Raw genomic sequence first — 62397 nt, forward strand, 5'->3', positions numbered from 1 at the left:
GTTCAGTGATGACACATTGAAAGCCTCTGTCATCTCAGACAAGCTTTCTATTGTAAATCTAAACCCATTTGCAGCTGTTATTTGGCCTCTGATTATATTCAACAATTTCACCAACTGCAAGGTCTAAATGTTAGGGGACTATTACATGTCTGCTCTCATGGGTGACAGCTTAACTATTTCTTTTGCTCGGAGAGACTCTGGGGACAACTAAATGGCAGATAAGCCAAGGGCTTCAGACAAGGAATCATGGGACAAAAAAAGTCATAGTCAGGTCTGGCAAATGTTTATCATCAGAGTCAAAGGTTATGCTTCCCAGTAATTTTGAGAAACACAGCATGATTGAAAAGACAACATGTCATGCGATAGACCGGCTGTTTCCCTCTCTGGAACCGGGGAACAGATGACCAGGAGGGCCACACCTGTAACATGTCATTCAGAAGCTGTCAGCGCAAAAATAAGCCCCATTAATCATGTTTATACAACTATTAATCTTGCTGAACTTACAAACAAGTGTTCAAAGAGCAAGGACTCGGTATGTTTAGAATTCTCTCAGGCTGTTGGCAAAGCACCCTGTAAATCTGATCGTTTTCAACTTCCTAATGGTTTTCTACTCATTTATAATGCAAATCAAAACGTCGCGAAAATTAGCGCTCCTGTTTGGCTGTTTTTTTCCCCTGCTTCGGTCCTCATTACCCTTCTTGGGTTATATGGCACGTTCAAGATCTAATACCGCTGCCATTCAAAGATTTGTCAGGCAGCAAAACAAGGTTAGGTGAGCGTGTAACAGGATGCTTACCCTAAATCAACCGTTTGTCGGCTGTTTGTGCATGCTGGGGGGGATGGGTGATTAGATGCACATAAGTCAGTGTTTGTATACTTGGTGTAGGTAATCTCACAAGAATGGCTTTTATTACCTCAGTCAGCTAATGAAGTTAGCTGCTCCACTCATCTAGTTTATTGTCCCTCCCTGGTGATCACTAGAGTGGCTGAAGGGAGCCAGTGATATTGCTCAGCCTGGATAAATATTTCCCTTAATAATTTAAACCTTATCTTCATAAGGCTCCTGTAACAAAGTAACCCCCGCTCAGGAATTTTGGGGAATCAAAGAGGGGGGTCTGTCTAAAAGTAATAAAACAGTGTTCTGGGGGGTTATTTCAAGTCCAGCAGTCTCAAATAAATGATGTTATTGCATAAAACCCAGTTGGCGGCCACCAGTAAACATCCTTTTATAAAAGCGTGCGGTTGTCTAGGAGTGCTGCTTCAACTAGATTTATCACGGCACATAAACATGCATTTTTAAAGGTTTTACCTTTCTTCTCTTGCAAGTAGCCTTTTATGGGAGGCGAAGGAAGTGTTTGTTTTGCCTTTTTTTTTGTTTCTTTTTTAAGTTCGGCATTTCAAATAATCCCCTTATGAACTGTTCCTCACCCACGATGAAACGTTGGTGGGCCGCGGCCCTTGCAGTTAAATGAGGAGTTAATAAGATAACAAATATCCTGGTGTGGATCCCCGCACCCACTGCGTCGGGGCGACCCTTCTCAGGCCCCAACCAAATCAAGCAGGATGTGTGGGAACTGGAAGGGTCACGTTCTACCCAGGTGACCAGGAAATGCCTGGCCAGTGTAGTTGACCAGCTGTCCAATCAGGTGAAGTTGATCAATGGCAGCGAGAGCTTGGAGTGACAATGAGGATGACCATGCACTGTGCTCTGTGCACAGACAGAAGTGAGTTGGCAATGGTCATCAAGTAATTTGCGATTGGTCTACATGTCCAAAATTTGCAGCAGTATGTAGTTACAGGTATAGTGTTTTAAAGCTATGCAGATGTATGTGAAAGTGGAATTATAGGTTTTAAATTTTGTAACTCATAATTCCATGTTATGTATTATTTTATGCTGTACTGTAAGCACGGTGGGTTGTACATTTCTATTTAAGGTGCTGTGTGATAAAAAAATAATACAATTTTTGTTATTATTATTAGTAGTAGTAGTAGTAGCAGTAGTAGTAGCAATATACACTGAGACAATAGTTGAAAATTACATTAAATCAAAACAGGACAGGATCCATTAAAATGTATGTATTTTATATAGCTGAGGTGAGTAGTTAGAAGTGGAAGTCCAGTAGGAGGGATGTTCTCAGCTTTCTTCAATGTGACATGATCTGCACTTTTCCACTCAAGAGTTCGACATTAGAGTTAGTATTCCATGGGGTTAAGTGCACCCTGACCCATCCAAGACCCATCTCTTATGAGGGAAGTCCCTGAAGACTAGATTCGACCAACCACTTTAAAAAAACATACCATCTGTAGGGAAGCTGTTTGTTTTAACAACTCTTAGGAGCGGCCAATGAGTGAACTTAGGTCAAGAGTGTCTGAGAACTCACTACGGGACCCAGACCAGTACGATGGTCTGGAGAACAGTTGGTTGTGTTCACAAGTGAATTGAAGCATCCGGCCTGTCGTTTAAAAAACAAATATTGAGATTTGACCCACATGGTGTCAATAATAGGGTGTAATGATTGAACCTTGACATTGGTGCTGACTGTGCCGAAATCAAATCTTCTCTTTTCACACACTTGTGACAACCATAGGGCTTTTTTAATCACTAGGGGAAAGTTCACGAGGTTCACAAAAATGACAGCGCTTTACTTTTTGTATAGGTTTCATTAGGCGTCACATTTGTAAAGTGAGTTTTGATCTCCATGCACCATCAGCACACACATTTTTGAGAACACCTCCTTGACTGCCGTTCTCCTTTACTTTATTTCAGTTTGTCCCGGCCCCTGGCTACGTCCCTGTGCGAGGTTTATAGGTGCTCTGTACTGCAATGACAGATGTGAGTGGCAGGTTTCTCAAGAAGGTCCACATTAATGGGCCTTACAGGTGTCGTAATCAGGGTGTTAAAACTCACTCTTTTCATTAATCAAAATCAGTGCTATTTTTACTGCCTCCCGCCCCACCCCACTGGCAGTTGAGCACTTTTGCTTTCAATCGCCATGCTGCACTTCCCACTTACCTGACAGCACACAACTGCAGCATTCTCCTCCAAAGATCGAGGGGACACCCTCATTCACAGACTCTTGATCATTTTACACATTAGAACCTTCCACAGAACAGTTATTACATTACCTTCACGTTGGTTCCGATTTCGAGTTGCACTTTGCTGTACAAATGCTGTTGTATTCAGTTTTGACAGAACCTATGTAATTGCTTTGCTAGCTGTTCATTTCCATTATCCAAAATGCTGAAATAGATGTCAAATTCAGGGCATTCAAGTGAGTCAAATGCACATTCTTGACAAATAATTGCCTCAGCAGATAAAGGGAGAGAATTTAACTTGATACTTAATGAGAAGCATGGTAATTGAACAGGTTTCTAGATGGCATTCATAATCCACTTTTGGAAAATGCCTGATAAAATATGCTGCTTAAATACTCCCTCAAAATAATATTTTTTCATACTGCAACAATAATGTGCAATGCCATATCTGCATACCATAAAAAGCGAGTAAATAAAATTGCCTTTGCCTAAATTGGAACCAGCCCTGTGGTGATTACTCCAGGAGGGCGAGAGCATTTTGCCAAGTTGAATCAGCGGGAGTTTCCTCTGCTAAAAGGATTAACGTCAAGTTTAACAACTGAGACAGTTCCCACTTTGTGAATATAAAACAGTACAGTTGGTTTCTCAACATACACTCTGTGGGCTGTGCTATTGCCCTTGTTACAGGATACAGTGGCATGGCTGGCAACATTATAGAGGGACAACAGTCTATATAATATAACAAATAATGCAACAACAAAAAAATATGAGGTGCTAACAGCAGTTGGGCCAACGACAATACAAACTTTGGGATCAAGCCAGTGTAGTTCTTATCACCTTTCCACGGTTGGCCTGTTGTGGAAAGTAAGCACGAAGCTGGCTTCCTGAATGTTCTAGCAGCAGAGTGATTTCTCTCCTTATGTAGCTTGCGTGCATGCCAATGCGCTGCTGCCATTTTGCCATTCATCATTTGTCCCATTCATTCCTTTCCTAGCCCTGCATTGTTAGCGTTTCGCTTCCCTTGTGGAAAATCCGGGATTTCTCCCCTCCCCCCAGTGAAGGCTAAAGAACAACTTTTTCTTTTTCTTCCAATTGCTTTCTATTATTCCTGTTTGTCAATATGTATCTTCTTCTTGCCCCCTCGCTTGAGACAATGGCAGTACGTGGGAGCTACTCTGATTAAGCACTGTGTAGAGAACAAGAGACCCTTCGTGGAACCTGCCAGCTCGAGACTGCATAATTTGTGTACATGGCGGGAACAAAGACTCCGACGCCGCCTGTAACAGAAACAACAGCAGCATTGCTTGAGCAAACATGGTGCAGTTTTAACCATTGCGAATCCGTGCGGGTGGTTTAGCAGGCTACTCGGTATCCTTCATTTTAATAAATGCTATGTATATAAGATGCATTCAATGTTCCAAGAATATTTAGCGTTCCAACGTTTATAATCAATTCGCAATTATGCAATTACACCGATTTAATCCGCTACAATTAATCCGATAATTATCAGTTAATACAGCTTCTCAATATAGATTATATTGCGTTCGTTTTTAGAATAATTGCATGAGGAAAAATCCAGAAATTTGAAATGTGAAGCCCGTCCAGCATTTCATTTTTATCTTCTCTTACCAGGCTCTTTCTCTCTCAACCCCACAAACCCATCTAACAATGGGCACGTGGTCAAAAGGTGCGGTGCACGGTACGACTGGAGACGGAAATCAGAGGAAACACGGACTGGCCAGGCCGCGCGTGAGGTCTCTTTCATGTGCGGTGCGCCGGGGCCACCTGGCCCGCCCTTCTCTCTCTCTCTCCAGAGCGCTGCCTCTGGCTCTGTGGTGCGTTGTCTGGGAGCGAGGCTTTGCGGGCTTGACCCTCTATTAGGCCTACTTCACGCTGCCCTCAGCCCACTTTCGCTCAGACGTGGGAAACGCATTCTGAGATTTTTATTTATTTCTTTTTTTTTTGATGGAGGGATTTAAGCACAGCGCTCCCCTCGGTTTATTACTCAGCACGGGATGAACGTTCCTTATGAGGCGGCCTCAGACGGCTCCTCTCCTGCCTTCCGCGACAACAGAAACACTTGTCACCCAGTCGGATTTGCCGTAAGGAAGGGTGAATTCAACCGAACACAAGAATAGGTGATATTTAGGAATATAGTTCTCAATTTAAGAGAGAGTGTGGATTCATCCACCCATCTATCCATTATCTATACTTGCTTATCCTGGGCAGGGTCACAGAGGTGTTGGATCCTATCCCAGCGTGCATTGGGAAAAAGACAGGAATACACCCTGGACAGGCCGTCAATCTGTCACAGGGCAGTGTGGATTCAACTGATGGATTTTCAACTTTCTCCAGGCATTGGAGCAGTGCATGTCACCATCCACAGCTAATTATTAAATTGACTAAAAAATGCAATCCAATACCTGAAAGAAATGTTGTTTTTTACTATACATGGTTGAAAATCATTTGAAAGCACATTGCTTTAATCCTAAATGTACACAAACTTCCATTGCAGATGTGCCACAGAAACATCTACTGATCAGATTCTGCAGCTTCCAAAGCAACATTCACCAACAAAAAATCAGCCTTTTATATCACAAAATGAAAACAAAACATGAATCCAGTTTTTTAGGTTACCATACAGTCATCCTCCAGAATCACAGGCTTTTAAATTGCACAGGTGACCACGCTGCATGATTTTTAAAAATGAATTACAAATATTCTGGTGACATTTTCTATCAAAATCATGCTCTGACATTATTCAACAAATCTAAAGTGAAGGGCCTTTTAATTCAATTTTCACTATTCATGTTTTCAGAGTTGAAAAGACCGCCCAGAGGTAAATTCAGAAGGAACGCTGCTGCAGTCTAGCGTTTCTGTAATGCTAGTCACCAGTTTCATGCCCGTTAGGTAAAAGGTAACACGTGATGATTTTGAGTAAGAAGGAGAAATGTAGGTTCTGAGATTGCAAACCGAAATCCAAACATAGCCAGCAAGAATCATACTTTGAGTGCAGCAGCAGCATTGTGTGTTATATTGTAGACTTTAATTATACATTCAGGATTTCTTAATTTGTTTAAATGTTCTTTACTTTGAGAAGTGTCCTCAATAGAAACAATTAAATAAAAAAACACCACTGGCTTCGACACGATTGCCAGTAGATGGTTTGATGATTTCCAGGAAAATCCACACAAGCTTATGTAAGCAGGTGATTTGGTTACCATAGCAATGAAAAGATGAGCCTGATACCTGACGAGACTGTGGGAAGGCAGGGAATTTAGATTTCATTAAAATCATGTATTGAGCAAACGTTCACTTTAACAAATGCAATTCTCGAAAATTAATTGCCACATTTAGTTGTAATTCAGTACATTTTTTTGCGTAAAATTTGAGGATTCATTGGAATATTTGATATGAATCAAAGGAGTATGTTTTATAACAACATTAATCAAGCCAGGGGGTGAAATCGCTCCCAATACATTTTAGGCATATAAAAGTCAAAGATGGTCTATTTTTTAAACAATTTCATGTGGAATGCAGTACCTTTTTCAACAGAAAAAATGGTGGAAAAAAATCTGTATACAACAAAAAATGGTGTTGCATAAGAAAAGGTGAACCAGAAAATCCAGATTATATTAATGTATCATATTTACAGCATAATTAATTCTACATACGAGGGCATTTTCTATTTGCTGAAAATATCAGAAAATTTATATATATATATGGCAGCCATTAAACCACAGATACTTGGTAAATCAATAGGGATAAAAACAATAAAAAATTTGAGAAACTAAGGCACCAAGGGGAAGGTAGATTTGTAACGTAGCGATGATCGCCAGGGTGCTGCACGGATGGCATGAATGTGATTCTCTGCACACCCCTCCCACCACCAACCCCCCCCCCCCACCCCCCTTGTCCCCAAGCCTCCCCACCATCCCCCCTACCCCACCCCCCAGGATGCTACACCATGTTCAATTGAGGATGCAAACGCTTATATCCATACCACTCTTCAATGTTTTCTGCATGATTTCCTCTGCCGAAACAGTCCTCTAAGAGAAAGGAATATAAATGGAGTGTGAGATATTGTTTACCTTTCACAGATCTCAGTAGGGGTGTCACAGTGCTTTCATTTTACTTTTCCGTTTCAGAGTGGATTTTCTTAATGATATTGGATGGAGTGAAGTTCAAGGAAAAGTCTGTAGATCAACAGAATACTTGCATGCCTGAGGTAAAAGTAGAAAGCAAAGGGCCCAATTATTTCAACTTGATGACCCTGGAACAATCACTCAATTATTGAGGCAAGTCTGAGAAAGGTTTGCTCTGAGCAATAGAATAGAAAAGAAAATGGCATACCACAGAAATGGCAAGCACAATGCTAAACCTAATTGACACCACTTTACCTTGGAACGCATTTGAAAAATATTTGGAGACCATCCCAAGTTACAGTGTCAATAACACGATGACACTGACATATTTTCAGCAGCTCATGCCTGCGTGTATGTCTTCAGCAAAATATTCAATGCAGACATTTCCTTAAAGCATGAGTATCACACTCTGGGCCAAATATCCAAGATTTCAACAGCATCTTCCTAGAAAAAGTTTAAGGGGGGGGTAGAACTTTTGGAAGACTTGGAGAAGGCGATAGGAATCTGTCTGCATCTGTCTTCAGGCAAGTGAAAACTTTAATACTTCTGCTTCCAACTCATCAAGTGGTGAGAAGATAAGAAGCTTCAAGATGAATCTCTACATAATGCATAATATTTATTGCCATATTTCCCTAAAATCAACAAATTACTACCCACCCTCCAGGGGAATGGAGATGCCAGTTTTGTCCATGTTCAAGTGTTGATACGCTCTTTCCCAAATATACACAACCACACACTGAAGCGGACAACCAGGCACATTCAAACATACAAGATGTGTGAGAGAGAACAGAATAATATCAAAGATATGCACTTATGTATACAAAAATATACAAATATTTAAATATACAAATATACAAATAATAGTGCCTTAACATCTGTACCGCCCACACTCTTTTACGTTTAGATAAGATCAAAGATAGACTGAGGTCAAAGACACCAAGCTAATATAATCCTTAAGCCTGAAAATGAACAGTAAATAAGCAACAGCATTCAGATGTGCAAAGGATCTGAACCCTTGTTTTGGTACAGATTTGGTATGTATAAACATATAGAAGCAGAATTTATTTTTAAACAAAAAAACTATAGAATGTGTGTGTGTGTACATGTATAGAATTATAACAGCTGAGCACCAGAACCTGCTCTCAATTACAAAAATACATAATTCTACAAAGAGCATTTCTCTGGAACAGCAGTCACAACCCAGAAATCTCTTCAACAAGTTTTGAGTACAGCTTAACCTACATTTCTGATTTTCAGCTGGGAAGACAACTGCAGAGTCCCCAGTCTAGCCATCTCAATCTGGCTCTCTAATCACCCCCCCAAGTTTGAGTGACTAATTAAAGTCATTGCCTCTCCATCGCAACCGAATGCTCTGAAAACAAAATGGCTGCTGTTAATCACCCTGGCCCTACACCTCAAAAACTGGAGAGGAATTTAGCAAAAACACTTTTATAATAAAAAAAACACCAGGTAAAAGACACCGTAGCAACACAGGCCATTATCTTCAGAGGAGCGCGAGAAGTCGGGTGACCGCCAGGTTTTTTTTTTTTTTTTTTTTTTTTTTTTTTTTTTTTTTTTTTTTTAAAGCAGAAGGAGGGAAAAAAAAAAGATGAGTGACAGACTCCGCAGACATACGGTAAAGCCGTCACGCGAGTTTCAGGTGCGTCTCCCCGCTCTTCCCGAGAGCGCGGGTTTGCCGTAGCGATCCGGGCGCGGGAGCGAGCGCGCAGAGACAGCTGCTCCCGAGCTCCCCGACGCTCAGCAGTCGACTAATGGGCAGAGCCGCTCCGTCTCATGTCTCTGAGCCTGGCTGGAGGGGATGTATTGATAATATCCGCGCGGATGTCTCAATCCCCAGTAGGGCCGAGCCGGGAGAATCCCCGGGCAGAGGCTCGCTCTTCCCCCCGCAGTCCCTTTCACAGACTGACAGCGCGCACCTTAAAGAGGGGATGAGAGGCGCGTAACAAGAGAGCGGGAGGGAGGGGAAGACCACTCAGCGGGTCCTGCACTTTGGGCTGTTAGAAGTGATAATGCGGAGAGAGGAAACCTGGGGAGAGCCAGCTCAGCTGGCCCTCTTGTTAGGAGCGGGTTTCCCCTCCCGCTCTTTAAAGTTTCACTTTCATTGAGACTGCATTACATTAGCGCCTCTATTTTTATATTCCCCTTACGAATGCCCAAGGGAGCCGAAGGGAGTACCCTTGGATGTGAGCTATGTAGGGAGTTCAGGCTCGGGGCTTACTGTCACCCTGTGGTTTGAACAAAGTGCGTGTGGCTTTTTCTGTGTGTTGAACCGAGCGCAGAGCAGCAGTTTTTTTTTTTGTGCTGTGCTGCCTTTGACAGGGACAGTCGCACTGGGTCCCTGGCACGGAGTCGGATCACTGTGGGGACTGGCAAGGTCAGGTCAATCCGTCCAAGCAAATAATTTAACCGTGTTACTGCGGCCATTAAAATATACCACAGCGTAAAAAAAAACATGATGGCCAGACTTTCCTTCAGCAAACGACGAACCCGGTTTAATCTGTTGATGCATCTTACCCCCCTGTAGGAGGGTTCTGACCTCACAAAGGGTACCGGTGAGCTTTGAAATTACACTGAAATTCATTTTTTTCCCCCTGCTGGGCTGGGAGGACCAAGGGTTGCGTAGTTCAGCCTCGAGGATAGGAAGGAAGAGGGGACCCTTCGATTGTCGTACAAATGGCAATATCAGGCTTGCGAGGGCCTGTGAAGGCAGGGGAACATGTATCCAGCATTTCGTCTGTTATCTGGAGCGAGTAGGGCAGACTCCAGCTGAGAGAGATGTTGCAAATGTCTGACACTGATAATGTGATGAAGGAAGTCACACTCCCCTCCTCCTCCTCCCTCAGCTCTCACACAAAACCGCTCGTGTCTACAAATGAAATCACTTGTTGTTCCGCCAGGTCTGCCCGGGCCTGTGCTGCCAGTTATTCCCATTCAGAGTTTATCTGCATATTTAAAAAAATATGTATTCACATTCGCCGAATAAATACAGCGAACGCAGTCAACTGTTCAGTCTTCCCCTTTGACTGTGTTAAGACTCGCAAAACAACAAAGTTTAAAGACTGTCAAGAAACACTAACACCGGAGGAGCCAAAGCAGCCGGATTTATTTCGACAGGCATAATTTTTTCCCCCAGTTTTCTTTCCTTCGCAGTCAAAAATCTAAATTAAGAAGAAAAACAGCCAGCTTGGAAAAGCAGCCACCAGTTCCAGTTTTTTTTTTTTTCTCCCCTCCCCCAGTCGTAGTTTGCCGCATTTGGACCACTTCTGCCTCACGCTGCGCCGCTTGAATATTTCACAGCCGGGCGGGGACGGGCGTCGGCGAGCTTATGTGTTTATTAAAAGTGGGTCAACCGCAGGGACCTCGCTGCTCACAAACTACCCGCTGACAGCTCTGCTCTGGCTGGACAAGTGCAGGTGCAGCCAGGCGCCGGGGAAAAAAAAAAACAAAAACGCCAGGGTATTTTTGGAGAGAGTAGGGGGGGGTTTAGAATTCAAGGTCCAACGTTTACTTATTTTGAAGTTTCGGGAGGTGTTTGAGGAGGAATTCAAGGTCGTGATCTACACTCTGGCGGCTGACAGAGCGGGAGGGAGGGGGGCGACGGCCCGCGGCACCGGGCAGGAGAGCAGCGGAGGCTGGCGTGTGGCCGAACGGCGTCCTGACACCCGGAGTGTAAATAAAGGCCTGCAGAAATCGCCGCGAAATCACCTTCATTTCTGCGCTTTCGGGTCAGGACAGGACGTGGCACGGCCGCGGCAGAGAACCAAGCCCGGCTGACAGCCAGCGCGGAGGCGGGCAGAGAGAAACACATCTCCACGCCCGGCAGCCGAGACGCAACGCGCGATAGGGATGTGCGAGTCTGCGGCACGGACCCCTGCACATTCCCTGTTGGCTGAGCGGAAATGGCCACCTGAGGGTCTTTGGGGTCCGAGGGGAAGGAACTGCCAAGCGTTTGGAACGTATTTAAAAACTTCAAAAGAAAAACCGGCGGTTAGATTATCCGTAATATCCCATTACCTGCGTGCTCAGAAGACACCCTTCAATGGGCGAGGCGCGCCGTACGCCTCACACTTTGCATACCGCCCGCGCGTGTCACTGAATATTTATAGAAGCAATTTGGGTTCTTTGCTTGAGGGCACAGAACAGAGGCCCACCTGAGATTCAAAACTGCATCCACCTGGTTACAACCCAGTTCCCTAATCCTCGGCGCAGCCAGCCCTCCGTGTCACCCGGCGAACGAATCCAATTAAACCAGGGAGGCGGCGGCGTTGTTTGAAGCATTTTATTGCTATGTAAACTTAAAATCCATATCCTCAAAGGAAATATACAGCCGTACTTTACATATATGCAGGCAAGATAAAAATGTTTGGCATTGTTGAATGACACAATTGGGGGGAAATGAAAGTACGTGTATTCGTAGCACAAGGTCAAATCCATTCGGAGAAACCTTTTGAAACTTTTGACTTTACCTCGGGGTTAGCCATTAACCATTAAAATTAAATAATTTATACAACTGAAGACAGTGTCCCTACAATGTACATATATAACTTATGTATAGAATATGATTCTATGGACATTATTAATACAAACTAAGGAGAAATCTACTGCAATTATGCACATTTTTAACCGTAACGATGGCCAATTACCATTATTACTGGTTGTGCTTCATGTTGGCATACCACTGTTTTGCACTGGCACTTACACCTGATGGAGTAAACATGGGACGCAGCTGCTAAAACACTGTATGGCATAACTGGCATCATTCAGGGAGGAAACAATGCACTTTGGTTACAGCTGGGCATACTGATCAAATCTAGTGTAACCATCTTCATAAAGAATGCTTTTTTCCTCATACAGTAAATAGGTACCTTAAATTCATGATATTACCACTAAAAGACAACACATACATGTATTTAAAAAAACAACAAAAGAACTTAAGTTACTTAATGCAATTGCAACGCAAATTAATTCAAGTATTTCCCATGAGCAGTTGGCTCTTATCCAGTGCGGGTTAGGGAATCAGCAACTGGTTTTCATGCATGCAAACAAAAAATAATGCAAACAACAGCAGTACACCAAGTCCCACCTTAACATACTGCGAGGCGCATGTTCAACACAACATTCTCTAAGGCGTCTGTTGGCTCCCTAATGTGCAGCCGTACGTTACATAACTAAATGTGAGATCAAAAAAACCTCACTGTTTTCTTCGTGGATACCGCCATCTCCTCTTAACTGCAATGCTCATATTCGGTCTCGGACTCGAAATCAATGAACTGAATTACTGAGCCAAGACTCTTAAGCTTCGCAGTTATTGGGCAGATGATGTGTAGGCTCAGACTGTATTTACGGATCTGAAAGCCTTTCGGGTTCTCCTGTATCGTACGTTTCACTGCACCATACAGAATGGAAGCTGCACTAGGGGCATATGAATCTTAAAAGCAGCTACTGTATATAATATTAAGACCAGCGCATCTAAACATGTTATGACCATTTAAAAAAAAAAAAAAAGCACCAAAATTATTTTGCATTCGTCATTAACCGCAAAAAATAAGCAATTTACATCCGTTTTCTCAAACAGGGGATTACCTGCATTGTCATTCCATCTTCAGAACATTCTGGTTTTCATGGAATATGTTACATCTCAAAATAAATGAATACTTTTGTCTTTTGTTTTCCTTTTCATTTTTACAGTACTGTGACATCTGTACAGCGGACAGGTAGCATACAGCAGGCTTTACTGGACGGCGCGTCTGGGACCGGCTCAACTTCTGCATATGATATGGATGTGGTAGTGCTCGGGGGTGAGGGGTGGGGGCGGTGTGGGGGTGAGGGGTGGGGGCGGTGTGGGGGGGAGGGGGTGCACAGTTCCGTCCGTTCTTGCTCTCGTTCGGCACGGCCTTTGACACGGGCGGGGTCCAGTCCTCCTCAGCCGAGTGTTGAGGGGCTCCGGGAACAGATAAATCTGCCAATCTACAGAGCTGGGAAACAGCTTGTAGCACTCCGTCCATCCCTCCCTCCCTCCCTCCCTCCCTCCCTCCTCTTCTCTCCTCTCCTCAGAACTGCCCCATCCTGGTGGTGAACAGGCTGCGGGAGCGGGGCAAGGCCGAGGAGACGCGTCCGAAGCTGGAGGAAGGCCACTTCATAATGAACTGGGAGGTCACCGGCAGCAGATACCTGGAAGGGGCGAGAGGATGGGACGGGAGAGGCAGTGAGCGGATTTGAAAGACGGGAGAGGTCGAGCGAATCAGAGATCAGGCCGCGCTAATCCAAAGGCACGGAAGCCCCGACACGGCACCCCTGCGGCTCCTCTGCGGCTCCTCGGAAGGCCTCCGCTTTTATCTCCCGGCCATTTTCTACGCCGAGCCCCTCGTTCAGTGAGTTCTCCGCGGCAGAGATGAACTGAGCTTGTCGAGAGGGATTAAAGGTCACGTGGTGAGCATAAAAAGTGTCTGAATCTCTAAATGGGTACAGGGACACCCCCCCCCCCTCGACCGCGGACGCGTGATTAGATAATTAAGCCCAGGAAAGGGACAGCGAGGTTCGTGGTACACGACGGCTACTGACCTACATGGAAAAGGACCAGAATAGCAGGTCGTTCTGCTGCTGTCAGATGTCTCACCAAGGCCAGTTTAGCCTGGCAGCCTACTTCAAACACAGAGATCTTCCACCTGCAGACATCGGTACATTTATTACTTAATTAAAGCACAAAAGGCGGCAGGGTCCAGGAAAAAAAAAAATGTTTAGCGGCCTGGGAGAGGGAACCGGAATTTAAATTTTGGCATTTTGTCGAATACGCACCATCCAAGTCTCTGAACTGTAGGGTATAATTGTTATTCACGTTTTTTATCTTTTTTTCACTAAGTTGGTCACTACCCCCCATCACTGGGAGGTAACTCAAAATATTTTATCGCCGGTTATTCACAGACAGTTCTTCAAGGACAGCGCTCCAAGCCACACGGCTCATTTTAGCGCTGCTGATTAATTTAAAAAGCAAGTAATCACATCACTCTCAGCCATGCCCTCGCTGAACAAAGAAGCAGCTATCCTGAGAACTTGATGTGTTCACACGGTGTGCTGCATACTCCTACAGTACATATCTGCCCCCATACTTGGGCTATTGAGACCTTGTTGCACCACTGAGACCTTCCATTCTTCTATATAATATGCTATCACAACGTGAGAATAAAGCTCTAAAAAATGGTTGAAAATCCCATTGCTGGTGCAAATATTATGTAAACAATGCACACGTGAAATATATAGTACAATAAACCTCAGAGGTCCAGCTATAAATATGTACCAACTTCCAATGGGTTTTAAACTCTGGAGGAGCTCCTTGAAAAGGCAAATACATGTTACTAGCATAATTCAGCGCGGCGCTGAAAATAATTCTGGGGTACTGTAATAGAGTCCACGCCTTCCTTGTAAAACGTCTCCCTGACAAATTAACAGACCTGCTTCTTTTAAGTATACCAAAAAAAGAACTGCACAGAAGTCATCGTCTGCAACAGAGCTCTACCCAGGAGAGTTGGCAATATTTAAATTAACTTCATTTAGTTCAAGTACAATGTCCTTGAAACTACTCAAGTGAACCACAGGTACTTGTCAAATGCCTTCTTAAAATGTACTTTGACTACCTTTGTCTCAACCATTCATTGGGGAACAAGGTAGAAAGGAGCAACATTTTTTCACCTTTATGTCTTTACAGAGCTGGATTGCACTGGATTTCATACATCAAAACATAAAAACCTTTGCAGAACTTGTTTTGCATTTACTATTTTTCTAAAACAGACCTCCTGTTTGGTCAATTATTGTACTGTTAGCATTATTTGGGCTTTGATAGAGCTCTGGTTTGGTCAGCCTAGTGTTGGTGTTGAGCTGGGTTTGGGTTGATGTGCATTTCCTACACCATTTTCTCCATGTTGAACACGGTCAACAAAGCCAGGGAAATGTTTACCAACAAAAACCCACACACATTTAAACATCAAGAAAATGGCGGTTGGTATCGCTCGATCTCTGCTACAGTCTTTCAGAGAATCCTGCATGCACAGTAGTAAGCAGCTTATTACGAATTTCTATCACTCAAGTTGGGCTGCGGGACGATGTTTAATTGGATCCACGTAACTCTTTCCCCCGGTCGTAGTCTTTTAATCATCCACAGAGACTTTAAGAAAACCTGCTGGTTCGGAGCCCCCCGGGACCGGTCCCTCTGCACCACTGGTTTCTAAGCGCAATCCAGAGTGAAAGGGCCGCTCTCATTACATTCACCTCAATGCAGCATCCTCAGGTTTCACCTACAGGCGTTCTGTTTCAAAGTCTTCATCCAAGAAGAACTGCCGCATACAACTGGTTAAACTATTGATGAAATTTGTTTCTTCATCAAACAGGACAAAGACCTTTAAAAAAAGCAATAATGCAGTAAACTGAAAGGGGGACGGGCTTTTGTCGAAATCGAATCTCGCGCGGCACGGATCTGGGCAACAGGCGAGGCTCCTTCTATGTGTTTTTAAATGCATTCAAAAATGTTTAAATTGTACTTTGGAAATAGCGTGAAAAACGCACTGCAAGCATTCCAGAACTCGTGAGAGCTGACACGGTAATTGAAGTTGTGACAGGTAAAGTTATTGTGGAGGTGTCAGCGCGCGTCAGTCTGGCGCGGACTCCAGCTCCAGCTCGAGCGCATTCTGAGACCCGCGCCATTACAAAGGAACCTCTAATCGAGCTGAGTGGTGCTTAAGCTGGAACAGGGCTGTCTGCGAAAATAAAAGCCCCCGTATGGCGCTCCCCCTCTGTCCCCCTCTCCAGCCGACTTCGGAGACGCGCGTGTCGGCGCTGGAGGGCGAGCGGCGAGCGGGGGCGGTTTGGGGGCCTGGGGCGCACTCCGGAGCGAGGGGACGAGTGGCTGCGGAGGGGGTCACGGGCAGCTGGCGCTCTCCTCGTAATCAGGCACGACTTTCCAAATAAGGCAAAGCATATGCCCCTAATGGAAAAATAACAAAGTTCACTCTCCATCGGTTCCACAAGTGGGTGGGCCGAGGGGAGGGAGCGTTTCCCCCCCCAAAGTGCTCAAATTAATTAAAAGCATTAGGCAGAGGGGAGATGCGCGGCGCTTACGAGTGAGCCAAGTGTGGAGAGGGATGGAGAGACGATGTTCTCTTTCGGGGGAAGGGCAAGGGGAGGTGACCGGAGAACATCCTGAGCATGCTCACACAGTCAAGTGTCCTTTATAGGCTGCGCTCAGTCACAGCGTGCTGAAACAGTGGGGGGGTGGGGGGGGCAGGGGGCGGGGGAGTGGGGTGGAACACAGCGTGAGCAGGCTATAGACAAGGGGGCATTCCCAAATTGAGCAAAAAGGGTTCTTTGAAAACCTGCTTGGAGGAGCGCGGTGGGAGAGTCGCTGGCCGAGGCAGATCCTGCAGCCAGGGGCACACTTTACCGCGGTCCAGCGATGGGAGCATACGAAAGAGAGAGGTGTTTTAACGGATAATAAAATCCATTAAACTACAAATCCCATAAATGACTGGCACAATATAAGAGATTTCTAAATCACAGATGGTTATAGATGGACAAATTAGCATCCCATTTAGTGCTTCCCAGTAACGACCGTCCCAGTCATTATCGGACAAATAGCCACATCCATAAAAAGACTACGGTACAGGGTCTATGGAAAAGCAGACATAAATGTATTGCCATTCATACAAGTTGCCGAAGAATATGGGACACAGTGGTACTATTAAAGATTTCAAACCTTTTAACTTTAATTTCCTACTAAATTAAGCCTCTGTTAACAATTAGTGGTTAGAAATTCCCATTGTCCCACAACATGTCACTAAGAACCCTGCGAGGCTGTTATGATAATGTTTTTACTTAGATGCTTTTAAATTGAATGGCGTTGGGTAATGCTCATTGTGCGAGCGCGCCAATTCCCATAAGGTCATTCAGTCTGCCGCTGATCTGTTTCATAATCGGATTAATCTAGTTCCGGGGGGGGCGTGCTAACCTGACCACTTATCCCAAGTCAGGCGCTCCGGGGGTCTTTACCTCCCGTTCAAAGCACCCCCGCCGCGGAGAGAGCGCCGCTTTGATCGCCGCGTCGCGATTCGCCGAGGGGGTGGGGGGGGCGGGGGGCGGGGGGGGGGGCTGCTCACCTGGTGTCGTCCCACTCCGGGCTGAGGCCGGTCAGGGAGCCGCGGGAGTCGGCCACGAACTTGTAGACCACGAGCAGGCAGTCGCGGCACAGCTGCACCAGCCTCTGGCAGCACTGCAGCTCCACCGGCGACACCGCCTCGCTGCTCTTATTCAGGATGGTCTCCCACGACGACCTGCGGGGGGGGGGGGCAGCGCACAGAGCAGGGCGGACGTGAGCACGAGCACCGCCACCCGAGCATATCGCCTTTATTTAATGTCCCCCCCGTCTCTCCCGCCCTTTCACGGTCGCCATTTTGTAACCCACGGCGCCAGAACACAGGTCGGGTTCTTTGTTCCTTTGACGACGGAGCAGTGCTATCAAAGGGCCCTCTTTGAGCCACTGAGTTCTGGATAGTTTTAACTGTTCTGTAACTCCCGCGAAACTTCAGATCTTAAGTTCACATTACGCTGCAAATCATACTTAAAAACGTGCTCTCTCTCTCTCTCTTTCTCTCTCTCTCTCTCTCTGCATGACAATGCACTCCCGTTGAGATCATTCTCCCGCCAGCTGCCTGCGTCCTCCGGAGCGCGGTCTGATTAAACGCGAGCAGCGTGTGGCGCTCGGGCCTGGTGCTAATCCCCCGGCACGTAGACCCTCATCAGCTGAAATAAAACCCCATCCGAAACGCCAGGCGAGCGGGGCGACGCGGCCGTCTGTCAGTCACAGCCCCGAGCGCAGGGGCCGGCTCCAGGCAACTTGGGAACCCCCCCGAGCAGACAGAGTTGCAGCTTTACTTTTTAAAATAAAATTTAAAAAAAACCCCATTTGAAGAAAAACCTTGCGGTCGCCCGCTTCCAGATAAAAAGCAGCCGACACAGTTTGCTTTGTGCGATGATATGATTATGCTAATGCATACGTGGACATCTATAGGCATGTGAAGTGCTGAAATAACTAACATGCTTTAAAAGACTCAAAAAAAAAAAAAACTTCAAAGGCTTTTGTAACGACTAACATTGTCAAAGCCAGAGCCTGTGAATAAGTGAGTCCTCAGCCTGTCTGACCTATCGGTCGTGTCTAAACAGCGCAGTGTTTTAATCGTAATTGACGTCACATCACACATCTGATAGAGACCGCTACGGTCGCTAACGGCGCGCTCTCAAAGGCCCTTGTTCTCCAGGATGGTCCCACGTTAATGGGCTGCTTTGATATCCGTTTCCTCTGAGCCTGGAAGGGGCCCACCAGTCAGGTAGTCTCCAAGTCTACACTAGGTAACTTCAATCAGCCAACAACCTTTCTACATACATATCACACAGGGCAGTCTCTATGACCAAGTCTACACTAGGTAACTTCAATCAGCCAACAACCTTTACACACACACACATATATATATATATCACACAATTTTAGGGCAAATAATATCTGTGTGTGTCGTGTCATGGTGTTGCATTAATGGCGCTCCTCGCTCTGCTTTCGCCGAGCTGAAACCAGATTTGATTCGCCGTCTCCACGCCTGAACAACGAGGGCCCGAGCAGGGCGAAGAACGGAAGAGAGAAACGCGGGCTGGGAGAGGGGAGGGGCGTCTCCCGAACGGGTTTCGCTCGCGCGCCTCTCGAAGGACGCGGCGCACGAAAGCAGCGCTGGCGTACGCGCCGCGATGCACCCCGGGCTAAGGCCGCGCTCCGCTTTTCCCGCAAAACGCTTAGCGCGGGCGTCGGCCCTCGTTTGGGAGAGAGAGAGCGAGGAGGCGGGACCTACCCGGAGTTGGAGAAGCAGTTCCACAGCCCCTGGCCGTGGCTCCAGAGCAGGCGGTTAAAGACACGGTTGAAAAGGCGGTACAAATGTAAACTGTCCACGTCGGGCTCCCTCCAGATCCTCTGCAGCGCCGAGCGCACGTTGGTGCGAACGATGTCCAAGACCTTCGCATGAAATATTAACGGAAAACGAAAGAAGAAGGGGGGGGGGGAGGAAAGAAAAAAAAAGGAAGAGTGAGAAATCGAAAATCTGGATTTTAAATAGGCGTCCGCGGACGGCTCGGGGGGAAAGAAGAAGAAGAAAGGAAAAAAAAAACAGCACAACACAAAGAGCAGCTGGCAGTGGATTAATTAAGAATCAGGGAGGGAATACGGTCTCGCTAGGTTTATTATTATTTCTGCGGTGGGCATGGCCGCACCCTCTCTCACAGTGGCACGGGCGCCGGTCATAATTACCCGGGCTGTGTGCAAGGTGGAATTGGACAACAGGGTGTAGGAGACAATGTGAGAAAAGCACCGAGGCCAGACTTGCAGGGGGGGGGGGGGGGGGGGGGGAAAGGAGAGCAGAAGTAATTGCGGCTGGAGTGTCAGTCTCAGGCGTACTGTGTCAAAAAGTTCCTGGTCAGTCGAAGATTTTCTTTCCCTTTTTCCCCCCCTGCCTTCTTTTTTTTTTTTGTTGTTGCTCAGGGCCATAGTTTAGGCCTTTGAATCCCGTTCTCTAATTACTGAGATATGCCATTCAACAGAGATGCCAGATTTAATGAACTTGCATGCGGGGGCAAAGTAAACTTTCTCAGAGCGGCCTGACCAGCCTCCCGTCATAATCAGAGTGAAGGGGCACACTGCAAGCCTCGCCAGATGCCTGTGGTTCGTTATACCAGAATCTACATTCCAAGTGGTTTCTGAAAACCACATAAGATTGAGAAGGAATGGGCACCGGGTTTCTCAGATGTCTAACGAACAGCATCCTGTTATAGCCCAGACCCTGCCGAAAATAGGATACTGACGAACGGCTGTACTGCTCATAACAAACCTGGACCGCACTGGGACGGTCAGTTCATGAATCAATGCATCGCATAAGAATAAACACGTAGAACAAATAAATAAATATTCTGGAAAAAAATAACTTCAACTGGCTCGCATTTGCTCGAGTTGGAAAAGAACAAATTGCTTTTAAAGTTAATTCATTAAAGCTCTACAACCTGATGCAATACTCAGTGACTTTGTGCAAAAACTGTCTGTCTGCTTGGAAGTAACACATCCAGGATTCAACATCAAGCACATTATCTGGAAAATACAAACTTGATAGAATGTTGTCTGGAATTATTTATTATAATACGCCTGCTCATTTAGATCAACTTGCACTCACAGCAAGAACCTGCCACTCAAAATGATTTACTGGTAAAGCAATGACATTTATTTCATGTAAAGTAATCAAATGAAAGTGTGGTTCCATATTTACAGAGAGGAAATAAACAAGATATTTGTGTCATTATGAAAGCAAAAGCCACCTCCTGCAACACAATTAAGGAAAAATCTGGATATCCAGAGTTAATTAGAGGTTGGAGACACATAAAATTCCGGTGTAAAAAAAAATTCAACTCACCTTCCTTTGTTTTGTGGAGTCCAACTTCACCAACCAATAAGAGGCCACTTTTGGTTTATGATATTTCCAGTTATCAAGTATCTATTGGGAAGAAATCGTTTTTGCAGAATGTGTGGTTAAAGAAATATACAGACATTTCGTACAATTTCTTTGTGCCTCTCGATTCAGACGTTCTACCTATCGGCTTGTTGACCTCCAGGACATCTCTACCACAGCACTGAAGAGCTCTGCAGTGCAAAGATCCGACGAGACACTGTCAATGTCTGCGGAACAGCCTTCGCTTTGAGAAGCGCTAACAGTGGCTAGGCTGACACAAACGCGCACATTCTGCTCAGACCGAACCAACATTAATTAACGTACGAGCCGTTAATCTTCTACATTTTCGGTGGGTTTTAAGGGGGATGCCGTCAGGCTGGAGTACTTTATTCCATCGCAGTTAAAGGAATAAATCAGGCAAGACCTTGGAAGAAAAGCAAAAAGCTCACTTCAGATTTTTTTTCGCTTTCTTCACCTTTGTAAACGGGCTGCCGCTCTCAATGGGGGTTTTTACGCGGCACGATAATGAAGTGTGATTAAAATCCATATTTAACGTGCAAAGAGGGTGCCCTGCGCAACGCCAGCCCGCGTTCGGATCGGCGTGCCTCGCTTTCTCCCGCCCCTTCTCGCCGCCGCCGTTCGAAGCGAGGCGGTCTGCGATCGCTACGGTCCTCGAAGCCTTTCATGTCTCTCGGCTCCATTCTCAGTCGAGTGCTACGGGTCAATGCGGACGCATTTTACCACGCTTTCAAAGCGGCGTCTCGCACCTTCCCCCCCCCTTTTCATACAGCTCTAGAGGGCACAGCACAGAGCCGCCCGGAAGCTCTGCCGCTAAGCTAACGGACTTCACAAGTAACGGCACATTAAGAACACACAGGCGATGCAATTCATCTGCAGAGGTAAATTAAACCCACGGTAAATTAACAAAGTAATTCATTTTAGCCTACTCGGACTGTAATTGCTTAATCGTACCGATCGGCATTACGTTAAGCGCTTCTCCAAAAAGAGAAGGAATAAAGCACGACAAAGCTCGCTTAATGGAGGGGGTGTTTTCAGGTGGTCCGCATTAAATCTCAATCTTCTACTTAAAAAGAAAAAATCAATGAAAGAAATTACAAGCAAATGCGACACGGTAGATTCCGCACTATCTGATGCAGCAACGTTTGGTTCATTTGCTGAAAAATACAAACAACAAAGGCTACAAGACTACAAAAGGATCTTTCAAAGTGCAAAGTTTCGACACACTCATTTTCATTTGGGCCCATCAATGGTTTATTTAAAAGCAGCTTAAGGTACCGCATGGCGATATAAACGGGGTGAACGTGTCATTAAAAAGGTGTTCCCGGGGAGAGGACGCGATGCTGCTGCCAGCGTGAGATGAACCGGGAGAGAGCAGACCCAGACACTCACGTCATCCAGGACCATCTCCGCCTCCTCCTCGCTCTTCCCGGGGAAGCGGATCCTCATTTCGCTCAGAGCGGCCAGGGTCTGCCGAGTCAGCTCCGCCTCCTGCTCCTTAGTTCTCAAGTTGAGCATGGGCTCGCCCTGGAACACGGCGACATTGACCAAACACGCGGGGGGGGGTGAGGGGGGGAGGGGGGGAGGGTTAGTATGAAGTTTTTACCCATCTTTTCTTTTTTAATCATCAGTTTCACCCCATTCCTGGGCCGCCTCCGTCTGTTTTTCGGAGCTCAGAAACAAGACGGAACAACTGGAACAATTAGCGCAGGCTGTGGCCGCGCTTCAAAGGGAGGCCATCGCCCGGGCCCGCCCGGCTCCTGAGGTGACGGCCTGAAAGGCAGCCGTCGCCGTCTGGAGAATCGCAGCGCAATGCGACGCCGCGCGACGCGGCCCGTCTTTCTTCGGGATAACGAGAAAATGCGCGCGGCGGCTTTGATGGCGTGCGGCTCATGCCATTTCTGCGATAATTACGGAAGGCAGACGGCGGGGGCAGGATTGGCGGGGAAGAAATAATTGAGTTTTCAGAGCGGAGGAACGCTCGTGGAGAAAAACGTGGAGGAGGCACTCCACGTGTGGATGCGTGCATCTGTGTGTACACGGCAGAATGAGAGGGGGCCCCGCCCTGCGTGTCTGCATTAAAGTCTGAGCACAAGTGCGTGTGTGTGTCTGTGTGCATGTATGTGCGTGTGTGTGCATGTGCGTGTGTGTGCGAGTGTGCGTGTTTGTGCGGACGAGTGTGTGTGTGTGTGTGTGTGCATGCGTGTGTGTCTTGAGTGTGTGTGACTGCATGTGTGCATTTGTGTGTGAGCGCGTGTGCATTTGTGTGTCTGTGTGTGCATGCGTGTGTGCGTGTGTGTCTGCGTGTGTGTGCGTGCACGTCTGCGTGCGCATGCGCGTGTGTGTGTTACTCCCCAGTATACTTGCCATGCTGGACTGGATGGTCCCCAGGCTGCTGCTGTGGGGCACCCTGCCGGCGGAGGCCCCGCGGTTCAGGGAGTGGGAGCGGGAGGCGGAGCTGGGCCGCAGGGCGGGCGTGGCGGGCTTGGCGGCGGGCGCCCGCTGCTCGCCGGTGGGCGACTGCGCCGTCAGCGAGGAGATGGAGCGCGGGCAGGAGATGGAGCGCCGGATCGGGCCCGGCAGCGTCGGGGAAGCCGAGGGGCCGGCTTTGACGGGCTTGACCGGAGGCTTCCAGTGCACCCTGCCTTCAAGCGGAGGACACGATAAAGAAACGGTAACGCGAGCGATCGAGCACAGAACCGTTCACGCCCAGCTGCTTTCCTCACGCTGACGGCTAAATCACCATCTCGCTGCGGCGTGACGCTCAAAAAATCCTCATCAAATATTTGACAACAGATAGCAAACAGGACTTCTATAGACCGCGAAAAGCATGTATTTCCCTGGCCGCCAAGTCCATTCCCTCCACGGTTCAGATTAGAAAGTCAGCTCCAGCTCATACATTACCCAGCAGGTCAAACATTGAATGCCCTCCAGTTTGACCATGGGCCAGTGTTTGCTGTTCTACTGGTGAACCTTAAGGGAGAGAAGTTGCCAAATTGAGCATTACAGAGCTTAGCTTAGTCCACCCCATATGGACTCTAAGAGAGAGGAGTCAAAGTCACTGCCGCACGCACCCAGAAATCCCGCCAAATCATCTCTTCGTCCTTCATCCTGGAGCTAATGGAAAATCTCTGGCTAGGTCACTGTCCAAACAGAAATCTACCGCTCGTTTCATGGACACAATATACAATAACACACTACCGTGGGTAGGTAAAGCCAAAATATTTATAACACATAACCTCAGAATATGCAGCTCCATTAGCAACTCCTTACGTGATTGCGTTAAAAATATATACATCGTCTATGAACCTGAAGGAATGCTGAACTTAAATAGCTGTATGAAATGAGTATTGTACCTTACTGAACCTGTGTTTTGCAGTTGTCCAATGACCATGATATGCACTTTTGTACATCGCTTTTGATAAAAAGCGTCTGCTAAATAAATGTAACGTAATGTGATGTAACTTAGCTCCACCCCTCCGCCCCTAGTTTCAGAACAATTTTGCTGCAAGAGTTTTCAAGGTAAGCCGCAAAGTGTTTTCTGTGTTCTTTTTTTTGTTCACCTTCATAGAGTAATCCCCAAACTGCAGGCACAGAGAGCTCGAGACATTCTGGCCACCAGATCATTGGACTGGAACACATCAAAAAGCTTATTAAAGCTACAGTATATGTGAGCCGAGAGGGCCCTTTCCAGCCACCGCGTGCCAGGGTGACCCGGTAAAGTAGAGCACCGTCGAACAGAAACATCACGCCTCCCTGCCTCTAATTACAAAAAAAAAAGGATCGATTTCTGCTGTCTTGTACACATTAATTAGGTAAACAAATACATTATCCAGATGTACTCCTGTAATTCAGGCGGTGTACACTGTTTAACAGAGACGGACCCAGTAGGATGTCTATCTCTTGGCACACGAGGATGTGCATGTGTGTGCTTGTGTGTGTGTGTGTGTGTGTGTGCGCGTCAATGGCAGAAGTTTGTTTTTATAATTAACGGGCCCTCGTGGTCACCTGGAAAGCATCCGGGGGGGGAATCTCAAATAACATACCATAATATAAAAAGGGAGGGAACGGGGAGCGTCCCGGAAACGCCGGCGGTTCTAACGGGGGCCTCCGATTGGTCGTAAAGAGACTGTTTAACAGGTGCGGCGGAAGCGGGCGGGGCCCTTACTGGAGCGCTCCGACGGCTTGTGCCTGTTCTCCCCCAGGTCGTATGAAACCTTCTTCTCCTTGCGCTCCTGGAGGTCCTCTTTCTCCTGGTCCTCCGAGCCGGACGAGCTGCTGTCGCCGCAGCTGCTGGCGCTGCTGCCGTCCCTCTGCTTCTTGGGCGTCTGGGCGCTCTCGGGCATGGACAACAGAGGCTGGTGGGGGGGGGGGGGGGGGGGGGGGGGTGGGGAGGGGGGGACACACGGCGTCAGTGGACACGCCCTCGAACCCGCTCCGTTAACGCTCGTCACTCTGTAAAGCGTAAGGCCGCCGAGGAGAGGAGAGGAGAGGAGAGCGGAGCGACAGAGGCCGGGGGCGGGGGGGGGCGCTGGGACGCTGTTGGCTTCGCTGTGATTAATGCGACGATGGGAGACGTGTTAACTCCATCCAAACGGCTCCCGGTCCTCCTCCCTCGGTTTGGAGCATGAATTTATAATTTCCTCAACAGGAAAGTTAATTGAATTGAATGTCTATTTCACACCCTGGAAAGAACACACTGTTAGCATTAATAAAGCATTCACATCTGTTAGTCATCGGCTAATTTGGCTGGGCTTTCTTTTTTTTTTACACAATCCACGCTCGGGATGTGATCACGGGCGCATGCTCGTGCTGTCTACTGAAAGAGGCAGAGGGGGAGAGCGCTTTTTCTACCGCGCTCAAACATTTCCCTCGGATGCTGCACTAGGTAGCGTGGGACAGCCAAAGCATTAATCTGCTGTATCTAAATTGCCTTGTTTCTTCTGTCTCTTATTTTTCCAGATGGTTCATAATGCACCCATGGGAATATATATATATATATATATATATATATATATATATATCCATCTGAACACTCAGCAAAGTCCAGCGGGCCCAAAGAAATCAACTTACGCTCCGCACAGTCCAAAGTGACAAGCACAAATTAATTTCAGCAAAAGTAATGGCGTGGTGTTAGAACATGCAGTTATCCTAGCGGTGGTTTAATACGGTTTAAAACCGCCTTGACAGTATCGTTTCGGCACTTAATGCATTTTACGCTCCTTAAACTCCCGGCTTTTTTTATTTATTTATTTATTTTTTTACTAGATTTAGATGTAGGTTCTCTGGGAATGACTCTGATGTGGGGAAAGCGTGTCTTTTCGTTGTAGCTGTGGGTGCGTGGCGGATGGAGTGTGTCATAAAGCGGGGGAGTCGACAGGGCCGGGCGGAGCCCGGTATTACCTTAGGCCCTCGTTGCCGAGACGATTTGCCCATGAGTTTCTCATCATCCAGCTCGCACTGCTCCAGGAGGTCGAGGATGTCTTCCTCCTGAGAGAGAGAGCAAAAAAAAAAATAGAGACGCCCGACAAATTCTCCCTTAACCGTCAGAAGACAGAGATTACGAGAGCTCTCCACGAGCGGGAGTAGATGGGATGGCGCCGCTGGAGAGGCAGGCGAAATAGGCGGGCCCCTCGGCCTGAAACGGGGCAGATTTGTTTTTGATTACCCGCGGAAGCGTCGCGGCGCTCCAAAGGGGGCGGCGGCGTTTCGGTCGGCCGGAACGCTAATGTCAGGCTCGGTCCCGCCGGGGAGAAGGTCGCGGGGCTAACGCGGCGCTGGCTTGGCGGTAATCTCCCGGCTGGTGTCGAGCCCGTGCCGTACGGACGCCCCCCTTAGGAGGAGTCACCTTTTCTGTTTTTTTTTTTCTTTACAGGCGCACTGAATGGCGCGTACGCACACCCGTATCTCTCAAAGTGCAGATGGATAATACTGCGCTCTAGATACGGAGGGCCTCCATTAACAACGCCCTCCATGTCGTACGCGCCTGCCAAGAAAATCACACAGCCCTCAGCACTGGCACCGACAAATCCTTTCCCCCTTAAATTTAGCTTTTCCACCTCGAGAGTCGGAACCGTCACGTGACTTCAGCGTTCCTAAAATGCAGTGCGCCGGCAGCGGCCTCATCCTTGAAAATCTTCGAAACGAACCCGCGGAAACTTTAAACAAAACCCAGAGCACGATAATGAAAACAGTGGAGCCGAGGCACAAGGACAATGACACAGACAGCGGCGGGAGGGGGGGAACGGACCCGATGTGCACACAATCCCGGAAGACAAAGGGGAAGTTTGCGCGCTTCCATTAAAGCCTTTGAAAACGCCGACGTCTTCGGCGTTCAATGGCCGCTTCGATCAATGCGCGAGGACGCTTGGCGACGCACGCGAGGCGGAACCGCGAGCGTAGCGCCGCATTCATTTTCAAAACCGAGGGAAAGGAGCGAGAAACGGGGGGAAAGAAGCGAGGAGCGCGTTGTGCCGCTGCACGCGGAAGCCGGAGGAGTCTCAGGTACATGCCTTCATTCGTTTCAGAGGATTATTCATTTCCTTTTGAAGCGAGGCGGCCCGCCCGGCGAGGAACGTCTGAAAGGCGGCGGAGAGCAGGCTCTCATACTTCTCCAAGAGCAGCTTGTCATCCGGGGGGTAAATGCGTCTGTCGGGGAGAAGAGAGAAAAGAGGAGAGGCGATAAAAATAAAAAATAAAAAATAAAAAACGTTAAGTATTCAAACGGTTACTTCACGAGCCTCACTTTCATTCGGGCAGGAAGTGAGCAAACCCTGTTGACTCTTTTCCTACGAACGGCTGTACACAAGTGTAACTGTCACCGCAAATTTGTGCTTTCGGCTACAGAGGGCTAACTAATGCGTTGGTTCTCACGTCAGCCCTCCGGAGCCTCTTTCTGGGCTCAAGACTAAATAAATTGGGGGTAATGTTTATCTTTCAGCCCTGGGGACCAGAGAAGCGTGAACTGCGGTTGCTATCTGTGCATGGTATACCACCAAATTATCTCATACAAGATTTGCCATCTAATGAAAACAACACCGGTGACAGTTATCTAAACAAACAACAACTGCAAGGCTGAATGAAGCAGTGCTTTTGCATAGGTGAACTGCCCCGGGTGCAAATAGATTGGTGTGGTAGATCTGTGTGTGTGTGTGTGTGTGTGTGTGTCTGTGCAGAGCCAAGGAGTCCAGGCATGTTCAGTATGCATGCACTGCGTTCAGGAACACGGGCAACGTGCTACAGTCACGGGATTAACCTCGGTTATGTTCAGATCTGAAGATAAGGCTTTCAGTCCATTAGGACCTCTACATGTGTAATGCAAGCCCGTGTGGAAAAGGTCAAATATTTATACCGCATGCCCTACGAAGAGATTTTTTTTTCTTGCGTTAAACATATGGTAGCTTAATCTGTGAATGACCTACATATCTAGAATTCTTAGTGTTTCAGCAGATTTTCATAGTTGTTTTTTTTTTTTTACGAGGCAGCAATGTTAGAAATACCAATTACATCAGCTAAAAATTGACCCATTTCAATGGTTTACCCTTGCATTCATCATCCAGCTTTGAAGTACCGGCACTACATCAGTTTGCCCGTCTTCAAAATGGCTCGTAAAACATCAGATAAGTGGTGCGCATTGTAATGGCCGCATGCGGAGGTTCTCTTTGAACTCAATTTCCCCCCGTTTGCAGACGGTATTTAACGGAACGGCCGGGGCAGGTTGGCAGATTGACTCTCCTAACGAGGGGGCACGGATCGAACCCAAACGCTGCCTTTGGGACCGCGAGGCCTCGCGTCCTCGGGCCGGGGCGGGCCCGCTTTAAAGCCGTCGCGGCGGAGTTCCACGAGGACGTTTTAGCATGCGGAATAAGCGCTCGTCCCTCCCTCTCCCCCCCCCCCCCCCCCCCCGCGCTGGAGCGGCATCTGGTCTCCTGACAGGTGAATATTAAAAATGGATCTCCTGTTTCTGAAGGCTTTATCAATGACGGAGGAGCGGGAGTTTGGGGCTTCCTCCTCCCTGTTCTTTTTTTTCTTTTCAGGGTTTCTTTTTTTTGCCGCAGCATCCCCGAAGTGTTTAGGCGGGGAGGACGGGGGGGGGAGGGAGTCACGATTCAGAGCCACTGACAAGAGAACGCAGGCATCACCCCCATTTCACTTCAGCTCTCTCTCTCTCCTACTTACTCTTCTGACTTAACATTCTTCCCAATGTTATTTATTCTCCGGGGACCAAAGCGCTCTACAAATGACCCTGTAAATGTAAGTAGAAGCAGGAAGCGGGCCCCGCGGGAGCCCAGACGCGCCTCTCCTTACCTGTAGTTCCCCAGATGTCGGTTCTCATGCTCCTCCCTGGAGATCTGCTTGCGGACCTGAGCCAGCCGCTCTTTCTGAAAAGCAGAGGCGTTGCGTTCCCATTACGCGCGGGACTTAATAAAAAATAAAATAAAATAAAATAAATAAATAAATAACTAAATAACTAAATAAATATCCGGCCCCGTCACACGTTCGCCGGGTGACACGTTCTCTGCCGTCAGAGCCTGATAATGAAGACGAGTTAAAGACAGAGCACAAAGACTCCGGCTGCAGACGCGCTCTCTCTCTCTCTCTCTCATGTCTGTCAACGCCAGAAGGGAATTCATAATTCATATGTATCTTTCTTTTTTTTTTTTTTTGCTCCTCCGCTCTTGATTTTAATATATCAAATACAATAAACGAGGAAAGGTCAGCCGGTCAATTTGCTGGAGAGCCGCAGGACACCTCCAATTATAGTTTCCCAGCCTGAATCTCAGCGTAACAGTTGTAAATGCCCCAAATTCAGCCTGGGTTCCACGTCCTCGCCCCGTCGCTTTAAAGCCCACTTACGTGCGATGACCCAACAGTCACGCAATCATTCATTATTCAGAGGCTGATCAAAAGGCTGACAGGGAGACAGAGTGACGGCTTAGCTTGGCCGGGCTCACCGGACGCTGGGAGACGGCGGGGCCTCTGACAGGCCGTGACCTGCCTGACCCAGAGCCTGAAATAATGAAAGGCAATACTGCCGAGTGACGTGGCTGTTCAGAGTCTCTCAGAGTCGCTCAGAGTCACTCAGAGTCTCTTTGAGTCACTCAGTCGCTCAGAGTCACTCAGAGTCTCTTTGAGTCACTCAGTCGCTCAGAGTCACTCAGAGTCTCTCAGAGTTGCTCAGTCTCTCAGAGTCACTCAGAGTCGCTCAGCATAGCTCAGAGTCGCTCAGAGTCTCTTTGAGTCACTCAGTCGTTTAGAGTAACTCAGAGTCACTCTGATTCATTCAGAGTCTCTCAGAGTCACTCAGTCGCTCAGAGTCTCTCAGAGTCTCTCAGAGTCTCTCAGAGTCTCTCAGAGTCTCTTTGAGTCACTCAGTCGCTCAGAGTAGCTCAGAGTCGCTCAGGGTCTCTCAGAGTCACTGAGTCGCTCAGAGTGGCTCAGAGTAGCTCAGAGTCTCTCAGAGTCACTGAGTCACTCTGATTCATTCGGAGTCTCTCAGAGTCGCGGGGACGGGCGCGGGGCTACCGCCGGGGGTCAGCGCGCACCAGCTCCTCTTTCCTCCGCTCCAGCGTGTGCCTCTGCTTCTCCCACTCGGAGGACCCGGCCGACAGCTTCTTCATGGAGCCCTGGCCGTAGAGCCGGCGCTGAGCCTCCGCCTTCTGCTGCGCCAGGTTCCGCCGCTTATCGCTGGCCCTGGGGGACGGAGCCGGGGGGGGTCAGAGTGAGGAACGCGCCGGGCGCTCCCCGAAAAACACGCACACCGACAGCCTCTTTCACGCTCTCCTCCTCGACTGCCATTCCGGGGCTCACACAGGGCCTGGGATTAATGCGCGCGGTCCGGGCTTCGCCCCAGGAACTCACCCTCTACCTTCGGAGCGCTTACTGTCAGGGCTCGGCTGCGATTGGACAGAACGAAAGCCTCATGAATGGCAACGCGGTCTCCAGTTCAGCCCCTCAGAAAAAGCCATCTCTATGCAGAGGGCGAGCCGCAGCGCTTTAAATTACAAACTCATATTTTTCGCTCAGTTTATCAGGGTCGGGCTGCTTTTTTCATCCCGTTACATCATTATTAACAAATAGCCTACTGGCACTCAGTACGGCTCAATTATACTGCAGAACGCACGACGCAAAATAGCGCCTCGTAATTAATACTTAGCGCGCGCTAACGCGGCGTTAGCTTAGGCTATATTTAGCCATGCGGTGGACCGCGGGAGCGCCGTCATAGCTGCTGCGATCAATCGGCGCGGCCTTCTCCTCGGTGTCCCTTGCAACCCGCGGGCTCGCGAACGCGCACGTGCAGCACGTTCCGTTCTTCCCATGCATTCCCCCCCCCCCCCCCCACCCCCGACAGCATTCCGGGTTTAAAGCTTTTTTTTTTTTTTTCCATTAAAGAGTAAATAAGGGCTCAGGCAGAGATTTACTCAATGTTCTCTTGTGTGTTTTGCTGGGGAGAACAACAAAGATCTCTCACATCAAAGGGTACTTGTTATGACTGATCAGTGAAATGTGCAGCATTAAAATGCGCTGACCCTATGTAGGTTCGTCTGGCTCTTTTTAACTGCAGGATGTTTTACGCACACAACGCGCTCTGTTCTGGGAGAGCTAACGGTACCTGATGTTCAGGAGCTTCAGAGCGTTGATCAGGACTCCCTTCTTAACGTCATAGTCAATCTTCTGATCCGTCCCGAAACTTGGAGCTCGATTTATCTAGGACGAAACATTTGAAAGGTATTATTTCACAAAAAAAAAAAAAAAAACGTTTCAACACAGGCCAGAAGCGAGGCTCCCTTTGTCTGATTTGAGGGTGAGGGGCAGTGTGTTTGCGGGGGGGGGGGGGGGGGGTTTGGGGGGTTGCGCCGTTAGAGGCTTGCTGCATGACCTTTGACCTCGCTGAGGCACACATCCTGCCTGAACAAGGGCAGCTGTCACCTGATCGGGGGGGGGAGGGAGGGGGGGGCGGCAGTCTCGGCACGCCGGTAGAGGCGACGGGCCCCCCCCTCCCCTCCATCCGCGGTGTGCTACTGCCCCCTGCCCTGCCGCGGGGAACAGCCGCCGGACCGACCCGCTACGTAAGCGGCGCCCTCTCGGGGAATATCAATATTACCGCTCGAGAATTACCGCCAACGTCTGGCGTGAGTGAGAGGGCCGTCCTGTTGCACTGCCGACACCTTTCACCGCGCGGCAGCCAGGGAATTTCCAAAGAGCGTTTTTTAAAAACGAATCCGCGGCGGCGGCGTCGGCGACACGAATCCGAGTACGAGGTATTATTCGTCAGATGAGAAGATCTTTTTTTTTTCCTTTTTCCAGATGGTTCAGGGATTGCTGAACGCAACAAAAGGAACTTGCATATTGAGGAGGGCGCTGATTGGATTGCTTTCCGTCTTAAAAAGGGGGAGTTCAGCGACTGCCTGCCACCGCCAGCGCATCCCCCGCTGCAGACGGCATCGGTTTGCACTCCCGGAGCCTTTAGATAATTTTAACACCACTGTCAACCCTCTTCCCCCCTGTTTTCTATTGCTTTGGTGCTACGGTAACATGACGCATTGCCATTTTTTTTTCTTTTTCTTTTTAAACACAAAAAAATGCATTTATTTTACTTGAGGAAACTGCTCTCTGGTAGACCTCACACACAAAGTCACAAACAATACTCCGTTCACTTAAAAAAAAACAAAATAAGGAACACACCTTTAATACAAAATGGGGCGCGTACCAAGAACAAAAAAAAATGGTAATGAAATGCAGATATTTACAGCAATAACTGAATCATTCATCCCTTTTTAGTCCCAATGTTGCTTTTGGAGACCGTTTATGATTAATGCCTTTCTTTTGGGCGGGGGGGGCTTTTTGGGGGTTTGGGATTTTCGCCACGCTGTTAAAAGCGCGCGCGCGGGGGGGGTGGGGGGGGTGGGGGGGGTTGGGGTAGCGCATGCCTCGTATGTGAGACATTCGGACCCGGTCAGCTCGACGGCTGGGGCGGTATGGGGGGAAACCAGCAGCCCGACCGGCTCTACCCCACGCTCCTCCAGCAAGCCCGCCCGGCTCTACCCCGCGCTCCTCCAGGAGCTCGACCGGCTCTACCCCGCGCTCCTCCAGAAGCCGCTGCAAAGGGGAGGAGAGGCGCAAATCCTCTCCGGGCTGTGGGTAAATCTACCCCGGCTGGATGCTAATCCCCATCACAAAGGTGGTTACTGATGTGTGCGAGGCTTAGAAGCAAGCTGTAAGATAATATTTACATCACAACTGAGCGCGGGGCGGAGGAAAGAAAGAAAAAAAAAACTGAGGGGAACTGCAACAGTGTGCTAAATCAATGAATTTACTGTACTGACCGTAACTCTAGCAGCTTCTAGCGTCCCCGGGCTTCGAGCGCTGCAACATTAGCCGCGGAAAGCTACCCCCCCTTTTGCAGATGGTCGGTTTCACAAAACAACAAAGAGAGCTCATCAAGTTCTACAACACTGGAGCCCCCGAGATTTATAGTGTCAGGCATTTAACAGAGGGTTCCTTTGGAATTCAACGGTCTCCGTAGACGGAGGGAGTGCATTTAGCCTCAGAGTCTCAAATGTAACCTTCCCAGCACTTGACGAAAAAAAAAAAGTAGAAAATCGCAATTCTAATTTACATTCCCTTCAAATATAATTAACGGGGGGAAAAAAAAGTACATTGGTCTGCGGATAATACCGTTGCTCTGCATAATCCTGGTTACATTTTTCTTTTTCCTCATTTTCACTGTGATTTGTAGTGTCAATCTGTCATCCTGAAAGGAATGAGACTGGCAGTATACCAGGCCCTTTCTCATTGAGGAAGTCAGGCCAGTCTGGGGCTAATGAACCCCTGTAGCCTTTAAAACCCTGTAGTGATTTCCTTAAGTGTCTCTGGCAGGGGCTTAAAGACTCCGAATATAAAGAGGCATTCAATAAAAATGTCAGATGAAAAGATGAAAGTTCGGGTTTGATTTCCAGCCTAAATCTGCCATTTCTGAACGCGCTCGCGACAACAGGAAAAAACAAGGACGGCAACAAATCGCAAAAAAAAATAAAGAGAAACAAGAGCCATTTTGTGAAGTCGGCTCGCCGGTACTTCCTCTCCTAGCTCTCCCCGAATTGACAGCCGCAGTTGAGGGAGAAAGAGCAGATCTTTGGAGGGGCGGCCGTACACTCCAGGATTGTTCTGCACCTGGATCCCCACGGCTTTGATGCATAAATAACCTGTCAACATTTCCATAACCACTTGTGGGATTCAACCCCTCGTTCGCCCTCAGTGTGTACCGTTCCCCCAAAAAAATGGATTACCCATTTGGTTTCAATTTGCTTTGATGTGCTCGCGGGGTCTAATGATCTCAATTACTGCCCTTAAAGTAAAAACTCTGCAAAAAAAAAAAATCCTTCAACCGATGAATGCTCACATCAAAATGTTCAGTTGAGGAATGGAAGAGAAACAAAAGGGAAATCTATTGCGCTTCCAGACCTGGAGAGTGTGGTTATTCAATATATTAGACGAGGGTGGAGAAATAACGAGCGCTGGCTATAAATCGATGATCTATAAAATTCGACGCGCGCCATTTTGAACTCGCAGAACGAAAGAGAAATATTAATTCTGTTTAAACATAGCACGGTCACCCGAATGCGCGCAGGTGATTAATTGCCTCCGGAAGACCTCGGCGGCTTATCGGAGAAACGTTAGCGCGGGCGAACGCGGGTTTCCTGAGAAACCGATACCGGCCACGGAGTCCAGCCGCCCGAAGGAGAGCGGCGTAGCGACACAAAGGGGGGAAAAGGCAGGGCGACGCAGGCGGCCGCTCACAAAATGAAAGCGGCCCTTTCAGAACGCCGTCGGCCTCCGTGTGTTTTTTGTTCTTTTGTTGCGTTTCGCGGAGGCCCGGCGGCACCGCGGTAAACCCGACGCTCCCGTTCTGCGCAACGCGCGCCGCCGCCCTCTCCGAGCTCTCAGACGGACGCTTTTTAAGGTCGCCCGTTAAGCCGGTCTGGAGCGGCTCCCGCGCGCGCCGGGGCGGCCGGGGCCGCGACACGATGACTTACAGGACCGGCAGCCCGCGCCGCTCCGAGATAAACCGCCGAAACAGCAGGGCGCGGTTTTCCACTGTCGCTCAACGCCGGCTCAAAAAGTCCAAATTTGGTGTTTTTACAGCCAGCCGGTGAAGTAAAACAAACGCAACGTTGACTCATGCAGATATAGATAGGCAGAGATAGACAGACACATAGATCACTGTAATGGTTTTTTTTTTTTAAACAAGCCTATTGGAAATGCACAGGCGTTCACAAAAGGGGAACACTGCCATCTAGAGCTGTGTACAAGGCTGCTCAGAGGCTGTCCAGTGCAGCTACAGAATGCCAGTGCAGTTAATGCTCATTTTCACAACTTATATTTCTTCTTCAAAAAAAAAAAAATTGTAATGTATTATCAAAAATCACATTACATTTACAATTAGGCAAAGACAAAAGATATCATTTTAATAAGCAATAAAAAATAAATCCATAATAAATAATAAAAGTACTACCACTTCTACTGATCACAAAGCACGTACCATGTGTAATTATACCATGCACTCACCACGAATGTTAGGAAAACAAAGCAAAGACTTTGCTTTTCTATATTCTCTCAGATATATGTCACGGTTACTTATTCATGCAGCGGACTTAAATTGATAATATCAACTGTGATGTCAGAATTAAAAAATGATATTAAAGTGTGGAATAATGAAAGCATTAACAATTTATACTCAGCAATTCATACATCCCTCAAAAGGATCTTTTTTCATTTTCCTGGATTACTGCCTCGGTGTTTTACACGAGGCGCTGCAGAAATAATTGAAGCGCGTGGCTTGGCGTCTCCGTCGGATTTGCACGCAGAATGCAGTTTCGTGCCGTCGTCCAACTGTAAGCTTTCATGTCCCTTAATGCGAAAACACAATTACTCAAGGACATTTTGAGGGCTCTTTCAATATGACTGCTCTTCAGCTTGGGGTGGAGGGGGGGGGGGGGGGGGGGGGTGTGGGGGTTTAACTTTCCCTTTCAGCCCCGCGCACGGCAACGGGGGGGAAAATGGCCGCCGCGACGCCGAGGAGAAGCCCAAAGATCAGAAGTGCGCCTGAGCGGGCCGTGAAAGGGGAGCCTGTTTGTTTGCGCTCGCCCCGGCGCGGACCGCTCCCATTCATTCCGACGGGGAGAAAGGAAGTCTGGCTTGTGTCGGCTTTCAGGGAAGGACAAACAAACTCATCTTGAAACAATCGGCGGAGAGGGGGGGGGGAAGGAGAGCGGGCTGGACCACCGCGGGGGTGCAGCCTGAGCTGTCACGGTCCTGAGAAACGCCCCCGAAGCCCGCCTGACCCACGCTCGCCTCATTAGTTGCCAATCACTACGTGCCCTCCCAGGAGGGGCGGCAATTAGGCCGCAGCCTTTCCGACGTACAAAAACCTAACAACTTCGCCTCCATTTGGAGAAAACCAACATCCCCTCTCGCGTGTAACTGCGGCGCCAGACAACAGCTCGCCCGACCGGCCCTGGACGAGGGAGCGAAAGCGCTGGCTTCTCCGCGCCGTTTCTCGGATTCCGCTTTTTATTTTCTTCTTTTTTTTTTGCGTCTTATTTTTGGCGTGTGCGGCGGGAGTTAGGCCCCTCCCCCCCAGCCCCTGCTCTCTTGAAGGAAAAGGTGGGGGTTTGATGCTGGGGAAGATCAGAAAAGGCCACGCAGGCACACACACACGCGCGTGCGTGCGGTTCTCAGCGCCCTGAAGAGGAAGCGTCGCGCGGGGCTGGTCGCGCTCGCGGCGGCGGCTCTCTTAACGAGCGGGGCCGTCTTTGGAGAGGGCGAGAGCTGTCCTTACGGGGACCTTCCAGGACGCTAATTACCCGGCGAACGCTCGCTCCTTTTATTTATAAAACCAGCTGTGCTTTTTTGTAAACCCCCGCAAAACAAGGAGCGTAGACCCCTGCCTTTTTAATGAGCCCGAACGCCACAAGTGGTCCACGGGCTAGCTGCGCCGGGCCAGGAATCCGTGAAACAATAAATAACCTTGCGGTGGGAATTCCGGCAGGAGCGACGCGGCGTGTCATTTAAGGGGGCGGTTTCGCATGCGCTCGGCTCTCTCCTCGCTCGCCGTGCGCGCTGAATGCATTCCTGTGAGCCGCGCTCGCGTTATTTGTCACGCCAGCTTAACAACTCCGGTGTGACCGGCTCCTGGAAACACTTGTGAAAAATTAGAGGGGGGAAACCTGGGGGGGGGGGGGCAGGGGCAAAAAATGATAGTGTTGTGCCAAGATCTTTCATTAATGGACAAAAGCTGGTTCGGTGATACTTTCTGAACTCCCGGCACTGGCTGCCCAGCGGTAACCTTTCAGATCAGCTGGCTGCAGAGAAATTACCGAACCACAGCCGGACCAGCCACCGAGCGCACAACAACAGCCAATGAAACGTCGGGAAAAAATCCAGATGGGCTTTTTTTTTTTTTTTTTTTTCTAATGGCCAGATGGGGTAACGGGTTTCTAGAGTTACACCGTTTTTGTGTCTTTCTGTGCGGCCGCCATGTTTTAAATGTCAATGGGAGCTAAAAACCTGTGTTGAAAACCCAGGGAATTAAGATAAGAATCGCACAAAGGCCGCCTCTCTCTCTCTCTCTCTCTCTCTTTCTCTCTCTCGCTTCACCACAACCTGCCCGCCCGATGGCTTCGCCTGCCTCCTGTTTCTCCCAGCTTTCTTTCGCTGCTCTTTGAAACGGCGTTTGGCATTCTTTTTTCCGCAGGTGCGCGTTTATCCGGGTCCGCACGCGGTGACATTTTCCCCTCGGTGCGTTTTCGCGGCAGCCGCTGATTTTCCTTTTGTCTGCTCATTTGGAACGGGCCAAACCGGAGTCAGCTCAGCTCTACCCCCCCCCCCCCCCCCCGCCCCTCTCTCTCCGTCCCCTAATCAGCGTTGTTTGCTGCGCCGCGCAAATGTGAATGCCTCGTTCGAAAACCACGGTGACTTTTTGAGCATAATTGCAGGATGTGAAGTGCAATCACGGCCCTTTTCTTGAAACGCACCCCGCGCCGGGAACAGAATTGTATTTGACATTTTCTCTCTCGACGATACCATCTACGTTTCAGAAGCGAGTTCGGGATTCGAGTCCGCCTGTCGCTGACATATTTTGTCCTTGTAAACAGGAAGGAAAAAAAAGACGCGCGGCGTCGCTGGACGTACGAGAGGCAATCACCGGAGGCAGGGCCTCTGTTTTATCTGTGGTGACACGCGGCAACCTGAGACATTTAGACTACACATGCAAACATTTAGACAATGCATATTGACTTCTCAGAAAACAAAAAGTCTGTTTTAGGATATTTAAATGTCCTGAAAGTATAAGAATACAACAATAGGCACTTAAGCATATTTAAATGGAGGTAAAATATACCTGTGCGAAATTGCCATTTGGGGGAATCTATTTGAGACAATGGAATAACAGATTGAAGCACCGCAAGCGAAGCAGGCAATAACAGGTTCAGGAATGAGCGCTGAACGCGACACTGAACGCGACACAAAGTACACAGAGGCAGACACCTGCTAAGGAGGCGAACAAACAGTCGTCGGCCTAGCACGTCCAAGACGCTGCGCGGTTCGCTCGTAAACGTCTGCGGATTCCTGGGAACGAACGGGCGCCGCCGCAAATGTAGCGTGAAAGAGGAGCCGCCGCGCCCCGCGCGGAACCTGCGAGGACGTTAACTGACGAGAGTTATGGCGGGGCGGGGATCGTTAGCGGCAGAGTGTAACAGCTGCGTCCACGGCTGCGTGCACCCGCTCGCGCGAGGGGGCCGTGCGCTCGCGAGCCGCCGTCGCCACCGAGCACATCTCGCTCTGCGCCCTTTCGTCGCTCGGTCACGGGAAACTAGGCGGTTTTCGGTCGACGGCTTTTTAAAGAGAATCGCTTTTTTGCGCGCGACGGTGAAAACAAAGCTATTACAAAGGTATCCAAGATCCTCTGCTCAGTCTATGGTTTGGGGGGGGGGGGGGGGGGAGGAGGGGGAGGGAAGACCAAAAAAGGGGCGAAATGAAAAAGAAAAAAAAAAAAAACTAACACCCGGCTCTTTGGGTTTAAAGATTTAGGTCAGGCTTCCACTGGCTGCTTCGGTCCGGGGAGATGGAAAACCTGGCCTGGATTTCCCTGGCAAATGGCAACTGCACGGATGCACAGATGTCAGGTTTGCACTGCCGGCGCTGCGCGGCTGGTGAACCTGTATTTCTGACTGACGTTCTGAAGGTGCATCTGGCGAGGTGGATCAGAAATAGCACTCGTCACAGGCAGAATTAGCCGACGCTTAAAGGCACGGCTCATATAACCCACATTTGTTTCCCCTCAACCGTGTGACCTTAATTTATGGCCTCACACATATACTGACTACGTTTGATATTTATATCTCGCCATATAAATCCCCACAGCTGACACTGCCTGCTCCCGCGATACATCCTGATCAGTTTGCAAAGCTTGAAATAGAGTGATACTCTAATACTTCAATTACATTTTCTCATAGTCATCAATCATAAGTATTTACAAATAGATGTGTGTTGTGTCAGTGCCTCCCTAACTACTTATCTAACTCAATAATGCACACAGGCAGTGTTAGCTTTTCAGAAAATAACTAGTGGCACTACATTGGTAGGGACGCTTTGAACAGTGACCACTGTGAAGTGAACAGCATATGACGTCATAACAGGCATGTTTAAAAAGGCAGGAAATAGCAATACAAATACAAGTGCACAATCCACAACATCAAGTCCACAATAAATGCAACAAAAAAAATTATTTTGAGGGCTGCCAACCATTAGGCATGTGCGTTTAAAGGGATCATTAGTCCTGCTGTGTGCAATTACTATTAAAGACAAAATGAACAACTCCGATCTACAGAGAAGCATGTGTGAGTCATGCAGAACACATGATGCACACGTACATATATACACTCGTATAAACGCAGTAGCACAGTCCTCCCCTTCCCCCTACACACCTCCAGAAGCCACGGCTTCAGCTTGCGGTCCAGGATGATGTCGAAGCCCAGGACCTCGAAGCAGACGCTGTCGCTCCCTGGTGGCTGGCCGGGGCGGCACATGCGGTAGGCGTGCAGGACGTGAGGCTCGGCCACGATGAGGGTCTTCACCACCAGCTCCTGCGGAAGAGCACCTCAGGTCAGCGCCCCGCCGTGCGCTACGTGCTACGCGGCGCCGCATTATTTCGTTAGCGCCCCCCCTCCCCCCCTCGCGCCACCCAAACGCCCCCCGCGAGCCGCCCGCTGCTGACCCCGACTCGATCGGGGACGCGCTGAACGGCGAGCGGGCAGCGTGTAAATTGAATAGCGGAGCGACGGAGGTTCGCGCCACGCGACGGGCGATGTTTCTCCACCGGCTCCGTCGGGCCTTATCCCGGAGGCGCGGCATCGAAACACGCGCGCGCGCGTGTGTGTGTGTGCCGGTGGCCTGAAACTGTCAGCCCAAATCCCCTATCGGCCCCGGGGTGGACAGGAGCGCCCCTGGAGAGAGCAGACAGGTTTTGGTCTGTATCGCCAGCGCACAGCAGGGGGGTGGGGGGGGGGAGAGGAGAGGAGCTGGCATCCTGTAGGGGAGCAGGGGGAGAGCAGGACCGCACCAGCAGCCCCGCAGCGCTGGGCCCCGGCCTGGAGCCACAGGTGTCCACCAACGGGGGGGGGGGGGGATGTGTTTGTGTGTGTGTGTGTGTGTGTGTTTGTTTGTTTGTTTGTTTGTGTGTGTGCGCGTGTGTGTGTGTGTACGTGTGTGTATGTGTGGTTTGCTGTAGCCCACTGCTACTGGCCCACTCAAAGGTCCCTCCCTACAGGAATTAAATTAGCATAGTAGTGTCAGGGTTTAAATTAAATTAGAATGACAATACCAGACCCCCCATATTTCACATGTGTTAAGCTTTCATTAGGTACTGGCTCCAGTTGTAGTCTAAAGAGGTGCATAAATCTCAAGCAGACATATCTCACCACCGCCATAAACGCTACTTATTACACATTGTACACTATAAACTGAAAATGATTAATACCTTAGCATACTTAGAACAAATATGTGTAATACAAATATACAAACATGTGATGCTATATCATTCTGACAGCCATTAAATCATGCATGTTTGGTAGGTATAATGCTGATGTAATAGTGGTATTTTTTTCAGGAGAATTCTAGGCACCTTTGCAACACTTGTCATCTTAAAACACCGGCAAATTCAGCCGGTGTACTTACCGAAACGTCGCCCCAAAATTTGGCCACGTCATGGTCGTGGGTGCGGAGGAACTCCGTGAACCAGCCGATGGACCTCTTGCTGCCCTTGTCCACCGTGTCGTCCCTCTCGAAGTTTTCGTTGTGTTTGTTCACGGAGTAGTTCGTCAGGTGCATGTACAGCTGATTCTGAGAGGAAACGAGACGAAACGCTGAAACGGACAAGCAGGCAACATCTGCCTCTACACCTGCTGCCGGAAATCATCGCAACCACCGAAGACAATTAACTTTTCACCTTCCTCACGTGCACTTTTTTTTTTGTTTAAGCTGTTGTTTCGACTCGTTAGTCTTAGACAGGGCAGCTCGAACAGTATTTACAACAGACGTTCAGAAACCCGACCGCACTTCCTGCAAGAACTGGGCCTCGAGCGGACGCCCTCTTAGCTATCCGATACCTAGCGCTGGTAGCTGGGCTCTGTGTGATCCTTCATTAATCTCGCTCTGTCACGCATCGCTCTCAAGTAGCGGGCGGCGGCGTGTAAGAGAATCTGGAGCATGTGTCAAAGTGGGCCACGGCAGGTGCCGGGGGGCCCCGTCGGGGGACCCGGTCTTTAACGAGGCATCTGGTGCTCGGCGCTCCCCCCTCACCAGGTTGGACTCGTTGGGCACGTGGTACTTCTCCGTGCCCATCCGCACCAGGCCGTCGTTGTACAGGAAGATGCGGAGGGGGTCGCAGGAGGTGACCAGGATGTAGATCCTCAGGTCGAACTTGTAGCCCTCCATCAGGAAGGGCTTGTCCAGGTACTCCTGGACGATGAAGTGGTCCTGGGCCGGAAGCTTCTCGCAGTTTCTGATCAGGGAGATCCTGCAGAGGGGGGAACACGAACGACCCCATCTCTCATCAGTCGTCACGCGCATGAGAATAGTTAAACAAAATCCAAACTAAAAGGCTAAAGCAGCGATATGGGCCCCCACAGCTAGCCACCGTAAATGACTACACTCGAAGCTATTCTATGGGGTTCCTTACTTACTTACTATGTACGTGATAATAAGGGCAGACAAGCAGGTCCTTTTCTGCTGCTGAAAAAATGACACTGCTTCAGCCTCTTGTCACAGGTATTCAGCAGGAAAAATAAGCAGAAGGGCAAAGGTGGACTACACACACACTCCAACAAGGCCGATTTCTGAGTGCAGTACTTTAGAAATATCTGTTTCTGGCTTTGTTTTCTTTTCAATTTGAATACACCACACATCAGTTGATTTGAGTGGAGCATAGAAGCATACGTAATGGCAAGGGAACAGAGACCTTCACCACTAAAAGCAATAAATATCAATTATCTTCCCAGGTGCACGGGGCCAAGAACAAACTTTAGAAATTACCAAGCATGCAACAGGTCTCCCAATGAGACAGGATTCATCCACTGAGCACAAAGCCCAGTCCCCCTGAGCAATAACTAATTGTAATTGTCTCAGATTCCACATGATTTGACCATCTGTGCAGATACTGAACTACAACTCCATTAAAATAGAAGCTTAAATACATGTATATTGCCCAGAGAGGGAGGACTAAACGTTGAATGAATAATAAATTGATATGATGTGATGTAAATTGGGAAAATTAGTTTTCCCAATAACCAGCTACTTGTAGTAGTCATGACCCTCGTCCCTGTGGTAGAAATGATTCTGTCTGCTGCATCAAAATTCAGCACCAAAAGAATTATCTATGGCTGAGTCGTGTATTTATTTGAACGTATAGAAGGTCTAGACAGGGTTAAAAATCTTCGTCGCTATAGCAGTAAATTACAGGACATGATTGATGAGACACTAATGTCAGGTAATCAAAACCCACTTAAAGTGGCTGTTTAATTTGGCACCATTGGGAATCTTGTATGTAAACCCAATGCTTTTTAACAAGCTTCATTTCAGACACAAACAATAACTTCATTTAGTTTTCAGACTGAAAACAAATTACAGAGGAAGATGTAACTCAATTTCCTCCATCGTGCGACGAGTTTTCAAATTTAATCTTTCATCCTCCTCCAAAAGCCTATACCAAACTCAGCTTAAATCATCATTCAGTCTCTAAATGCAGTGGAATAATTTAGCCCATAGAGACTTTTATTCGTTGATAAATCGCAGCGTATTGTACCATAATGCTCATATGCTCAAAGCGCAGTAAAATGGTAGAATCCCGGCCAATCCCAAGTCCTCTGCACATCTGTTAGCCCCGATCCTAAACGAAACGCATTAAAACCCCCGGCAGAAAAGGTTCTGTTGTTGGAAAACAACCCCATCTATATTCACAACCTCAAAGACAATGAGGCGCCTCCCTTTTTCTGAGCCCAGTGGCTCTTCATAAAAGAAATAACTTGCACAGACACCCCTCCAACCATGGCATCGGTCCAGTGACATCATTGTCATAAATCACATGCTAATAAAGTTATGGTAAATGACAATTTCGGCTAATAGATATTCCGTAGTTGTATACCGAATGGCATCTGTGCTGCTTCTAATTCTATTTCTCTTGCAGGCCCTTTCAAAGCGCTGTGCTGTTAATGCTATCTGATCAGTCACTGGCCTGTAAACTGAAATAACGCTTTGTCTCTCCCCTGCTAAAAATGAAAACCTGCAGAAAAAAAACGATTTTGTTAGATCAGTGCTTTTGGCAATGCTTGACCTGATATGTTAACCGACTTTGGCTGGGATTCGCCAGGATCTTTTATAGTAAAGACGGAATAGTAACATAACGGCGCAGGTCTGCGCATCCTATTTATAGTCTGGCCGGGTCTCCATGGCGCCCGATAAGGGGACTCGATAATGACGAGCCGGGACCTTCGGGGAATGGGCTGCCCATGACTGCGTCCTTGCCGTGGATTTATGGATGGATGGGGGGTGGGGGTGGGGGGGGGAATGAAAATGAGGTCTGGCGTAAGAATGGCTTTTGGTCTTACCGCAGAATTACTCAATTTAGACCGGGCGCATTACTCCCGCGGATGGGCCGTGTGGCGGCCATCGTTCACTGCGGGGGGGGCGGACGGACGCCCCCTCTCCGCCCGTGACCTACCCGTGACCCATGGCGCCGTTGGCGGGCTTGACGATGAAGGTCTTCTGCTTGCGCTTCCTCCGCAGCTCCTTGACGTAGTTCTGGAACTGGGTGTACTCGGCGGGGAATATCCAGGTTTTGGGGATGAAGCCGTACTCCTGCGGCTGGCTCCTTATCATTCTGCGCACGAGAGAGAGAGAGAGAGAGGGGGGGATCGTGGGCGCGGCCCCGGCAGCGACACACACCCCACCACGGGTCTATTTGCCGAAAAAATAAACATTCCCGGCAAAGCCCTGGACACGCCCGGCCCATAATCTGCACGATGGCGGCGGCGGCTTACTTGGCCATGTTCCGTGCCAGGCAGTCCTTCCGGCAGATCTCGCCCATTCCCGGGAAATGGTTAATTCTCTGCGGCGGGAAACAAAGGAATAATAACACCCGTTAAACCTATTAAGTCGTTTCTTCCCCACCGCAAAAATAAATAAATAAATAAATAAATTCGTTTTTTAAAGACGCAATGTAAAAGCACAAAACCTCAAGTTGGATTACAACGTTCTGACATTTATGCCCAATTATGGACTCAAAACAAAAGGTGACTGCGAGACCTTTCTTAACCCTTATTTAGTTTACCACATCGTTTTTAATTTAAAGGGGAAAAAAAGCCGATCAATTTCTACTCCTAGGGGCAAAGTAATTGGTTCTGCTCCGAAGACCCTGCAATTGTAGGCAGTGACAGATGAATGAATTGCTTTGAATGCAAAAAAAAAAAAGAGGGGTAAAAAAAGAAAAAGAAACCTAGCTTTCCGTATTCTTTGACCAAATGAGGCTGAACAGCGACGTTAATTAGGCTCCTATGAACTGCGGCTTGACAGCAAACTTTCCGAGTAAATCAGTGGGAAAGAAAAGGAGGCGCGTTTTACAGACTGTGAAAGGAATTCACAATTACCCGAATGAGACCGCAGTAATTAGGACCCTGAGACCCTCAAGAACTCTCACAATCAAGCTGAAAGACAGCGGGTGAAAAGCATTAGGGCGAAAAACAAATTATTTATATGCTTTGTATATGCGCAGGTATATGTTTATATATTTACACTGCACGCACACACCAGTCGAAGGACAGATACAGGAATGAACATGTGTGTTTTTTGTCAACAGACCCAGGGTTTTGCGAATGACGAAACGCGTGTAATTAAAACTGAATTCTCCGCATCCGTTTCCATGCGCGCGCTGCTGTCGGAAAGGCATTATGGCGTTCGGGCATTTTCTAATCTTAACCCGAGGTGTTCGATGCCTGGAGCGCCTTGCTTTCTTTTCTTTTTTTTCTCCTTTATTTCTTTGCAAAGCTACGCGCCCACTGACTGAGCAATGATTTAAATCGATCCTCGCTGTCTGAGTAAACGAAACGGGCGAAAGAAGAGGAATCGATGGCGAGCTCCGCGGAGGCAGGTGAGAGCCCTGAGCGCAGAGCGAATAGAAACATTTTCAACCGACGCTTCGTTTCAGAGCCCTCCACAAGCGTTCTTTTCTCACCGAACGCGTCGGAAAACGTTCGCTCTTCAAACGTGCGAGGAGGTAGGCCCGCCACGGGCTCTCTGATAAACCACTAGGAGGTGGAAAAGGATGGAGATTCTAATTCCGCTCGATACCTCAAGATCGCGGGCGCAATTATCTCGACTTTGGGGGGCGACTGAATTAATTTGACACATTCAGAAACTTTAAACGACACCTCGTTTAACCCGCGACAATAGCGTTACGCGGGTGGGGCTGCCTTTTGGGAAGGGGCGAGAACAGAGAGGGCTGGGAGGGAAACTAAAGAGCGAAATAATGAATGGCACGAAGCAGCACTTTCTGTGACATCTCCGCGCGGTTCATTGACGATGTCACAGACGTATCCGAAGCACAGATGAAAAGCCGCAGGTGATTCACGGGGAACGGAAGCCGGTCTTGCTGTTACTTCCCGCGTTGGGTTGAGCGCGGGTGGCGAGGCGTCGGCCGCTTTGAAGTAACGGGAGCGGCGGCGGGGCGGGGCGGGGCGGCCGGCATTGCGCAGCAGTGGGAGAGCGAGGCGGCGCCCCCGGGACGCTCCACCCCAGGGACCGGGGACGGGCACGGTGGAGGGAGGGACGATGCTTCCGGTGCTGGCACCGAGCCAGCCCCGCGCTGGCCCCTCCCCCCCCCCCTCGCGGGGGCCCTCACCTTGCGCGACTTTCACGGCGCGGCGTGGCTCACCTGGCGTCACCCGGCTCGATGCCGCCGCCGGGCGCCCGCACCACCGGGTGGCGCTCCCCGCTCACCGCGCAGTTAACCGGTCCTCGGGCGCCGCTCACCCTCGGAAACCGCCGGCAGCCGCTTGGCAGGCGCCCAAACGAGGTTACGGCTCCCGCCCGCGTCCTTGCGCCTTTTCATGTTCCATCGCTTTGTTTTCGTGCGAGGCAAACGGGTGTTCAGCACAGCGTGGGACGAGATCAAGAGCTTGTCTAGCGGGCATTTGTTTTCCGTCCGCATGCTGGTCCCCTCCTCCAAGCCACCCATAATTCTTTGCTCAGCGCATTGTTCTGTGCTGCTCTGCTACCGGGAGAAAAGTTTTATCACAGCTACCTTAAATACGGGCTTCTGAAAGTTTGAAGCGGCTGACGTTCCTGTCACCCACACAAGATTACGGCAACGCCACCTAGAGTGCGTGGGATGCCATAACAGGTACATGTAACTACGCTCTCTTCTGTCTAGCTCCCTACAACCTAAAGCTGAGGAAATAAGGCTTTAAAACAGCCCTTCCTGCATCTGAATAAGGCACAGCGTGATTCTGCAAAGAGGGTCGCAGATGTAAACGGACGTGTAGCACCTGGTAGTTCCTGAGCTCAGCGATTTTCTCGTGCTGCACCGCAGAGTCGTTCCAGATGAGGTTGGCCGTTTCGTCCTCGTCTCTGGTCTTCAGGAAGGCCATTTCCCCGATCACGATGCGCACTGAGGAGCAGGAGCACCCCTTACTGATCAGTCATTAACCAAACATTTGTTTGCAAAACACAGTTATTACTTCTCGTGAGAACCATTACTGCGAAAAACGTTTGTGTGCAGATTCTTAAAAATTTTCAGTCTGAATAGAGCATATATGCATCTAAATGTAAATCCACTCAACAAAATTGGTAAGCTTTACATACATAGATACAATTAAGTGCTTCTCAATTACTGAAATATGCAGAGTAAAATGGTTGCCGTAATGCTAATTTATAAATGTGTGTGCGTGATTGTGTGTGTAAATATGCACACACACGCACACACACAGCGACGCACACACGCATTAAATTCTATTTTTAAATAACAGAAAAGCAAATGAAACTACATTATTTAAGAATGTATTGAACCTCACTATTCTGCATTGTTCAAGGACATAGACATTCACGCGTCCTTACAGTAAGGTATCAATTTCAAAACTCATTTGCTTCTCAAAGCAATATGCAGTAGCCCGGCAACACAGTAAGTTATAACACGTTTCAGAAAGATAAATTAAGTCAGCGTAATGCATTTATATCCCAGTGAAAGCTGAAAGTAAGAGAGGCAGGTGGCCCACCTATTCAGACATTAATCCAATAACTATTCATTATTCAGTGACTAATGAAAAATTCATATGCCCTAACGAAATAAGGTATTAATTAATTTCTTGAAAGTCTTCGAAAGCTACGAGATGCCATACCTAATGCTGCGGAATTGCGTTTTTTATGTTTCGAAAGGCGGCACCAATTAGACCAGTGTTAAATGTTTCATGCCATTTTGCAAACATACACCTAATTAATCTCACAAAAGCTTACCAAAAACTAAACAATGTTGAACACATGAACGTGTCTGACAAAATCTGAGGTAAATTGTTGATTCATTAAGCTTTCGCGTGATGAAATAATCGACTGGTGCCAGTAGTCCTCTTTCTTGCTTGAGCCTTTGTTTTCTCAACCACTGCTAACTGATGTTTAAAGAGAGAAAGGCTACATGAAGTGTTCTACGCAGTGCATTAGATGACAGCTGGATTAAATGCATCTATTTTCACTTCTCAAAAGCCTTTTTCAAACTATTTGTCTCAGCTGCTGACTACACACTCAGCTGCATTGCGGCTTACCCCTTGAGATACCGTGGCGCAATTTATACTTAAGGAAGGCTTATTCAGCCGTTTTACACCCTCCATTTTAGAATTTGCCGCCAATGTAAATTATCACTCACTCCTGTCCTTTTGAAGTCAACAAAGAAGGTCTAGCGCTTTTGTTAGCGAAACCCTGAACGATACTGTTAAACTACATTTTATCGCTTTTAGATATGTACTGTAGAAATCTGGAGTCACACATCCAAAAATCTGGCAATTCATTTTTGTAGTGGGACATGAGTCTCTGGCCTTAATCTCAAGAACCACATATTTTAATATGCTGAAACTTACGTTACCAGGGGCATTCAATATAATGTATAAATACTTGTGCTTTTTTTCTGTGGGGTCTCAAGTGATAAAATTAAATGTTTTGCACTAAAGACTAGACTGGTTATGTTTCTCTTTGTTTTTAAGCTTGGGTGGGCAAGTTTAAAGTTCACCGTGCTATTTTAAAAACACCCTTTCACTCTTGCAGTGATCAAAGGGTGACCACGATCTGGACCAGCTTTTACGCAACACAGAAATTGACAACCCAGAAAACACATTTAAGGTTTTCTAGAAGCCTGTAAAACAGCCAACTCTGGACTCCAGGCTTTAAAAAAAATGATGGCCAATTAAATCCACTCAACATCATTTTAGTTCATTTTAGCCAAGGGGGTAATAACCCAGGCCACCACTGCAGTGTTAAAATAGATTCGGACTGCGTACCGATCTCATATTTGGTTCCTGCCACGTTGGCTGAGATGGATCCCTTCTTCTTCTTCTTGGTGCGGACCTTCCTCTTCCCCCCGTTCTGATAGGACAGAGCAGACGGCAGGTTCACGGGGGATGTTCCTTGATCCTCTGTAAGGAATCACACCACATTCAGAGAGATCATGGAGCACGATTAGCGGCAGAGGGGGTGGGGGGTGGGGGGTGGGGGGGGACCGAAGCAGAAACGCGCACCATCAGAAAGCCCATTTACCAAACGCTGCAGGGAAGCAGCAATAGACGGGCTGAAGAGCCCCAGCTCCACTGAGCTGGAGGTGACTGTTTTCCGTCACTCGTCACTCATTGTCAGCCCGAGTTACCGTGGTTCCAGACCTGGTAACGTCCGAGTTAAGTAATCCTGCGTGACAGGCCTTAGGAGCGGTGTCAAACTCACCTCCATCGTTGGGGAGGGAGGGCATCTCACGGGTTGACGGATCAAAGGCCCGGGCTGAATTTTCTGCCAGGCTGTTAGGACTGCAGACAGGCCTCTGCCGATGGACTCTGTCTTCCCTGTCTTAATGAATTTCTGGCACCATCGCAGCCGGCAGAACCTGCAGGATCTCCTTTCTGGCCTTTACAAGAGAGAGACAGAGGACACAAAAACTGAATTAATGGGAGGCTCCACCATTGAGTACTTAGCAGACCAGAGGAAAATGTCTGGTGTCAGCTGTGGAATGAGAGCTTTTACAGCCCTAATCCAGGGTAGAGAGGAGAGCGCTTCAGGCAACTGGGAGAACGTTCTGAGGGCGACCAGTCGACCAGCAGCCCAAATAAATATCCGACCATCAATGTGATGAATATTGTTTCAAAAGAACGCGGGTCATGTCCAATGGTGCTGTATATCCTGCTAAGAAGTGGGTAACATCCCCTGCCCCGCTTAGTGTTTTGAAAGCCGCTTGATTCATAGTGAAATATTAATGCCGGTGCTGCATCTGACAAAGGGTTTGTTTCCCTCCGTTCAATGTTTTGCAGCTCACCTTGATCGGCCATCTTCCGTCCACTCAAGAGACTCATCTGACCTTCAAATATATCTCTGCTACACTCAGTTCAGATAGCTGCTGGTGTTGCTATGAAAATAAGCTTTCATCGGCATACATCTGCTGTAAAAAACGTTCCTAAGGGCAGCAATTAAATTATATTTTACACTCCTCAATTAAAATGAATCAAATTCATTAAGGTACAGTATAGGCAGACCGTGTACAGTATTTAAAAAATTCACTTCTGCAATTTGCCTGCATTTAATAACACTGATACACGCTAATTCATGCAACAGATTTTAAAAAAGAGAACAACAGTATCCTCTGGTGGCCATTTCATGTAAAACAAGTCAGCATGGCAAAATTCTATTATAGTATATTGTACTGGGGTTTATAGAATATTGAATGGACTATTACATTGTAGATTCATGCTTTACACATGCTTAATATCTAACGGTTCACCTTAAACAATTAGGTGAGTTAAAAAATAACAGTATATTAGTCATAATAAGGTAGAGATACATACACAAGCAGAAAGAAAACATTTAATAAGGCGAAGCAGTAAAAAAGATAACCAATTGCTTTGGTTCGATTCATATATGAGGGATAAGTGACAACTGTGAAGATATGATGCGCTCTTTGTCCTTCATTTCAGTGATGTCAACACCAGACAGGAGACATGACGAGCTGACTGCTGACACCGCCGCTCCCCAGGGTGGGATTCTGTTCAGCCCTCGCACTTAGCTGCTTCCAAGAGCCGCACTCCCGAGGAAAAAAAAATCCATGCGCTCTGGCTTCGATTAGCTCTCCATGGCCCTGTTTCTCCAACACTAAGAGCCGCAGAGCACTCTCTTACCGTCCCCGTGGACTCGGGGGTCGTCTGCTCCGCGCTGACGCCAGTCTCACCGGGCCCTCGGCTGAGATGTCTCAAACGCGCGCGATTCTTTCACCGGCGGGGTCAAGGGTCCATTCAATGACCTGACAGACGCTGCCTATCAGATGCAGGCGTTGTCAAGCTCGTGAAATAAGATTATAGTACGGTGGAACGCGCTGCTGTTTATACGTTTACAAAATGAACAGTTCCATTCTGATCTGGTGAAATATCACTCAGGGAATGCGTTCACACTATTTCCACAAGAGGGCACCCTTGCAATAGTTTTAAATCATGATGGTTTTGTACTTCATCTCACCCATTTTATTGCAGTTTTACTTTCATTTCTTGTCCTACTGATTCTCTATTTCCATAACTGGCTATTTGATGCGGTTTGTGACTAACTGGTTAAAATGCATTATGTTATCCCTTAGAGACAACTCTTGTTGAATATCCTAGTCCTACACCATTCCACTGCACTACTGCTAACCACAAATCTGCCATTATTATTCTGATCTCGATAGAAGTATTAAATTAAACCGATCATTAAACTGTTTTTTGAGCATCAGGAGTGATACAGTTTGATTTCATTCTTGTGCTGGTAGTATTTTCCTTCAAAAGCCGAGCTAATCTGAATTTCGGTCCGGCCTTCTAATTGCTCTTGAACCCACAGTCTTTTAACTTCACATCTTCAATTTTTTTTGACTATGGAAAATACCTCGATAAATTGAACACTGAATTCCCACATATATTCCCCATAATATTACTTGCAAAACTAATAGAATTTTTAATAACACATTCAGACACCTGCTAGTGTTGTTTCTATGGTGGTTCCAAGCCCAGTAGTGAATTATGTTCTCTCCTGTGTGCCAGATGTCATTGCCAAATTTGTCAGGACAAAGAACTAAGGACGTTAAATCAGATTTTTTAAATTACGCCTTGCATAGGACACTTCCTACTTGGTACCAATGACAAATAAAATGTCCTTGCCACGACATGGCAATTTCCCCCAAAAACAAGGATTTATACGGAATGTGCAACTCGGACATGGCCCAAATAGACAGTGGCTGTTTTTCCTGATGGGCCATGCAGACGGCTGGCACACACAGCTCGGAACGCCGGCTCAGAACGTGTCGCCGCAGCTGCGCTACCTAACGCAGAATGGGCCCTTTGTCGGAGCCCCCTGTTCACCCAGCCCCCGAATGTGTGAACCTGAACTGCAGCCGCGTGGCTAACGCACGACAGATCGCCATTTCATTAATGCCGACGTGCTGGGCGACCCCGCGACCCCATCTTACAAACTCTGTCTTCCTTGCCACGCTGGAGGGGTTCATCGGTTAGTATCTGTGCCCGCTGCAGTACATCTAATCTAATGTAGTATAAACCTCTGAACAAAGAAAGTGTCAAACAAACTCTGATGGCCGCATAAGGTTCCACTTTCTCTGTTCGAATCGAGTAAGAAAAGAACTAATCATTATCACAACAGGGTGATACTGATTAGGGTAAAAATAGGTTTTCATTGTGTTATCTACTTATGAGGACCTGAAGACTTCCCTTTTAGAGAAACCTGACACCTACAGAGTGAATTTAATAAATTGAATAAATACTTTAAAAGCTGATTGCCTACACCACTTTGTGTAGGTAACTCACGATTTCACTTGATGGAAGTGCTCACACCGAATTGCTGTCACAACGAACCGTTGATGGTTCATATTCACACTGCATGACATAATATATGCCAGCGAAATTGATCTCCCCACTGTTTGACCTTGGTGAAATACAATATAGTGCCAACGCATACATAGAAAGGACATACAGCATGCAAGTGGAATTGGGATTGGAATTGAAGCGGACTCCAACTGGCAAATTTAGGAAAAGGTTACTCAGAACTCCTCTCCCCTCTGCCCATCACGGTCACACACACTGCATTACAGTACAGCATGTTTATGTATATCACATCATACTATGTTTAGGTACTTTATAGATGGTTAAATTTTAAAGAACAACGCTAAACAAAGATAAGCTTCTTTGCCACTATAAACAAGTCTCTATCCTACAATGTGTCGATCTACAGGGCAATTTGCATTCAAATTGCCTTTTCCGTAAGAGTAAAAGGCGGTATAGGCAGACCCCGTCCGTGATGAAACTGACTGGCATTTCAACTGCCAAATGGATTTTTTATTTTTGCACCTAAATAGTTTTGTCAATCAGAGCTCTATGTTTCACAGCATCAGATGGCATTTCAATCTAAATACCACTGACCAATGCTTGCAAATAGGCTATTCTTAGGAAGAAACAGCTTGTGTTTTACAGAATGGAAACCTTAATGTTTGAATGCGTGAAAGAGTTGGATGAACTCACATGAATAGTGCATTTCTAAAAAATATATAGCAATATCATTTCACGACAACATCTTTTTCACCAGTGGTTCATGGCCCTAGCAAATGCCTATTTCTTCCATTAATTCAGGATCTGTATTTGTGGGTTTGTAAAAACACACTTTATTTTAGCATCTTACTGACACAAAGCTGAAATGAGGCACTACGAAATAATAATACTCATGTTCCAAAGGTATATTGTAATTTCAACACCATAAACAAGCATTCATCTTCAAGAGGAACTGCCATTCAGTTGAGAATGCGGGTGAATGCGTTCATGTGTGTCATTACTATTACACGCTAATATTTCCGGTGCTCATCCCTCCAAAACACGTTGTGCCTTTAATATCTTGGTTGCTACTAACTTGAGATTAAAGTTGGAAGCATAGCATACCTCAAAGTACTATAAACATCATCATTTCACTCTTAGAGAGTGGAGTCAGTCAGTGCAGAGCGGGACAATTCAAGTGCCTGACAAAACAAGAACAAGTATTCCCTTCACTTACACACACTGACACAGACAAACCTTCCTTACAGGCCTCTCTTCGAACAATACAATGGGCTTTCTCGCTTCAGGGCTTGCACTGAATCTTCTCTGTGGAGTACTGAGATGTCTAAATGTTTCAGGCTTTTATAAACTGTACAGGCTGTCTTTCTTGCCTCTACCTACCAGGATAGATCCATCCATCCTTCCAATGGCTGTAATTAAATCAGAATTAAACTGTTTGTGACCAAAACCAAAATAACCACTTATGTTTGGTAATATGTCAGTTATAAATGTCTACTCATAATTTGCTCAAGTATTATGAAGTGCTACAATGACATACTGCTCATGTAGGCTATATGTTGTCAAAGAAGAGCAGTGGAAGAGCATGCACTATTCTAATTGAATGTGTACAATGAGAATTTTTGTTTGGCTTGTATAATTTTTACATATACTGTAGTTATAATAACTAAATATACTTTTGTGTTTGATTGCTATTCGTTTACGGCTTCCCTTGCTTGTTCTCTGTGACCGTACTATGAACACGTTTGATCGGAGTCTTAAAATGAATAATCATTCATCTCTTTCTCTTCAGGAAACACTTCTTAAATTGTCATGGCTGCGCTTACTTTGGTATTCAAATCCAGTCAACATAAGGTTTAGGTTTCTCCAAAATCTAAAATTAAACTGATGGCACGGCTAAGGCTACATAATATGGGGATATAATTAGCAGGCCCATAGTCAAAAGGTTGCAGACAACCAGCTGTCAACTACTTGCTTTGCCTAACTAAACTATCCATTATAAGCAAATTAATAAGCATTCAGGAATGAGTGGGAGTGTTTAAAAAAACATTTTTTTAGAAGTTTTAGGTGAATCTATTTATGAGCAAATGTCCACAGTAATACTATAAGAACATTCATTTCAGAACTTCCAATGATCGAAATATATTCTAAATGAGCAAGAAATATTGTTTCTATTGAAAAACATTCAGGTAGCCATAGCAACTACTGGTTCAATATTAGGACATCAATCATTGGGATCAACAGGAATGTAGGTAGCCTACTAGTAATTATGACTCTCCTCTATACTATCTATCCTGAAATAAAGTGGCATGTGAAACATTATCTTGATAAATGTATTAATTGCAATATGAAGACAATTCTAAATATTGAGTCCAGGGATATTGCGAGTAACCGGTTTCACCATTAACTGTGCGTAACCACGATTATCAAACTGTATGAATTTTGGAAGCTACAGAATCTAGCTACAGTATTCAGCATTACATTCAACATTGCCCTGTCAAAACTCCTCTCATGATACATCTGAGTCATCTTGTCTGTGTGCGCGTTGTGCCTGGCTGGCTAGTGGCTTCTTTGTGTGTGAGTGCAAAGACAGTGCCTATGGTGAACAACAGTGTACGAAAGGAGACTGTGAGAACGGCAGAGCTTTTGAATATGTAAACAATAACCAGGAGAGGTTGCTGAAGAAGATGGGTAGCCAATCCAATTTGCAAAACATGCTGACGAAAAGTGCTCCTGAAAGAGTTCAGAAATCCAAACACAGGCATGCCACAAAGACAAGGACAGCCCAGTGCTCAGAAAAACACTCAAACAATGAAAACGTTTGACGCAATAAACCAATCAATGCTGTTGTTCTCGTTTGGTTTGTTTAGGCTCGTATGTCCATGTTAGGACGTCACATAACAAAACCTTTGCTTTCAGAAAGTGGTCCTGCCTGAACTCCCTGCAACACTGCCGCCCACTGGAGATGCAAGGAACTGCAATTAGATGACAAGGACACCAACACCACTTAAAATACATCAAAGAGCAGTGAGTGTCTAGCCTTTGTTTTCATCTCAGGAGATTACACTTGGAGTCAGAGGCATACACCACCATGAAGCCCAGAGAACTAACTATGGCTGAAAAACAATTAATCTGTAAGCTGAGAAAAAAAGAAGAATTCATTAAGAAGGATAACACAAAAACTGGGCACATCAAGGACTGCAGTTCGGAAAGTCTTAAAAGAGAAAGAAACCACTCGTGGACTCAGAAATAAATAAAAAAAACAACAGGTTGGCCAAGGAAGACAACTATCATAAGCCACCATATGCAGAAGACTATGAGAGCATAATTATTAAGGCTATTACAAGATGTAAACCTCTCATCAGTTACAAGATTTAAAAGGCCAGATTAGAATTGGCCAAAAAATAAGAGTTAAGAGAGAAGAGTTATGGAACACAGTTTTATGGACAGATGAAACCAAAATAAACCTTTACCAAAGTGACAGAAAGCCAAGTGTGAAGAAAGGAAGGAACAGTCCATGTACCAATGTATATGAAGGAGATGCATTTGTTTTCTGTGATTTTCAACAGATTTGCCTTTGACTTCTCGAAGACTACAGCCAATATTTTCTGTGGCAAACACCCAGCCTTACTGATTAGAAATCTACAGTACTGGTATACCCATGTGTTTTTGAGAGTCTAATATAGCTGGTAGGAGTATTGATAGACTTAAATTAATTCCTAACACACTGAAAAAAAAACAATGCTTACAGAATTACTTTTTCATGTGCATTACTAGTAAACAGGTATTGATAATAGTAAGTACAAGCAAGACATTATTCCTTACACAACATTTCTTAACTGAATTTCTTAACAACATACTCAGATATGGGCCACAAAGGCAGAAATTTTGTTGGTGACATGAGAATTCAAGATACAATATCGGTGAAAACAGCAAATGAGGTGAATTGAAATTATTAACCTGTGACTGATTGAAAAAGAATCAATTTGGTGCAAGTGAAAAGGTTGAACACGTTTAGATCAACACTTCATCAAGAGTTCTTATCAAATAGAGTTCAGATTAGCTCATGTTAGTATAGCTTCTTTTCCTCAAATTGAACTAGGACATCATAATTTCTAGTGGTAAACTCGTAGGCCTAAAACCTAGGCCTAAATGCCTCTGTCACAAATTAGCTCTTAATATTATTTCAGGATAGTGATACAAAAACAACCACTTGAAGTACCTAATATACAAATAGAGGCCTGGCTGTATTGATAGTCTTACATCTGAACTGCATTACATTCCTTACTTGGGTACTAGTTCACATTTTATGATTCACTCTCTGCATACAAATATTCTGCTTTAATTCATGCTTATTGTCTGGTTTTCTTGCGCACTGTACTTTGACATATCTTCACCAAATATAACAAATACAAATAAAACAGATAATCAACTCAAAGAAGAAATATGTTGTTCCCAAACAAGTCTATGCCTGCCCATAATCATATCCACATTATGTTAAGATTTACAGCATTATGTTATATGAAGCACAGACTAATGCTCACAGGACTGATTAAGATATCCAGATTATCTGTACATTTATGCCATACAGGTCGCCACATTACAGACAGACATCAGCCAAATATGTATGCAGTTCTCTACATTAGCCAGGGACATTGAGTGTATAATTTACAGTAGCAAGATTGTTAATTTCTGATTCCAATGTGCCTTCTGCGTTTTACTATATGACATGGCTAACACTGTCATTTCACCTAGTTCTCATGAGTGAAAATCAGCCTTGTTTTGAACATCACACATTTTCACCCAGATCGTTTAAACCATTTTTTTCCAAATAAAGATTAATTTGTAATTTCTCTACTTGCTCTCATGTCAAGGAGCTTTTTAAAAAAAAATAATTTAAAAAAAATCCTTGATTCATTTTATCTTTAGTAAATACCACTAAGTGGTTACTACACATTTTAGCTTGATAACCAATTGTACTGATCAGGGACACATTTCGACTGAATGAATAGCTACTTGAAATGGAACTGTCATTCATACAGCCTGAACAGTAAATCTTAAATAGTGAAGCTAATCAATGTTTTTCACACAAATGCAAATAGCCCCAGTGTACAGTCATTCAATTATTTTTAAGAAGGCTAATACACAGGAAACTTTAGCTAGTTTCTCCCTTTTAGCCTTAATATTACAAGACTAAGACCCCACCCCCCCAACCTCTTACCTGAAATATTAGAAAAGGGCTGCTAGGTAGCTTGATCAGTAAAAGTGAGCACCCTGGTCTCAAATCTCAAATTTCTATGTTAAATTAGCAGTAAATCCGTTATAATGTGTTCTTGTTAAATAATTCTATAGCTGCATACCCAAAATGCAATCAGAAATGATTAAAGCTCTTCAAAATATGTAGGCTAATATGTAGGTATTTGGTAGCAGTGCATTTACAAAATAAAAATGTAAAGTTTTAGGCTAATTGAAATAATGGTTTCAACAAATAAGCAGGCAGGTTCTCAAGTCTGAGTACACCACAATTAATTTTGTTGTTCTAGTACAAAAAAATTCCAACCAAACGGTGTGAACAGGAAGTGCTGTTTCTGAAGTCACACTGCATACTGTTAAGGGGGAAAGGTGTTGATGGAAATTTCAAGCACATCTTGAGACTAAAATGGTAAAGACTTTTATTGGATTTGTGTCATTGTTCCTACATGTCCCTGCAGATCTTCATTGCATAGTCAGTAAACTGAAAATACACAACAGTTTTCAAGACATTATATTCCAGGACATTTTATGTGAGCATGTTACACCTGTAATAGGGGGAGACTTTGGTCCTTTACCTCGGGGGGGATGGGGAGGGGTAGCACCAGCTGCAGTTTTGACCTATTTTGGTCTATAATGACACACTAAAAATATTTTCCAGAAATATTAGGAAAATTTCTCATTTTCCATGACTGTAAAATTACATCACAAAATTCCAGATTTTCCAGGACACATGAGAAAACTGCAAATAGTTTTCTCAAATTCAAAAATATATTTAATACAGCTAGGCTATTCATTCAAACATATGTAAACTTAATTTGAACATAAATTGTTCCATCATTGCACAGAGGACTTCTGCAACAACAACAAACAAATGCATGAAGTTCTCATATGGCACGACAAGCTAAAACCCTTCAGGTAGAAAATAACTACAAAATAATATAGCTTAAGAAGCACTTAAAGTTTTTATAGTCAGAAATTTTACAATATAGCCTATTGGCTAATATTGAAGCAAGAAGACTGACTGAAGTGATGTACAGGCTACATTCTACAGGGATTTGATTTAAATGCGGCTTTGGTGCTGAGTCCATTAGTTAAATCAGAATTTCATATAAACATGAGCTTTATCCATAATCACTTATTATTAAATAACAGTGCTGTACTGCCTTTAACTACGTGACAATATAGATCATGACAACAAATTGAACATAACGTTATTCGTATTATACTTTCGCTCACTGTTCACAAACAATACATGCCCTTCATTGTCCTTTCTTATTTCTACGTGTGTCTTTATAATTATATTGTAATAAAAATGGGAGAGATTTAGCCAGCTTGCAGTCAAACCCTGCATTATCGTGAACAGCCTTCCGTCAGCTGACTAGGCCAAATTTACGCTTTGCTAAGGCCAGAAACGTTGGATTTAAACTACGGCTATTGATACCGCGGAGACAGCATCTTAAGTATTTGAATTTGAATCAATAATGTGCCTTGCTTTACACTCCTGTCAAAATACTGTAACTAGCTAGTCCTTATGAAATTTCTATAGCGACTGGTTAAATCAATGTAGCCTATTCCTTACTCATGCAGCCTGACTGAGGTAAGCCAAGGCAAGGAGCCAGGAGGTGGCTATTAATAGCAGGTCACGGACACAATGAATGTTCAACATAGCAAGGCTAACAAAAGGGATAATTTCTTGTGCATAATTAAGAATGACAAACTAACTGAGTATCTATATATTGGATGAAAACGCACATACATAATTTTAAGCTTGTGTTTCTAGTGATGCAGATTCATACTTTGCTTGCTAGCTAGTCTAGCCAAATTATCGTAACGTGAAGTACTGTACTGCCGTAACTAGGCATAGGCATTTGTCATCAAAGGCTAAGTGAGCGCATCTAGCTGGCCAGCTAACCATTTAGCTACTGTGCTGAAACTGTATTTATTAGGACATTCATTTAGCTTACTATATCATACGAAAGACCATATTAGAGTATTTGCAGATCTATTTTAAAAACGTTAGCTAATGCTGAAAAAGGTTATCAGACTCTGTCTCGTAAACGAGCCGATAACAACGTTGTCTTCATGAATGAGATAACGTTTGCTATTTGATGCATAGCCAGCGAGTCCCTCTGCCGTTAGCTTCCCACGGTCACTGGTAGCTAGTTAGCTACCGAGACAGGACGCTGTGATAGAAATAATGCTGTTGGCATCATAAAATTGACTTTGAATCATTTAAACTATTAGCTATTTAAACTATAAATACGATTTCGTGTAGTATACAAATATCTCGCCAGGTACCTAGAAAATAAGCACAACTATTCCAGCCAGCTAGCAATCAAGTCATATACAGTAGCTAGCTTGCTAGCCACCACTTGGCTAACGTCCAGATTAGTGGGTAGCAAACGTTAAGAGACCGATACGGCTAACGGGCTAGTTGGCTAACTACACAATGAACTGCTTTATCCGTCATGTTTGAATTAGCTGACCAGCATAAGACAATTATCTAGGTAATAAATCCCGATAAAATTGAATGATTTTTAAAAGGGGTAAGAAAAAAATATATATATATATGATAGCGTACCGTAACGTTACCTTCTTGTCCAGTCGCTTTAGGGTGGGGAGGTTGATTCACTGCATGCCAGTGATTGTAAAGCTTTGTTTTAATTGACAAAGTACATTTACTATTTTGTAAAAATATTACTCTTTAATTCTGATGATGTCACCGAACGCTTCCAATGAACCGTCCTTTTTAGGTTTTACAACTCACTACCACTGAAAATTGAGGGTTAAAGCTCCCAGGGACTGAACCATTCTGTTTGTCGTGGGGGATATGATATTACAGTAACTTAAATTTGTGCGTAAACCCACGTATGTGCCTTAGACTGAAACATTAAGTTACAATAATGTATACGTATTAACGTATACATTATTGTGCATTTTGTTTTAAACATTACCTGACAATTCTGCCTCATATATTCACCCATGTAGTTACTATAGTTGCGGTTTCCAGTGCAAACAGCGGTCTTGACAACATGTATTAACCGGCATATTGCTCTATGCGGTGCACCTGACACGAGTGCATGGTAGAAAATTGATTAATGTAGCCAAGGAGGTGAATAACTTATTTGCAAAAAATATATATGTATTATTTTCTTTTAAAGCAACAATCTTTCCAGGCATAACAATAATTTTTTCTTGTCGGTGCGTAACATTTCCAGCATGCCTACTGAAAAACTTATTAGTTGTTTACACAGAAGAAACAATATGTGTTCTTTCATGCACTGATAGATACGTAATGTCCTCGTCTAAATTGTTTCTCAGTTGTAACTATAATATCTTGGCACTGCTGGCTGTCTTCTGCGCATAACTTGTCCTGGTCGAATCGTTGCTGGCGCACGATGAGTTAAATTGGCTATGGGACTACCTTACCTTTAGCCTACTGGTCAATTCGATTTGTTCCAGAGAATCGATACAAATCAATACAGACCATGGATAATAACATTCCTTTGTACACAATACTTTAGGTGTGCATCCAGCAGCGAAACCGACAACAATGCAATTCCTCCGGAGAATTGCTAAGTAAACAATTGGCATTCTATCGAGGTTTCTCCCTGCTGCATATTTTTGGGACTAAAAAATATTTTGTTGGCTGGATCCTTGCCTGATAAAATCGAATTTGCTGTGCTTTATTGTCGTATGTGGATTTCCAAAACGCATGGAAGGTGAGCTAGGTCCCAGCTTGTTTTACCACCTACATGTTACAAATGAAGGAACGGTTGTCCCTATAACACTGGCATCGTAAAAGTTTATAGAGGTAGAACTGTGAGTTTTTACTTCTTTAAAACGGCATATCGTGTGACCAGACTGATTTAAGATGTCACCATGAAAAATTAATGAATGCAAATAAACAAGAATATGGGCTGGTGCGACTTAAGGGGTTTATGTACATTTTGTTCATAGAAAGTAATCTGGGGATATTACATACACACACTGCAGTTTTTTACTTACTTTTAAGTTACCGGTCATAAAGGTTAAAACTGAAGCAAATATGAATATTGGAATTCTCTAATGGCCAATTTCTTGATCAGTTAAAGTTGTTGAAAACATTCAAATTTCTTCCATGCATTTTAAAAATAATTTTATTACAATGTAGGCACATTGTCATGTGCTTCACTTTTGAACTTTTAGTTACAGTGACTAGGTGACCATCAGCATTTTTGTCTGCATACATACTTAGAGTGCTGTGAATAAGTATTTCCCCCCTTCCCGATTTCCTATATTATTGCTTATTTGTCACCACAATGGTGTCAGATCTTTAGATGAAATGTAATACCAGACAAGGGGAACCTGAGAAAACACATAACACGTTTTAAAATTATTAAAAAGTCAAGCACCCATATCACCCATGTGAAAAATTAATTGCTCTGTTAAACTCAATAACTGGTTGCACCCCCTTTAGAAGCACATAACCTCAACCAGATGCTTCCTATAATTTGGTATCAGTCTTTCATATTGCTGTGGAGGAATTTAGCCTACTCTTCTTTGCAGAACTGCTTTCATTCAAACAAATTGGTAGGTTTTTGAGCACAAACTGCTCATTTCAGGTCCTGTCACAGCATCTCTATTGGCTTTGAGTCCAGACTTTGACTAGGCCTTTCCAAAACTTTCATTTTGTTCATTTTCAGCCATGTAGATGTGGATGCTTCAGCTTCAGCTCACAGACAGATGACCGGACAATGAAAAAATAATTTCACAATTTGT

At 46.3% G+C, this 62397-nt stretch overlaps 1 protein-coding gene across 3 annotated transcripts; it reads right to left on the minus strand.

The window, feature by feature from the left end:
* Positions 1 to 13026: 13026 nt before the first annotated feature.
* Positions 13027 to 60433, minus strand: ttll7 (tubulin tyrosine ligase-like family, member 7). Of its 3 annotated transcripts, none has more exons than XM_035416190.1 (21): positions 60229 to 60433; positions 49265 to 49442; positions 48829 to 48963; positions 46834 to 46955; positions 44332 to 44399; positions 44013 to 44171; positions 41597 to 41813; positions 40973 to 41137; positions 39724 to 39882; positions 31350 to 31444; positions 30283 to 30430; positions 29045 to 29118; positions 27250 to 27385; positions 26141 to 26227; positions 24906 to 25095; positions 23105 to 23382; positions 22130 to 22264; positions 20684 to 20764; positions 19082 to 19242; positions 17345 to 17518; positions 13027 to 13373 (listed from the first exon to the last, which is right to left on the minus strand). In XM_035416190.1, the coding sequence occupies exons 2-21, from the start codon at positions 49287 to 49289 to the stop codon at positions 13253 to 13255; spliced, it is 2730 nt and encodes a 909-aa protein (XP_035272081.1). In that variant the 5' UTR covers positions 49290 to 49442; positions 60229 to 60433; the 3' UTR covers positions 13027 to 13252. The 3 variants fall into 3 exon arrangements, with proteins under 3 accessions (XP_035272081.1, XP_035272082.1, XP_035272080.1); XM_035416191.1 differs by having other exon boundaries at positions 48829 to 48913; positions 60218 to 60433; XM_035416189.1 differs by having other exon boundaries at positions 60218 to 60433.
* Between the last annotated feature and the right edge of the window lie 1964 nt (positions 60434 to 62397).

The sequence above is a fragment of the Anguilla anguilla genome, chromosome 4 (assembly GCF_013347855.1).
Source record: "Anguilla anguilla isolate fAngAng1 chromosome 4, fAngAng1.pri, whole genome shotgun sequence".
In the NCBI taxonomy this organism is placed as follows: Eukaryota; Metazoa; Chordata; class Actinopteri; order Anguilliformes; family Anguillidae; genus Anguilla; species Anguilla anguilla.

What these genes read in the sequence shown, in the direction of transcription:
- ttll7 (XM_035416190.1), bottom strand. Translation starts at nt 49,289, where the DNA reads ATGCCCTCCCTCCCCAACGATGGAG. An exon ending in AACTGCTTCTCCAACTCCGG is followed by an intron (nt 17,519 to 19,081) that starts GTAGGTCCCGCC and finishes CCCCCCCCGCAG; the next exon opens with GTCGTCGTGGGAGACCATCC. An exon ending in CCGGAGTGGGACGACACCAG is followed by an intron (nt 13,374 to 17,344) that starts GTGAGCAGCCCC and finishes CGCCCCTTCCAG; the next exon opens with GTATCTGCTGCCGGTGACCT.